Genomic DNA, 72,089 nt, shown 5'->3' with positions numbered 1-72,089 from the left:
TCTGGTCCCGGTAGGATGAGTGGTTTCTGGTTAACTTGTATCCGGCATGATCCAGTGGGCTCTAGTATAATCTGGTGATGGAATTGGCTTGTTCATGATACTTATACTCGTATCTGGTCAGTTGGTTTTGTTCTAGAGATTGGATGCTATCCTTCTTGCTTAGAAGATTGGTTTCTAGTTTCAGCGAGGGTTTCACTGGAAGAGCTTTTAGTGGAGATCTTTGTTGAATTGCATAAGTGGTATTGGTGCAACTTTTGATGGAGTTTCAGGATATTGTTGGTGATCATGTTCGAGACTTGGCATTTGGAGATCATTGCTGAAGCGTGTGGACCTATAGCTGGTCTCGGTTGATCTAGGTTATGGACCGGTTTTAATGTAACGTGTGGATAGGACCTATTGATGTATTTACGGGATGTTTTATGTGTTGATATTATTTGTTTGTTTGTTCTAAGGCCGAAATGGTTTGTAATTATGTAATCGGTTTATTATCTAGTGGCTGACTTGATTGTTTATGGTCGAGGGTTTGTATAAATAAGATGTAAGGCCTCATTGTAGATCATCATGGTTAATGTAAGAGGTCATGGTCAAGGAATGTAATGTGTGAATAATGTAATATCATTTAGGTAGAGGAGTTGGTCGATCATTGGAGATTGAATTAGGTTTATGTAAGAGGATTTAGTCCTTCGGTATTGAGCTTAACCCGAATTGTACTCAGACATAGGAGATGCTATCTTTTGCATTTCAACACTTCTCTGGATTGTAGCCTGGATTTATATGTAGTCAGTGAGGCTCCTTTTGTGATGAGCAGTGTGCTCCAGGCTATTGGCATTCCTACAAGTGCAGGCCCCTTCATTGTAATTCACATACTTACTGCAAAAGTATTATCTGACTATGGGTAGGCTTCCCACCATGGTTTTTCCCTTTACCTAGTTTTCCATGTATAAATCTTGGTGTTGTGTGGATGGCTTTTATTATGTGACTATTGCTTATACTTAATTGATTAACTGCTATTTCGGTATTATTGTTTTGGGTTTTGGTATTAAAGTTTTAATTGCTGAATGTTCCTGTAATTTATGACAACTGATTCACCCCCACTTTTATTTGTCTTCCGGTTATCTGAACTATCTAAAAATTGGTATCAGAGCTTTGGTCCTCTCTACAGAAAGCTTAACCACTCGAGGAAGATCATATAGCGACTAACAGTTCAAGTTAATCTAGTTCTTCTGGAACTATCTTTTGAAGGGATATTTTAAGGCTTGATGGAATAAATTGCATAGTATGGAAGATTCAGATGAAGACTCAATTAAGATGTCTTGGCAAGGAGATTTGGGAGATCACACAAAATGGTATCACACCCTATAATCTAAGATCTGGCAATCCTCCTCTAAAAAATCTAGACAAGGAGCTTGAGAATGATTGTAGAGAAAGAGAAGCCCTCTTGTGTGCACTTTCTGGTCAGCAAATAATGGGATTAATAGACAAACCATTTGGAAAGGCTATATGGGATAAGTTGGAGACTCTTAATGAAGGTGACCCTATAGCGAAGATTGCTAAACTTGATGGTTACCAAGTGAGATATGAAAACTTGAAGATGGAAGAAGATGAAAGGATTAGTGCATTCATGGAAAGGGTAAATGACATTGTTATGGGAATTCAATGTTGTGGTGGAACTCTGAGTGAAGATGAAATTGTTTCTAAAGTCCTGAGAGCCCTACCACCAGCTTACAAAATGAAGGCTACTACTATTAATGAGTTGAGAACAATGGCTAATACATCTGTCAACAAAGATACTTTGGTTGGGAAACTATCTGCTTTTGAGCTTGAGGAATTTGGACCTTCTGGAGCTATGAAGACTGGGCCTTCTTTTCATGCATCTACATCTACAACTGGTAAGCAAGACTGGAAAGCTTTATATGAAAAGGAGTTAGGAGATATGAAGAGACAAGATGATGAGTTTGAGAAACTTGAAGCACTATTTGCTAGAAGAGTGCCAAAAGGACCGGTAGGAAGTAAGTATGAAGGAAAAGCACCTTTTAAATGTTTTGCATGTAATAAGATTGGTCATTTTGCATCTAGATGTCCTAAAAGGAATTTAAGATTTGAAGAAAGAGTTAAAAGATCATTTAAGCCTAACCTTGGATATCATAACAAGTATAAATAAAAGAAAAACAAAGACAAATCATGCTACATAGCGGATGAGGAAGGCATTACTAATTCAGATGATGAACTAGCAAAAGACTCTGCTAGTGGATCCAACAATGGGAAGGAATGGGTGTTCCTGGCTATCAAGGAAGATGATCTGGCACTGGAAGAGATTGTACCTGAAGAGAAGGCACTTGTTGCTAAAATTGATGACAAGGATGAATGGGCAATTGACAGTGGTTGTTCACATCATATGATTGGAGATAAATAGAAGTTTTTGTCTTTGCAAGAATTTGATGGTGGACAAGTTAGATTTGGAGATGACAAGGCATGTATGATCAAAGAAAAATGAACTATGTCATTGGATGGTAAGAACAATATTGACAATGTTTATTATGATGAAGGTTTGAAGCATAATCTTTTGAGTGTAGGACAATTATTAGATAAGGGATTTCAACTACAGTTCAAGGATGGAAAATGATAAATCATTAACAGATCTAGCTTGGAGATTGCAACCGGTACATAGACAAAAGGTAACATATTTAATTTGAACTCAGGCGAGAAGACATGTTTGATTACACATATTGATGGAAGTTGGCTATGGCCTAAAAGGCCATGTCATGTGAATTTTGATTGCATTATGAAGATCAGTTCAATGAAGGCAGTTAGGGATATCCCTAATATTATGAAGCCCTATAATCTGGTATGTAAGGAATGTCAAATGGGTAAATAGGTCATAACCTCTTTTAGGAGTATACAAGATAAATCAAATGATGTTCTTGATCTTATTCATACTGATTTGTGTGGCCCTGCTAGAGTTAAAAGTTTTCATGGTGATAGATATTTCATGCTAATCATTGATGATTATTCTAGAATGATGTGGGTTACTTTTTTGAGAGAAAAATCTGAAGCATTTGAAAAGTTCAAAATATTTAAGGCTAAAGTGGAAACTGAGACAAGATTGAAGATTAAATGTTTGAGATCAGATCATGGTGGAGAATTCACATCCGGTAAGTTTAATAACTTTTGTGACAGGCATGGTATAAGAAGACAATTTTCTGCTCCTCAAACACCTCAGCATAATGGAGTTGTGGACAGGAAAAACAAAACTATCTTGGATGCTTCTAGAACAATGATGATGGAAGATAATCTACCTCATATCTACTGGAGAGAATTAGTGAGTATGATAGTTTATACATTCAACACAGTACATATCAAAGGAGAAACCGGAAAGAAACCTAATGAATTATGGTTTGGCAATACACCTACAGTTAAGTATTTCAAAATTTTTGGTAGTAAATGTTATATTAGGAGAGATGATACTATTGGAGAATTTAATCCTAGATGTGATGAAGGCATATTTCTTTGTTATTCTAATGAAAGAAAAGCATATAGATTTTATAACGAGAGATTGCAAAGAATTATGGAGAGTGTTAATTTCGAAGTAGATGAGTTGAACAAAAGTCAAATCAAAGTTTATGAGAAGGAACCGGAAGTGGAAATGATTATATCTGAACTGGTAGCACCTTTACTAGAACATAGAGTTGAACTAGTTACTCCGGCAACATCAAAGAATTATATAGTAACTGAAGAACAGGAAAGAGGAACAGAGAGTCAAAAGATTCTTAGGTATGTGAGATTGAATCATTTTGAAGATCAAATCATTGGGGATAAGAGAAATAGAGTGATGACAAGATGAAGACTGACAACTAATGAGATATGTTTTTCACAAGTTGAACCGGTTTTAGTAATTGAAGCATGTAAAGATGAACATTAGTTAAAAGCTATGGAAGAAGAATTAGATCAGATTGAGAAAAATAACACATGGACTTTGGTTCCCTGGCCTAAAAATAAAAATGTTATTGGAACTAAATGGGTTTTTAAGAATAAATTGAATGAGGATGGTCAAGTTATAAGGATTAAGGCTAGATTGGTTTGTAAAGGATATTCTTAGAAGGAAGGAATTGATTATGGAGAGAATTTTGCACCTATAGCTAGGATTGAAGCTATAAGATTATTTATTGCCTATGCTGCTTATAAAAACCACAAGGTTTATCAGATGGATGTCAAATGTGCATTCTTGAATGGGGATCTTGACGAGGAAGTTTATATTGAGTAACCTGATGTTTTTTCACTATCAGATGATACAGATATGGTTTTCAGGTTAAGAAAAGCTTTAGATGGATTGAAACAAGAACCTAGAGCTTGGTATGCAAGGTTGGATAAATATCTTTTGAAGCTTGGTTTTACTAAGGGTGGTGCTGATAGTAATTTATATTATAAAATCACTGATGATGATATACTAATTGTTGAAGTATTTGTTGATGACATTATTTTTGGAAGTGAAGATAAATTATGCATAGAATTTTCTAAGAATATGGAGAAAGAATTTGAGATATCTATGATTGGTGAGATAAAAAAAAATTAGGTTTGCAGATTACTCAAACTGACAAAGGTATTTTTATCTATCAAACTAAATATGCTAAGGAATTATTGAAGAAATTTGGTATGGAAGATTCTAAACCGGTAAGTACTCCTATGGTTATAAGTGAGAAATTGACAAGAAAAGATGTTTCTGCACCGATAAATCCTACAAGATACAAATCTATGATTGGAAGTCTTCTTTATTCGACTCAAGCTAGCCCTGACATTATGAATGTTGTTTGTATTGTTTCAAGATTTCAGAGTGATCCTAGAGAAAATCATGAGATGGCAGTGAAAAGGATTTTTAGATACTTGCAAGGTACATCAAAATATGGCTTGTGGTACCCTAAGGATGATAACTTTACTTTATGTGCATATACAGACGCTGATTGGGCTGGAGATGTTGATGATAGGAAAAGTACTTATGGTGGAGCTTTCTTTCTTGGAAAGAAATTGGTTTCATGGATCAGCAAGAAACAGTCATGTACTTCTCTATCTACTGGTGAAGATGAGTATGTTGTTGTTACTACTAATTGTACACAAGTTTTATGGATGAAGCAAATGTTGAAGGATATAAAGGTGGATTGTTCAATGCACCGGTAGCTATTCACTGTGATAACTCTGCTTCTATTGATATATCAAAGAATTTGGCATTTCATTCTAACAAAAGCACATATCTATCAAGTATAACTTTTTGAAGGAGAAGGTGGAAGCAAATGAAGTTAGACTGGTTGATGTGAACACTAAAGAGCAAATTGTAGATATTTTCACTAAACCTTTATCCAAGGAAGCATTTGAGTACCTGAGAGACAAATTGGGAGTTTCTGCCCCTCCGGTAGAGACTTGATTGATGTAGTTTGGTATCAGTCCGACATGCATTATCTAAGATACTATTCATTCTGGCATTGATGTGGGATGCTACTGCTCAGGGGGAGTAGTCAGCTTTGAGATTCAGAGGCTTATGTTTTTGCTTTGATATTTCTGTTAGATTTCTAGCATTGATGTCAAAGGGGGAGTGATATTGATGTGAAAAAAGTAAATGTCAAAGGGGGAGAGATATTGATTCTATTCAGAGCTATATGCAGGTGATTGTTGGTTGTCTTCCATGGGGGGAGACTTGTTTGGCATTTCTTGGTACTTAGATGTTTTTTGCATCTAATGTTGCCATCAATGCCAAAGAGGGATATTGTTGGCCATTTAGTGGAATTGATTATGTGTTGCATTGATGTTTTGTCATTGATGTCAACAGTAGTTGTTTGGATTCTTTACTGACACCCTTCTGGTCTTGGTAGGATGAGTGGTTTCTTGTTAACTTGGATCCGGATTGATCCGACAGGCTCTAGTATAATATGGTGATGGAATTGGCTTGTTCATGATACTTATACTCATATTTGGTCAGTTGGTTTTGGTCTAGAGATTGGATGCTATACTTCTTGCTTAGAAGATTCGTTTCTAGTTTCGACAAGGGTTTCACCGGAAGAGATTTTAGTGGAGATCTTTGACGAATTGCATAAGTGGTTTTGGTGCAGCTTCTGATGGAGTTTCAGGATGTTGTTGGTGATCATGTTTGAGACTTGGCATTTGGAGATCATTGCTGAAGTGTGTGGACCTATACTTGGTCCCGGTTGATCTAGGTTATGGACCGACTTTAATGTAATGTGTGGATAGGACCTATTGATGTATTTTTGGGATGTGTTATGTGTTGATTTTATTTGTTTTTTTGGTCTGAGGCCGACATGGTTTGTAATTATGTAATCAGTTTATTATCTGGTGGTTGACCTGATTGTTTATGGTCGAGGGTTTGTATCAATAAGATGTAAGATCTCATTGTAGATCATCATGGTTAATATAAGAGGTCATGGTCAAGGAATGTAATGTGCGAATAATGTAATATCATTCAGACCGAGGAGTTGGTTGATCATTGGAGATTGAATTGGGTTTATGTAAGAGGATTTAGTCCTCCAGTTTATAGCTTAACTAGAACTATACTCAGGCATAGGAGATGCTATCTTTTGTAGTTCAACACTTCTCCAGATTGTAGTCTAGATTTATATGTAGTCAGTGAGGCTCCTTTTTTGATGAGTAGTGTGCTCTAGGTTGTTGGCCTTCCTGCAAGTGCAGGCCCCTTCATTGTAATTCACATACTACATAAGTATTATCTGACTGTGGGTAGGCTTCCCACCATGGTTTTTCCCTTTACCGCATTTTCCACGTATAAATCTTGGTGTTGTGTGGATGGCTTTTATTCTGTGACTATTGCTTATACTTAATTGATTAACTGCTATTCCGGTAATTATTGTTTTGGGTTTCGGTATTAAAGTTTTAATTGTTGAATGTTCTTGTAATCTGTGACAACTGATTCACCCCCCCCTCTCAATTGTCTTCCGGTTATCTGAACTATCTAACACCTCTTTGACTAGAGATACATTACTTGGGAAATTGACTACTTTTGAACTTGAATAACTTGGAGATCAAAGTGTTGCTAAAATTGAGACTGTATTTAAATCATCTTCCTTCAATAAGAAGAAGATAGATTGGAAAGATATGTATGCTAAGGATATGGAGGAAATTGAGAAAGAAGAAAGAGAACTTGAAGAGCTGGAAGCCCTGATTACTACAAGAATCCCTAAAGGACCAGCTGGAAGTAAGTATGAAGGAGAAGTCCCTTTTAAATGTTTTTCATGCAATAAGATTGGTAATTTTGCATCTAGATGTCTTGAAAGAGATGCTAGGAATCATGAAAGATTTGTGAGGAATTATAAACCTAATCTTGAATATCAGAGTAGACCTAGATTAAGAAGAAATATAGATAAATCATGTTATTATGTTGGTGATGATGATTTTGGTATTACAGATGATGATGATGAACCTATGAGTGGATCCGGTAATGGTGTCTCATCCAACAAAGATTGGGTCTTTATTGCTATTTAGGATGATTCTCTGGAATTTGTCATTGAAACAACACATACTAAAGAAAAGGCCTTGGCTGCTAAAATTGAACAGAAGGATGAATGGGTTATAGAGACTGGTTTCTCGCATCACATGACTGGTGACAAAAAAAAAGTTCTTATCTTTGCAAGAATTTCATGGTGGATTGGTCAGATTTGGAGACAACAAGGCATGCAGGATCAAAGGCAAGGGAACAATATCAAACTTACTCCCTAATAGATTAAAATGTCCCCTCTAACATTAAAATTTTACTCTACTTAAAATGGGGAGTCTCCCTATTCACTTTAAGTTGAATTTCAAATCCTCTCTCAATATAATATTGTTATATTCCTTTAACCCTATCTTGGGTTTCCTTATCCCTTTTATTTTATTATACATGCAAACTATCTATTCTTTTTTTGTTCCCTATTTTCATAACCCTAACCCGGAATCAGGTTAGGGTTTACATTTATTTTATTTTTCCTTTGCTGTAGGGGTCAATCATGGAGGAAGGCGACAGTTTTACAAGTTGGGGCAGAGGTGTTAACTGGGCAGTGGTTAATGCACAAGTGGCGACGAGATGCGAGTGGTGGTTGTGGTGGTGAGGTTGCGGTCCACAACCGTGGACGCCCATGTCTGTGGGCCTCAGCTTATAGCTGTGGTTTCTCACGACTATGGGTCGCGACCCTAGCCATGGACGCCCATTCCTATGGGCCTCAGCTCATAGCTATGGTCACCCACGTCTATGGGTTGCAGCCCTATCTGTGGTCGTGGCCAACAACGTGAGGGGGTAGAGCCAAGGGATCCCCCCTCCCGCGATCCTCAAAAAACTGTGCAGTTGCCTTCTTTTTTTTAATACATATTTTAAAAAAAAAGGTTTTTGACTTTAATATATATATATATATGTATGGATGTATGTATCTATATATATATATATATACACATATATATACATATATGTATGTATCTATATATATGTATATATATAGACACACACACACACACACACACACACACACACACACACACACACACACACACACACACACACACACACACACACACACACACACACACACACACACATATTGTTTCTGGTTCTCAGAGAAGACTTACCAACACATTATTTTATTAAAATTGTTTCTAGTTCTTAGAGCAGACTTAGTTACCAGCACATTATTTTATTAAAAGCATTATATATATATACTCTCAGATTAAAATCTAAAGCTTATTATATCTGTAAACACTTAAAATAATAATAATTATTATTTTTAATTCCAAACATAATTAATTAATTTAATTATGTTAATTCAAATTCTCCTCAATATTAATTAATTATAATTAATATTGTCACTATAGTATGTGACTGATTTATTTAATAAATCAACCCCTTTCTTTATTCTTCTAAAAAATTGAATCCTCACAAATCTTCCTCCTAGCTAATTAATTTCAATTAACTAGTTAACCCACATGACCCCTCCAAATCATCTTCCTAATTTATCATTAGCCTAATAAAGTCTTCTAGAAACTCCCTAAACCCACTTAACATTATTCTGCTAATTTTTAATTCCCCCTAATTCTCTCTCCTAGTCAAATCCTCCTACAAATCCTATCCCACCTAATTCTTCCTCTAATCCCCTCCTAATGAGTTGCTAGTGGCTAATCATCATGATTAGCCACAAAGTCAACTCCTTGTCCCTTCCATCCAACCACTAGATTTTAATGCTCTTTTCCTAGGTGAATGTGAGATTTTAAAATCTCACATTCCTCTAGGCATCCCCTCTCCCAAGGAATTTTTAATTCCTTCTTATTCCTCCAATCCCCATGATCATCCCTTTTAGGGGAATTTTAAATTCCTCCTCCCCATTCTTCAAGGAATGTCACATCCCTTGCTCCTCTCAAGGCACATTGGGAAGTCTTCCCAATGCATCTTGCTCTTCTCAAAGCACCTTTGGAATTCTTCCCAATGCACCTTGAGGAGTGTGGAGACAAGAAATGCCTTTAAGACATATCTCTTGGTCTCCACACCCTCTCTTGGGCCTTGTGTGAGCTCACAAGCAATCCTAGCCCTCCATCTTGGATCCATCATAACCATTCATTTTTCCTCTCCTCTTCCTATAAATTGAGGACTTCATCCCTCCATTTTTCATCTCTAAGCTTAGTAATTTTATGCTATCCTTTTGAGCCTAGGAAAATCATCTTAGCAACCTTACCATGTCAAAATCATATCTCATCCACACTTAATCATCTCATCCATATCATCCTCCAAAATCCATTTCATATTATGCACAACATTGGAGAGCCATCCACATCAAGAAAGCAAGAGGAGCACATCAAGTGGAGCATCATCCAAGGGCGCCTTCACTTCATCAAGCTCCATCTGAAGGAGAAGGTATAAGGTTTGTGAGGTATATGCATTTTATTCTTCTTTTGAGCATTTCAAATTATGTCTTTCAATTTCATATGATTATATGTTTGATTTGCATATTTGCTATCTAATCCACCTCACCAGTCTTTTCCCCTCTTCATTTTGGTGCGCCCGGTGGGACCCACATCCCTAAGAACTAATAATTTTGTGATTTTTTGTGAGTTGTGAGATGTAGGTTCTGGAACAGTGCGAGAGATTGCAAAATAGCATGAGCAACTTGGGTTTGGTGGACAGAAAACCTACTTCGGCACGAGCGTAGGCACATCAGCACAAGCGATAGCGCATTAGCGCGACCGACCTGACATATTTCAATTTTTTTCCCTCTTACTGTTTAAAATTTAAAATTTTACTATTTGTCTATTTGTTTACCGCAAGCGCAGGCATTTTAGCACAAGCATTTTTATGCTATTCCTGCCCAGCTATTTGAATTTAAATTTTGAAAATTTTACCCGCTAACTCTCATAGGTCTCTATTTTAAGGTCCAGCACGAGCGCAGACATTTCAGTGCGAGCGTTTTCGACCAGCGTGATAGACATGTATAAAGTCCTTTCCTATTCTGTGTGTTTTGTCATTTTCAGTTTTATTGGTTTATTTAGTTCAGCGCATACGCAAGCGTTTCAGCACAGCTGGCTGTACTTCAACACATGTGCTATTTGTGCAGTATAGTTATGACTAATTGCCATCTTTTCAGTTTTGCAGTTTAATCTGATAGTCCAAGACTAAAAATAAATTAAAAAAACTACTAATCCCACTATTTTGTCAGTTGCCTAGCAGATTTAACCAAATGTTGTGCATTTATTTAAATTAGGAACCTAGATATTAATTAAAATGGAATGAATCCTTGTCTTACGTGTTTTTAAGAAAAGCATAAAGGTAGGAGAGTATGCTCTCGTCTAACTAGACGATCAGAAATCTAGACTCTCCAACCTTTTCTTGTTTGATTGCGTGTTTACCTCTAGCGGGCCTGCCCTCCCAAATTTCTCTTTGAGAAGGTAAGAGGGGAATGATCCAAGTGAGTACACCCAGACCTGGGGTTCCCAACTCACTATAATAAGTAGGCCATTGACTATGAAAGGGTCAATGGTTGGGGCTATATGAGAGTTCACTCTCACATTGGGTGCTTAGTAGGATCCTAGAGATCTCAATCACGCTTGCATGACTACTAAGTTCTTGGTGCTTCATTGGGCTATAGGCCTCAATTGCGCTTGCACAACTGTGAAGGGTAGCTCCTAATAGGAAGACTTACTAAACACCTTGTTTATAGTGGCCAAAAACCTTCTAGTCATTGGTGCAAGAGGTCGGACCTTCGAAGCCGCCCATATTTTTACGGCCCTTAGTAGAGACACAAAGTTCTCCATAAGGATTTTTCATGGGAATTGATGCTTGGCTACCCTGAGAAGTGAGTGGGGTCAAGCATCTAAGTGTCCACTCTAGGTAAGCGTAGCTGGGAAACCAATTGGGATCCAATGACTATTGTCCTTGCCAGCCTTAAGAATGTTGTATATGAGCATGAGTGTCTTTGAGATAATATGCATTTGATCATCGTGTTTCCTTTATTTGGTACATACTTGCCAAGAGTAGACTAAAGACACATCACTATTCCCCAAACACTTTGCAAAAAAAAAGAAAAAAAGAGGAACACTTGTCAAGACAAAAACAAATTGTCCAAGTCATTACCCACACAAAGTCCAAAATTGCGTCAAAGCTTCGTCCATCCCACACTCCATAAACCCAAGTGAGAGGATAAGAGTCCAACCTCCCTATCATGTTTGTCCTTTTGAAACACCAACTATTGTTAAAATCCAGGTGGTCGTGTCCCTTCATACAACTTGCCATTTGAGTTGATCCTCTTTTGAGTCATGTTCATGCCAAGAACAACTTAGTCACTATCATAGCTCCTCAATCAATCATCCTCAAATTTCCTAAGGACTTAGCATATCAAATCAATCTCTCACCACTATCAAATCAATTTATCAAAATACAAATCCAATCATACTTTAATCCAATTTAACCTCACATCAAGGTTGCATACCTCATGAAGTTCCATTTAGACCTCATCATTAATCAATTAGCTTGCATGCTTGAAGAAGAATCCTCTCCAAGTATCTTTTGCCTAATCCTTTTGATTCAATCAAGACTCTTAATTCACGTCTTTACTTTGCCTAGGGTCATTAGTCAACCCTTGGTGTAAGAGGGGCTTTTTAATAATCATTCTCAGGTCTAAATTCTACCTAACTTGGTCATTACCTTGCTTATGGTTTCATCCACCACCTAAAATCCTCATCCAAGGACTAAGGTGTCAAATCCTAATCAAATCCAGGCTCTAATCCAAGAATCCCCACCAAATCAACAAAATCCCTTGTCATCAAAGATAATCCAAAATTCCATAAACATCTTGCTAAGTCCTTTCATCAAGAGATTTCCTCCTCCAATCTTTTCTAACTCTCGTTGTGTATGGTCACAACTCGATCCCAAAAGAAAAAGATGGCTGAACAACAATATGGCATGCCAGACATTAGTGTCCTATATGAAGATCCCATGCAAGATCCTACATAAAGTGGGCAACCTAGCAATCAAGATCAAAGCCAAAATCCTAACATGGTTAACCAAGATGAACTCTCCCTAGAGGTGTAAACCTTTCTAGCAAACTCTTATAACCAAGAGATGGTTGAAAAGTTCATCCAACATAATCCTACTACACTTCTAAAGACTCTCCTTGAAAATGGAGCTCAACTTCCACCTGAATTTGATAAATCTACTCTCAGCCAACAACCACAAGGGGATCTTACGTCCACACAAAGCGTTGTACCCGCTACTCAAATTCAATCAATCGCAACCCCATCAATCATCCAAGCTCAATCAATGCCACCTGCGGCACCTCCCACCGTGGTCTCCATCCCACCTTCTTCCTCTTTACCATCTGTACAACTATCAAATCCGATCTCATCCGTCCTCCAACACACTTCTATACCACCTCCTTCCATTCAACCACATATTTCTATTCCACAAACTTCCCTTCCTGTCAGCAATGTCACAAATTTTATCCGAGCCGTACTCAATCCCACCACAATAGTTTGTGGACCCCAACCAACTATCACCCAAGTCCCTACGACATCAGTCATCACATCTCACATTCCCACCTCCTCAGCATATCAATACATTGGTGGTGGTGCACCTTCCTTGACCCATCCAATTCTTGGGGCAAATACAATTCATCATTATCAAAATCCACAACAAGACCTCATCAAGGAAATTCAAGACATGAAAAATATCATCAAGGACATGAAAGAAGGGACTAACAAAAGGAAACCTTACTCATTTGAGGAATTTTGTCCTTTTCCTTATGACCCATTTATATCAGTTACACCGTACCCTCCAGGATTTGAGATCCCCAAATTCACCAAGTATGAGGGCAAAGGAGAACCCTGTGACCATGTTCGATAATTTCACATCTTATGTCAAGAAGTCTCCTATAGTGACCTTTATCTTCGCAAACTCTTTCCCAAGAGTCTCACAGGAGATGCCCTAACATGGTTCTCATCTCTACCACAAGGCTCCATTGTCTCCTTTCCAGACTTGATAGAGAAATTTGTGGTCCACTATGCTTACAACATGGCTAATGATGTTTCTATGATGGACCTATGTAACACAAAACAAAGGCCTAGAGATACGTTCACCAACTTCCTACAAAGATGGCGACATCTTATCAAGAAATTCCAGTGGGACATGCCAGAACAACATCAAATTGAGCTATTTCAAAAGAACTTGGTGCTTGAACTTTCAAGACCCTTGGCATCCCAATGTATCAAATCCTTCCAAACATTGACCAATAAGGGCCTTGCTCTTGAATGTGTCTTGTTGGAGGAAAGAACCTTGAAACATTACCAGAAATTGACACAAAGTTCTTCCTCTTATCATAACGACAAGCCAAAATTCTGGTCTAAAAATAAAAACATGGTCAATGATGGTGTAACTGACACAAAGTGGGTCCAAATAGTGGCTGCTCCCCGAAAATCCACCACCAATAATCATCAATTCAACAATCAAAACAACCAAAATCAATCACAAAATCCTCACAACAATGTTTCAATCCAGGGATGACCACCTCGATCGAATAACAGAGCTCCTAGAGACTTCACTCTTCTTGCTAAGCCTATCGAAATGGTGTTTCAAAAACTTGTCCAAGCAAATGTAGTGGTTTTTCTGATCACTCGCCCGTTTGACCCCAATCAACCCAAACCTAGATGGTATAATGAGAATGAGTATTGTCAATATCATCGTATCAAGGGACATGACACACGAAAGTGCATGAAGCTCAAAATATACATACAAGTTCTCATTGATAAGGGTGAGATAGAAATAGCAAATGCAAAACCTAGTAATAACAATGAAAAACTTAAAATGTACCAGGAACCATTCCCGAAGCATGATAAAGGAAAAGGCTCATCATCTAATGTAGTGGGTTATGACTATACCAATCACATAACCAACTTTGACTCTTTAGTGGGTTGCATCGAGCACATAGACAACCATGTTAACGTCATAACTATCCAAGGAGTCAACTCTCCCCCTCCCCAAAGCAAACCAAATTCAGCTAGGATAGTCATTCAAGGCGCCATGCCATCCACCTCCCAAAATGACTGTAATGTAACCACACACTAGGGAAAATTCACTATCTAAGGAGTTCCTCCCCCACAAAACCCCCCACCCATGTCTTCTACCTGCAAATATGACCTCTTGGACCAACTTGGGAAGACCCCTGCACAAATTTCCATTCTTGAACTTCTCAAGACTTCCCTTGTACATAAGGAAATTTTGGAACAAGCCCTCCTTGAGTCCCGTGTTCCTGATAACATCAATGCTACTCAATTCCAAGCTCTCATTGGAAACCTTGCTTCCCAACAACACCTTGTATTTACCTCCAAAGATGCTCCCATCGATGAAGATCACAACAAACCTCTGCACATCAAAGCCCTTATTCAAAAATATAAGGTCAAGCATATTTTGATAGATGCTTGATCTGTACTTAATCTGTGTACATACAAGTTAATAAAACAATCGGGACTTTCTGAGGACTTGGTGGACACATTAGGAAGGATCACCATAAAAGCATATGATGATGCAGAAAGAGTTTCGAAGGGCATGATCACCTTACCTCTTCAAGTGGGCCCTATCACAATTGAAACCCCATGCCAAGTACTAGATCTTGATCTCCCCTAAAATGTTCTCCTTGGGCGGCCATGGATTCACTCCTTGTAGGTCGTGCCCTCCACCTTCCACCAATGCATCAAATTCCCCTATAATGGAAGAGAGATCACTATCAAAGGTGATCCCCAACCTTTTCAATATTGCAAACTATTAGAGGGGAAGCATCTGTATCATTGCCCACTAAATAGACCCTCACCAACACCTCCATCTGAAACATCAAATGTTGCCTCCACTTCATCCCAACCAAATAATCAAATCAAGATCTTGGACAATGGTTGTGGAGAATACATATTGGAGGATGTCTTATTAATAGGCAACCTCCCTCTCTCTCCTAAGTCATTTGGAAAACTGAAAGAGCTCAAAAAGGACCCGAAACCAGTCATGCAATGCCAAAATACCACCTTCCAGCAATGGGGCCCACTTGATGAGGAGATCCTCAAAGAAGATGTCTCTTCATGGATGTACTAGGAAGAGGATGAAGATCCAACAAAAATATCCAAAAAGATGTATCCAAAAGCATCAATCATAGTTGAAAAAATGGGTTACAAAGGGCATGGCCTGGGACCAGAGGAGAAAGGAAGAAAAGAACCCATAAATCCTATCTCCTACAAGTACAACAGAGGCTTGGGATACACCCCAGTGCTTAAGATTACTATCACTAGTGCCCCTTCTAGTCCTTCTTTGGATATCGAAAGCGCTGATGAAGAGGAATTCCATGAAATGCCTTATGAATACGAAAATGATATCTTCTTCGACACTCACATCAATACCATTTCCTCCATCCCCTCTTCCCTCTCACATGAGCTACATATTGTTCATCCTGAACTCATAGTCTGGGGCAAACGAGACAAACCCACATTAGACATCTGCACCAATGATAATGCTCTCATTACTCTCCTAACAATGTGAAATCTGGAAGATTGTAACAGAGTGGAGGGCATTTAGCTACATGAAAATGGATACTTTGGTAGTTAGGTCATTGCCCTTAGCTGCAAAAAAGATAATTAAAGCAAAAAACATGATTCCTTAGGTGAAAACCTCTCTAAGGCACCTTTGGATGAGCAAAAAAGAAAAACAAAGGGCGTATCCAAAAGTCAAAACCTGGAAAAGGCACTTGATGATGAGGGACTTGATCTCCCTACCATTGGTTACCTTCTGTAGGATAGATCAAATTTGTTGATAGAAGAAACAAATAGCATCAACATGGGCACCGAAAGCATCCCACAAAATGTGCTCATTGCTAAGTCCCTCACAGAACAAGAGAAACAAGATTTTATCAAATTCCTTATAGAGGTAAAAATCATTTTTGCATGGTGCTACGCTGATATTCTAGGGTTGGATCCTACCTGTGCTATGCTGATATTCTAGGGTTGGATCTTGCCTTAGTGTTTCGCAATCTTGTCATCTGCCTAGATGCAAAACCTGTAAAATAAAGATTGCGCAAAATGCACCCACATATTGCTCTCCTAGTCAAGGCAAAACTTTAAAAGATGTTGGATGCATAATTCATCAAACCTATAGACTACCCTGAATGGGTTTCCAACATTGTACCTGTCGGCAAACCCGCTGGAGGCATCTACATCTGCACAGATTTTTGAGATCTAAATAGAGCTTGTCCTAAAGATGATTTCCCGCTCCCTAATATAGACATGATTGTGGACCTTACAATAGGACATGAAATGCTATCACTCATGGATGGGTTTTTTGGGTACAACTAAATCAGAATAGCAGATGAGGATCAGCATGAAACTACATTCACAACACCATGGGGTACCTTTTGTTACCGGGTCATGCCTTTTGGCCTTAAAAATGCTAGAGCTACATATCAATGCACCATGACAACAATCTTTCATGACCTCTTGCATAGAATTATGGAGGATTATGTGGATGATTTGCTAGGCAAATCCAAGACAAGACAAGAACACATTCCTATTCTAAAGCAGATCTTTGAAAGATTAGAAAAATACAAACTACGCCTGAATCCCAAAAAGTGTGTGTTTGGAGTCACATCGGGAAAATTATTAGGATTCATTATTTCCCGCAGAGGCATTGAGGTCGATCCTACAAAAGTAAAAGCTATCATGGAAATGCCTCCACCGACAACTACGTAGTCTCCAGGGGAAACTACAATCTGTTAGACACTTTATTTCACAACTAGCAGATAAGTGTCATCCATTTGCACACCTCTTGCACAAGGACACAAAATTCAAATGGGATTGCTTATGCCAAAAGGCCTTTGAGAAACTAAAAGAATATCTAGCATCACCTCCTATGTTGATGCCGCCTACTATTCTATATATATGTGCTACTGCAGTGGCATTGGGGGCATTATTGGCACATACACATGACCAAGGGAAGGAACACACCATTTACTATATTAGTCGAACATTGGTAGGGTATGAACTCAATTATACCCCCATTGAAAGAGCATGTTTAGCATTGGTGTTTGGCACACGGAAACTCTGACACTATATGCTAAACAACAAAACAAAACTAATTGCTAAAATTGATCCATTGAAGTATCTCTTGTCAAAGGCTGCTCTCACTGGCAGAACCGCTAAATGGGTCATGCTCTTAAGCGAGTTTGACATTGAATATGTGGACAAAAAGGCAATCAAGGGGCAAGTCATTGCAGATCAGTTGGTTGAAGCTCCGCTTCTAGGTGACCATCCTCTTCTCACAAAATTACCAGATGAGTTCATCATGACTCTTACCACATCATCCACATGGCGATTGTACTTTGATGGCTCCTGCACCCAAAATGGATCAAGAGTAGGAATATTATTGGTCACACCTCAAGGAGATGGCATCTCAAAATCATACAAGATAGCCTTCCCATGTACCAATAACATATCAGAATACAAGGCACTTATAACAGGTTTGTGCTTGGCCATTCACTAGAAAATAAAGGAGTTACAAGTCTATGGCGATTCTTAGCTCGTCATAAAATAAGTCAACGATGAGTACCAGACAAAAGATGATAAACTCTTTCCCTACCATACTATGGTTGAAGATCTTAAGCAACATTTCACAACAATCAAGTTCGATCAAATCCCATGAACAAACAACAGGGCTGTAGATGCAATGGCCACCATTGGCTCCCTCCTTCAAATGCCAGCACATAGTCAGAAGTACGAGTTCTTGGTTGAGCAATTATTTATACCAGCATATGACCTACCAGAGTCTGAAATGGTGTGTGTTCTCGTTGGTCCCAAGTCCCCTTGGTATTAAGAAACCTTCACTTTCCTCAAATACAACACTATTCCCCCACATCTCACTAAAACCCAACAACAAACCTTCATCCACCGATGTGCTCGTTACACCATCCTTGGAGACACCTTGTTCAGAAAGCATTTTGATGGTTCCCTCCTAAGGTGTTTAGATAAACAAGAGGCAAAATGGGCATTATGTGAAGTACACGAGGGCATCTGTGGGGCACAATCAAGTGGGCTCACATTGGCTAAAAAACTTTTGAGAACAGGCTACTATTGGCCTAAGATGGAAGTAGATGCATATAACTATGTGAAGAAATGCATCCCTTGCCAACAATAAGGCGATAAGATTCATGCACCATCACAAGAATTACAACCATTTATTACACCATGGCCCTTCTCATAGTGGGGGCTCAATCTCATTGGGAAAATTCACCCTCCATCTTCCAACAGACATAAGTTCATTATCACTGCCACTGAGTATTTTACCAAGTGGGTAGAGGATATCCCTCTTACTTTCATCACTGGCAAGCAAATATCCAAATTCATCCTGAACTACCTGATTTGCCGATATGGCATCCCAAAAGTTATCATCACAGATAACGATAGACAATTCAAAAAATAGGATGTCAAAGAACTCTGCCAAAAATTCAACATCCAACATCACTTTTCGACTCCATATTACCCCCAAGGCAATGGACAAGCTAAGGCTTCTAACAAAACCCTAATAAAAATCCTCAAAAAGATAGTCAATGAAGCTGGTCGTGATTGGCACCTCCAACTCCATCCTACTTTGTGGGCCTACCACACCTCCATCCGTACCCCCACAAGCACCACACCTTATTCCCTAGTCTTTGGATCCGAAGCCATCCTTCCCCTTGAGATCGAGATCCCCTCTCTAAGGGTATCACTGCAAAACATCCTATCTGAGGAAGAATACAGAATTGCCCGCTTACAAGAGCTAGAATTGTTAGATGAAAGGCACCTCAAGGCCTTGAACCATCTCCGAGTATATCAAAACTGCTTGCATATGAGTTATCACAAAAAAGTCAAAACCCGGGAATTTCAAGTTGGTGATCTTGTCCTCATGGACAATCAGAAAAATCTGCAAGAAAGAGAAAAGAAAGGCAAGTTTGAGCCTAATTGGCTTGGACCATATGTAATCATAGCAAAATATGGATCAGGAGCTTATAAATTGGCTACTCTTAAAGGAAATCCTTTGGATGATCCAATGAATATCATGCACCTCAAAATATTTTATGCCTAGTCCTTAGAAAGTCTTAAATTGTCAAAAATCATAAAAAAATTAAAAAAATCATAAAATCAAGAAAAATACAAAAAAAAGAAAAAAAGATCCTGAAAAAATCGTCACTTTGGTGAAAACCTGGCAGACGAGTGCCTTGTGGCACACACAAAAAAAAAAATCAGAAAAAAAAAGAAAAACAATTCATCCACCAGTGAAAACCACTTTGTGGCTCTATGGACAAGTACCTTGGTGGAAACCCCCATGTAGGCGCCAAGGTAAATAACTAGATCCACTATCTATCACATCGACACTGCATGTCACTTGCCATTCAGTCTGCCCATTCGCAACATTCCTTCTCTTCCACCTCCCAATAAAAAATGCGTAAGATGATGAGTCTTCGCCTGAGTTGTGAACAAGGAATATCCCATTAAACTAAGCTTTCATGCCTCTTTGTAAGCTTCAAGAAGTCTTGAAAAGCAATCCCAAGTCCACAGGTCACCTTCCAAAAAACCATTAAATCGCTTGCCTAAATCCACAAATCCACTTTGCCCTAGGGATGATTCCTTCCCTCACCTAGCAACCTAATCTACCATCCTAAGTCCTACTCTTGGAAAGAGGTATCATTTGGTCATAGAAGAATTGACTTGTTAGATTTTGTTGGATATTTTCATTTAGACATGCATCTTTTTCCCTATGACTGCAACTATTTATGACTGCCTAGGTTTTTCCATATATAGGTATGTTACAATAGGTGCATACTGGGGCATATGTTCATAGCAGTGCATGTTTTGGATCTCTCTTGTATAAACCGACAATCTGGTATTAGTGTTTGTCAACACCTACCTTTGTCATGTACAAGGGTTATTGGTGTGTTTGAGGGTCTCCTTGCACGTACCCACAACTCTGTATCAGTGTTCCTAAACACTTGCATAGCCGTGTGTAAGGAATTCCCATTTATTTGAGAGTCAGTTCATGCCCTGGTTTTCTCATAGCATCCTGATTTTCATAATCAGTGGTGCAAGTCACCCAGGGCAATATGAAACTAGGTTGGCTCTCCTCATTTGTTGTGCACAAAATCTCATCATCATTCCATAAAATCCTAAACTCAAAATAATCCCATGGAGTTCTCAATTTCCCCCATTACCCATCTATTCCATATTCTTCTATCTAAGATCATTATATTATTATTGGCATATTCCCTCTTTGTATTATTTATTCATGTCATATAAATTGCATTGTTTAGATAGTCATTTTTCCACAAAACATTTAGCATATAAGGTTGCACTTAGGTTGCATCACATAAATATTCATCCATATAACATTTAGATTACATCATAAATCATTTCACATCTACAAAACCATTTCACATATACATTTATACATAAAAACATAAGAATCGCTCATCTTGCATCCAAAAATCATGTTAGCAGCACATCATAAACACACATGTATAAGCATCCACTCTGCATCACAAAATAAGTCAGCATAACACATCCATGATTGCATCCATGTATGACATCATAAGAAGAACAAAAATAATCCATCACAATAAACGCTACACATCATCTGTCACCAATCAAATCATGTATATATATATATAAAGAGGAAAATGTGTTTGTCATGATACAATGATCACCCCGAAGGGTCAAAATTTAATACACAAGAAGTACAAGGAGCTAGCTCTCCCCTCCTATCTCACCACCCCCCTTTGCTGTACCACCCCCCTCTATTGTACCTCCCCCCTGATCCTCCTGCACCCCCTGTTGGTGGCCGAAAACCCACTGATCCCCCTATCTATTGACTCTAAGTCAACTGCTCACTATGGGTCCTCTGAGACCGCACACTCTCAGTATACAAGGTTGCTCACTATCCTATAGGAACCACTCCATGATATAATCCCCTGTAATACTATGCCTCTTAGGCTGACCTCTCCGCTCTTTCTCACTGTTGCAGAATATCAAAAAATATCTCTGGTAATCCTGTAGGAACCAATGCCTACCGGGTTGCATCCCTCTCACCCCGCAACCATGTTGCCTCCACCTCTACCCTCTGCACTCTGGCCTATAGTCCCTCTAACTCAGCATCCTGCTGATGAAGAGAATCCTAGAGCCCTGCAATAGTTGTACCTGTTCGGGCCTCCCCCAAAATCCTCTCTACCTGCTCCCTCTCCACCCTCAAGGCATCCACCTCTGTCCTAGCAGTATGGAGACTCTCTGTCAGATCAGCTATCTCCTGTGTCAGCCACCCCACCTCTACCTCCATGCTCTCCCTCCGAGAGCTCTCTACCTGTAGCTCATCCTCCATAAAATGAAGCCTCATTCGATAGCTATCCCACTCCTGTTGTAATCAGTTTAAATCAGCCTGTGTCAGTCCTCCCCCCTCCCCCGCTGCAGCCTCCTCTCACTCCCTCCCCAACTGCAGCCTCCTCTCGCTCACCAACTGCGACCTTCGTAGCTTCCCCTGGGGCATCCCCTCCATCCCAATCCTCCTCCTCTAGAGCCCTCCACCACACAACTCGGACTCTCCTCTACCTACTGCCTGCACCACGCCCTACCTGAATTACAAATCTCTCTCCTGGGGCATCATCCTCCCCACCCACCACCTAATCAACCCCCAACTCCAACTCCTCATCATCCAAAACCCTAGGAATGGTAAGTCGCACTGGCAAGTGCCCCTCCCACTAGCTCCTGTATCCACCTGTCATACCTGGGTCCTCTCCTACTCCCATCTACTCATCCCAGACTATGTGAAAAGTTGTCTAGAAGCTCATCCACCCGTCCAAGGGACTCGCTGTAGGCCCCCAATACCTCACCTCCTGTGTGATCCGAGGATACACTGGAATATCCCCCACTATGTCTTGTACTTTTCCAAGCTGTCAGGCCACCCTGAGTGGAGCATAGTACTCCATGATATACACAAACCTCCCAAAAATCCACATCTCCACTCTTGCCCAGTGCAACTGCCTGTCATCCCTCCACTGCTCACATCCCAAAAAAGGCCTCCATGTGAACTACACTAGCTCATCTAAGATGTTCCTCCAAAACCACATGGTCATTATCTGTGTGTAATGTAGTAGCCCCTTGTACCTATCCACAAATAGTTGTCGTGGCCGCTTGTCCTGAACCCCCAGTGGCAGAGTCACTACAATGTGCTCCCATGCCTAGATGTGTAATAGTGTCACCCCTGCACATAAACTGACATACTCTCTATAGGTCACCAAGTGCATATCATGATAAAGTTGGGCTAGCATCACTGAGCCCCATGCATACTGAATGCCATCATGCACCATGGAGTAAACACATCAGCTCCACCCCAGAGGAAATCCGGGTCGACCCAAATCTGGTAGGATTCGCCCACTCAAGAAGCCACAAATCACCAAAACCAACTGAGGAATCTATCAAATACCCATCGCTTGGCCCAAGTGCATCCTACTCCTATCTAGCATTAGTGGCATCTCATACTCACACACCTCCCTCAGATAAAGATCAGCCACATCCAATTGATACTCAGGGATCATGCCACGGACGAGGATCTTCAAGATCCTCCAAACATCTAATAAGGTCATTGTAGCTTCTCTAGTCGACAAACAAAAGGTGTTATACTGACTATCCCACCTCTCCACTAGCGCAGTCATCATAGCAATATGCGCCTGCATCCTAGGCCACCTGCCTACATAATGCAATCTCAATGCATCTAGAACCTCTAGCTCATCATGGCCTAGCTCATGGTACAGACTCAACGTCGCTGGCCAATTCTCTCTCGATGCCAGTGGTCCCCTCTCCACCTGCAAACATTACACCAAAGCATTACTTTCACATCTCAAAATTTGCTCCTAACGTCCGGAACCAACCATACCCTTTCCCCCATTCCAAAAATTTTAAGCAAAAAGTGCATCCCCCCTCCCAGGTGCATGGCTGATTTGCCCAGCGCTCACGCCAAAACCATGATGTATGCGCCATTTTGCAGGCACTCGTACCAACAGAGCCCTCCTTCCCTTTTTTGTCCCCCTCCCAACCCCGTCAATGCAAGTGCTCACGTAATCCCTTGGGTTCCCATGTCGAAACATGACTACTCATGCGAGCACCCGCATCGCTCCTCCATTCCCCTACCAAAACCCTCTATTCTAACTAGCTCTTCACAAGCGCTCGCGCTGAAATAGAGATTAGCACGAGAGCCTCACCTAATTTTCATCCCTATTTCTAGCCCTAAATCTTGCCTAAAATAAATAATTTTAAAAGAGGGATAGACCTACTCACCAGTGGTCCATAGCTCATTAGTTGGTCAAATCGCCTGATCCTCTCTGCGCAATGATCACAAACTGGAATACGATCCATCTCTCCTTCTCTTCTTCTTCGCTCTGAGTAACTCCAAGGCTTGTGTGTAACAATGACCCCTCATTGGGCACTTTGTGGCTTATATGGGCCCCCGTGAGGGTCCATTTTTCCTTCGCGGTCTCGCATCTCCTATTCTCCTTTCCAAATTCTTCTCGATCACTTCATATTTCTTCCTCATTTAGAAAAATCTACAAGAAAGAGAAAAGACAGGCAAGTTTGAGCCTAATTGGCTTGGACCATATGTAATCATAGCAAAATATGGATCAGGAGCTTATCAACTGGCTACTCTTGAAGGCGATCCTTTGGATGATCCAATGAATATCATGCACCTCAAAAGATTTTATGCCTAGTCCTTAGAAAGTCTTAAATTGTCAAAAATCACAAAAAAATTAAAAAAATCATAAAATCAAGAAAAATACAAAAAAAAGAGAAAAAGATCCTGAAAAAATCGTCACTTTCATGAAAACCTGGCAGACAAGTGCCTTGTGGCACACACAAAAAAAAAATTAGAAAAAGAAAGAAAAACAATTTGTCCACCAGTGAAAACCACTTTGTGGCATTATGGACAAGTGCTTTGGTGGAAACCTCCATGTAGGCGCCAAGGTAAATAACTGGATCCACTGTCTATCACATCAACACTGCAAATCACTTGCCATTCAGTCTGCCCATTCGCAACATTCCTTCTCTTCCACCTCCCAATAAAACATGCATAAGATGATGAGTCTTCGCCTGAGTTGTGAACAAGGAATATCCCATTAAACTGAGCTTTCATGCCTCTTTGTAAGCTTCAAGAAGTCTTGAAAAGCAATCCCAAGTCCACAGGTCACCTTCCAAAAAACCATTAAATCGCTTGCCTAAATCCACAAATCCACTTTGCCCTAGGGATGATTCCTTCCCTCGCCTGGCAACCTAATCTACCATCCTAAGTCCTACTCTTGGAAAGAGGTATCATTTGGTCATAGAAGAATTGACTTGTTAGATTTTGTTGGATATTTTCATTTAGACATGCATCTTTTTCCCTATGACTGCAACTATTTACGACTGCCTAGGTTTTTCCATATCCAGGTATGTTACAATAAGCGCATACTGGGGCATATGTTCATAGCAGTGCATGTTTTGGATCTCTCTTGTATAAACTGACAATCTAGTATTAGTGTTTATCAACACCTACCTTTGTCATGTACAAGGGTTATTGGTGTGTTTGAGGGCCTCCTTGCACGTATCCACAACTCTATATCAGTGTTTCTAAACACTTGCATAGCCGTGTGTAAGGAATTCCCATTTATCTGAGAGTCAGTTCATGCCCTGTTTTCTCATAGCATCCTGATTTTCATAATCAGTGGTGCAAGTCACCCAGGGCAATATCAAACTAGGCTGGCTCTCCACATTTGTTGTGCACAAAATCTCATCATCATTCCATAAAATCCTAAACTCAAAATAATCCCATGGAGTTCTCAATTTCCCCCATTACCCATCTATTCCATATTCTTCTATCTAAGATCATTATATTATTATTGGCATATTCCCTCTTTGTATTATTTATTCATGTCATATAAATTGCATTGTTTAGATAGTCATTTTTCCACAAAACATTTAGCATATAAGGTTGCACTTAGGTTGCATCACATAAATATTCATACATATAACATTTAGATTACATCATAAATCATTTCACATCTACAAAACCATTTCACATATACATTTATACATAAAAACATAAGAATTGCTCATCGTGCATCCAAAAATCATGTTAGCAGCACATCATAAACACACATGTATAAGCATCCACTCCGCATCACAAAATAAGTCGACATAACACATCCATGATTCCATCCATGTATGACATCATAAGAAGAACAAAAATAATCCATCACAATAAATGCTACACATCATCTGTCACCAATCAAATCATGTATATATATATAAAGAGGAAAATGTGTTTGTCATGATACAATGATCACCCTGAAGGGTCAAAATTTAATACACAAGAAGTACAAGGAGCTAGCTCTCCCCTCCTGTCTCACCACCCACCTTTGTTGTACCACCCCCCTGATCCTCCTGCAGCCCCTATTGGTGGCCAGAAACCCACTGATCCCCTTATCTATTGACTCTGAGTCGACTGCTCACTATGGGTCCTCTGAGACCGCACACTCTCAGTATACAAGGTTGCTCGCTATCCTATAGGAACCACTCCATGATATAATCCCTTGTAATACTGTGCCTCTTAGGCTGACCTCTCTGCTCTTTCTCACTGCTGCAGACTATCAAAAAATATCTCTGGTAATCCTGTAGGAACCAATGCCTACCGAGTTGCATCCCTCTCACCCCGCAGCCATGTTACCTGCGCCTCTGCCCTCTGCACTCTAGCCTATAATGCCTCTAACTCAGCATCCTGTCGATGAAGAGAATCCTGGAGCCCTATAATAGTTGTACCTATTCGAGCCTCCTCCAAAATCCTCTCTGCCTGCTCCCCCTCCACCCTCAAGGCATCCACCTCTGTCCTAGTAGTATGGAGACTCTCTATCAGATCAGCTATCTCCTGTGTCAGCCATCCCACCTCTACCTCCATGCTCTCCCTTCGAGACCTCTCTACCTGCAGCTCATCCTCCACGGAATGAAGCCTCGCTCGATAGCTATCCTGCTCCTGTTGTAATCGGTTAAAATTAGCCTGTGTTGGTCATCCCCCCTCCCCCGCCTGTATCTCAGGGATATCCATGGGAACAACCTCCCCTCCCTCCCCAACTATAGCCTCCTCTCGCTCACCAACTGCGGCCTCCGTAGCTTCCCCTGGGGCATCCCCTCCATCCCCCTCATCCTCCTCTGGAGCCTTGCGCTACACAACTCAGACTCTCCTCTACCCTTTGCCCGCACCACACCTTGCCTAAATTACAAGTCTCTCTCCAAGGCCATCATCCTCCCCGCCCACCACCTAATCAACCCCCGACTCCAACTCCTCGTCATCCAAAACCCCAGGAATGGTAAGCCGCACTGGCAAGTGCCCCTCCCACTAGTTCATGTATCCACCTGTCATACCTGGGTCCTCCCCTACTCCCATCTGCTCATCCTAGACTATGTGAAAAGTTATCTGGAAGCTCATCCACCCGTTCAAGGGACTCGCTGTAGGCCCCCAATACCTCACCTCCCGTGTGATCCGAGGATACACTGGAATATCCCCCACTATGTCTTGTACCTGCCCAAGCTGTCAGGCTACCTTGAATGGAGCATAGTACTCCATGATATACACAGACCTCCTAAAAATCCACATCTCCACTCCTGCCCAGTGCAACTGCTAGTCGTCCCTCCATGTGAACTGTGCTAGCTCATCTAAGATCTTCCTCCAAAACCACACGGTCATTGTCTGTGTGTAATGCAATAGCACCCTGTACCTGTCCACAAACAGCTGTCGTGGCCGCTTGTCTTGAACCCCCAGTGGAAAAGTCACTACAATGTGCTCCCATGCCCAGATGTGTAATAGTGTCACCCCTGCGGATAAACTAGCAAACTCTCTATAGGTAACCAAGTGCATATCATGATAAAGTTGGGCTAGCATCGCTGAGCCCCATGCATACTGAATGCCATCATGCACCATGGAGTAAACACATCAGCTCCACCCTAGAGGAAATCCATGTCCACCCAAATCCGGTAGGATTCGCCCACTCAAGAAGCCGCAAATCACCAAAACCAACCGAGGAATCTGTCAAATACCCATCGCTCGGCCCAAGTGCATCCTGCTCCTATCTAGCATCAGTGGCATCTCATACTCACACACCTCCCTCAGATAAAAATCAGCCACATCCAACTGATACTCAAGGATCACGCCACGAACGAGGATCTTCAAGATCCTCCAGACATCTAATAAGGTCACTGTAGCTTCTCTAGTCGACAAACAAAAGGTTTTATACTGACTATCCCACCTCTCCACTAGCGCAGTCATCATAGCAATATGCGCCTGTATCCTAGGCCACCTGCCTACATAATGCAATCTCAATGCATCTAGAACCTCTAGCTCATCATGGCCTAGCTCATGGTACAGACTCATCATCGCTGGCCAATGCTCTCTCGATGCCAGTGGTCCCCTCTCCACCTGCATCCATTACACCAAAGCATTACTTTCACATCTCAAAATCCCCTCCTAACCTCCGGAACCAACCATACCCTTTCCCCCATTCCAAAAATTCTATGCAAAAAGTTCATCCCCCCTCCTAGGCGCACGTGCTGATTTGCCCAGCGCTCGCGCCAAAACCATGATGCACACGCCATTTTGCAGGTGCTCGTACCAACAGAGCCCTCCTTCCCTTTTTTGTCCCCCTCCCAACCCCATCAACGCAAGCGCCCACGTAATCCCTCGGGCGCCCACGTCGAAACGCAACTGCTCAGGCGACCACCCGCATCACTCCCCCATTCCCCTACCAAAACCCTCTATTCTAACTAGCTCTTCGCGAGCGCCTGCGCTGATCGCTAGCACTTGCGCTGCTCTAGGGGCATGCGTGCTGGAATAGCGATCAGCATGAGCACCTCGCCTAATTTTCACCCCTATTTCTAGCCCTAAATCTTGCATAAAATAAAAAATTTCAAAAGAAGGATAGACCTACTCACCAGTGCTCCATAGCTTGTTGGTTGGTCAAATCACTTGATCCTCTCTGCACGATGATCACAAACTGGAATACGGTCCATCTCTCCTTCTCTTCTTCTTCGCTCTGAGTAACTCCAAGGCTTGTGTGTGACAATGACCCCTCATTGGGCGCTTTGTGGCTTATATGGGCCCCCGTGAGGGCCCATTTTTCCTCCGCGGTCTTGCATCTCCTATTCTCCTTTCCAAATTCTTCTTGATCACTTCACATTTCTTCCTCATTTATCCCTTCCACTCTTATTCTTCTTCCTCTTTTTTTCGATAATTTTTCGTCCTTTTCTGAAAAAATTCTCGAGAGGGCATACACCTCCCATGCTTTACGCTGGGGCATCCTTTTCTTCTTCTATCTTCTACACATCGCCACATTTGCCACTGCATAAAAGAGGGGCAAAATGTAGACACTTAAAAATAATAATTATTATTTTTAATTCCTAACATAATTAATTAATTTAATTATGTTAATTCAAATTCTCCTCAATATTAATTAATTATAATTAATATTGTCACTATAGTATGTGACTGATTTATTTAATAAATCAACCCCTTTCTTTATTCTTCTAAAATTGAATCCTCACAAATCTTCCTCCTAGCTAATTAATTTCAATTAATTAGTTAACCCACATGACCCCTCCAAATCATCTTCCTAATTTATCATTAGCCTAATAAAGTCTTCTAGAAACTCTCTAAACACATTTAACATTATTCTACTAATTTTTAATTCCCCCACTCATTCTCTCTCCTAGTCAAATCCTCCTACAAATCCTATCCCACCTGATTCTTCCTCTAATCCCCTCCTAATGAGTTGCTAGTGGCTAATCATCATGATTAGCCACAAAGTCAACTCCTTGTCCCTTCCATCCAACCACTAGCTTTTAATGCTCTTTTCCTAGGTGAATGTGAGTTTTTCAAAATCTCACATTCCTCTAGGCATCCACTCTCCGAAGGAATTTTTAATTCCTTCTTATTCCTCCAATCCCCATGATCATCCCTTTTAGGGGAATTTTAAATTCCTCCTCCCCATTCTTCAAGGAATGTCACATCCCTTTCTCCTCTCAAGGCACATTGGGAAGTCTTCTCAATGGATCTTGCTCTTCTCAAAGCGCCTTAGGAATTCTTCCCAATGCACCTTGAGGAGTGTGGAGACAAGAAATGCCTTTAAGGCATATCTCTTGGTCTCCACACCCTCTCTTGGGCCTTGTGTGAGCTCACAAGCAATCCTAGCTCTCCATCTTGGATCCATCCTAACCATCCATTTTTCCTCTCCTCTTCCTATAAATTGAGGACTTCATCCCTCAATTTTTCATCTCCAAGCTTAGTAATCTTATGCTGCCCTTTTGAGCCTAGGAAAATCATCTTAGCAACCTTACCATGTCAAAATCATATCTCATCCACACTTAATCATCTCATACATATCATCCTCTAAAATCCATTTCATATTGTGCACAACATTGGAGAGCCATCCACATCAAGCAAGCAAGACGAGCACATCAAGTGGAGCATCATCCAAGGGCACCTTCACTTCATCAAGCTCCATCCGAAGGAGAAGGTATAAGGTTTGTGAGGTATATGCATTTTATTCTTGTTTTGAGCATTTCAAATTATGTCTTTCAATCTCATATGATTATATGTTTGATTTGCATATTTGTTATCTAATCCACCTCGTGAGTGTTTTCCCCTCTTTAGTATATATATAAGAACAACATGATGCATTTTATTTAACAACCTTGACAATACAATATATATTTCTTTTTTTTTTACAACAACTTAGTTTATAGGTAGGCAAGCATTATATATATATATATATAAATACATATATATATATATATACATATAAATACATATATATATATATATATACATATATATATATATATATGTATATATGTATATATGTATATATATGTATATATGTATATATATATATATACATATATACATATATATACATATATACATATATATATATATACATATATACATATATACATATATATATATATATATATATATATATGTATTTATATATATATATATATATGTATATATGTATATATATGTATATATGTATATATATATATATATATGTATTTATCAACATTCATTTACTGTGCAAAGGTAATCTCCAGAATGGTCTATACTACAACAACATTTGATTTTCAAGTAAAGTATATATGTATTTTCTTAAAGGAGGTCACTCTGACAAATAACCAGAATAGTATATTATAACAATAATGATTTTATTTTCTTTAAGGCTAACCAAAAATATAACTTAGTGTACATAATTACTGAATCACAAGATTTAAATACGAACTTTAACTTTTTGATTTTCATTCTGCTAAATATTTATTTTCTACTGCAGAATTACTACTAGAACCTTTTAACATAAGAATATGCTTAAATAAATAAATGAATTGAAAATATATTTATTCAACACTGTATGTTTAGAATTCATACTAAGCAAGTTTACACCATAAAACTGAGTAAAGAGATAAAACTGCATTTTATTTAAATGTTTATCTACTCTTTACTTTTTTCTTTTTTATTATTTTCAATAGACATTATAGCTGAAAATAAGTTTATATTTCCTACTCCATTTCATGATAATAAATAAACAATATAGAAATACTATTTAAATGCTTCTTTGATTTCTTTGTAATGAATATACAACAAAGGTAAATATAGATTCTTTTTTTTTTTAATCCACTTTACAATAATAACAAAATTACAATTTCAAGCCTCTCTTTTGCTTTATAGGAATAAGGACTTGTTATGATACATTTTTTCAGAATTCCAAATAAATCTAATAGGAGACTTTGCACATGAACTTGAATTTTCTTCATCCTTTATCCCAAATAAAACTTATAGGTTGTGACCATGGAGGCTCACCTCCCAACCTAGGCTTACAAGAAGCCACCCCTGAGCTAGGAGAACCAAGGCTAAACGGGTTACAAACAAACTCAACCACACACGCAAGAAAGACTTAAAAAACACATAAATTCCCAACCCAAGGATTTACAATATCACTATGTGACTAACTTTGTGGGGTGAAGGTGGACCAAGCACCTAAAGGAGATCTGCAAGAAAGAGGAACAAATGTCTTCACAAGGCTACCAAAATACAACCAACTCAAGGTCACATACTTGACCCAAAATAAACCTTATGTCCCCCATGGCTTACAAGCCCATATCTCCCCTTATGACCCCCTTTTGCATAAGCATAAAAATAATGCAGCAAGGGTTCCATAACCCTTGTGTATCTCTCTCTTCCAAGAAGAGAGTCTCTACACTCATAGTCTGTCAAGAAGCCCTTCACCCAAAGGCTAATCTACCCTCCCAAGGGTGAGTATGGTCTTGAAACACCCATAAAACAAAATAATCACACAAAGAGAAACACAAAGAAGGGACTCAACATCCAACACCACAAATCACATAAACAACAAAAGCTAAATAGAAAAATAATTTTCCTTCACATTTAACAATGGCATTCAAAATGCATGGAAGAACACTACCAACCTTTGATCATGTAAATGCTATGAGGAATGGTTGAAGGAGAGATGCCTAATCTACTAGTCTTTTCTTCCCAAAAACAAAAATGCAACTTCTAAATCCTAAATTTTCAACAATAAATCTAAGTCTCCAAGATTGGAGAGTGGGTGATCAAAATCCTAAGTTTGAATCCCTTACCTAAGTAGGCTCTTCTAACACTTTCCAAATTCTTTGGAAAGGATGTGAGATCTCATAGGTTGGTCTTCCCAACCTCTTACATGGCTTATAAAAAGGGAAACTGGAAAAGGTAAGAGAAAGTGGGGAAGTACAACTATCATTCAAATGGAAGGTTGTCTAACCAAGGAGAAATCCTCAAAAGTTGAATTTTTGTCCATCTTGGAAAACTCACTTTTGAGGTGACTTGGCAGTCGCATGGATAAATTTATCTTTACCCATAGGTATAACATATGGGCCTTCAAAAATGCCCTAAACATAACCTTAGGAGTTAGTTTGACCCTCCAGAAACTCACCTAAAGTTTTCCTATGGGTCAAACTTAAGTTGACCATTCTGATGTCTCTCTAACCAAGACTCTATTGGGACCACACTAAGATATTTTGAATAATGCATTGGTTATATAAATTCCCTCCAAAGGACATATCATTGCCAACTCACTTCACAACACAAGTGTCAAGTGACACCATAAAAATGCACAATACTATAATACGCATGGCATGTCCCTTTTTGGAATTAACAAAATTAAAAAATACAAATTAAACACACATTCAAGCATTCACATTTATAAATATAAATACATTACATACGAGGTGTTGTCTCTCCAAATAGACAACCCTTGGCTTCACAAACGCACATAGGTTTAGTTTGATTCTCCAAATAGTTTCCATGGTCACATGGATTAGTTTTTCTGCACATCTCACTTTGCACATTAGTAATCTCAAATAATCACATGAAATATTAATATATGAAAAGAGTACAATTCAGACACTTTGCATACAATTATATTAAAACAATCAAATTATCAATTATCCAATAGAATCCACATGAAATAATTTACTCAATGGCATCATCATAATCATCATGAAATTCAATCATTCGTAAGGCATGCATCTATGTTTTCTAACATCATAAATGAAGTAATAAAAATAAAAAATAAATGACATACATCATATTAATTTTATCCAATCACTGGATCATATAGAATCTATATCCATAATGCATCAAAATAAAGTATCAATACTAGGTCCAACATGGAAAATAACTGCAATGCTACGATGGCTTGGGGTAGGGCCTCACAAGAACAATTTTGGATGCAGCAAGGACAATGATGACTGAAGCTAAATTACCTGATATCTATTAGAGAGAGGTTATCAATACCGTTGTATATACTTTCAATAGAGTACACATAAAAGGTGATACCAGTAAGACTCCTTATGAACTATGGTTTGGTCATACTTAGGCTGTTAGATATTTTAGAATTTTTGGAAGAAAATGTTACATTAGAAGAGAAGATGCACTAGGAATTTTTGATCCTAGAAGTGATGAAGGAATATTTTTAGGTTATTCTACTAAGAGAAAAGCATATAGATGTTATAACAAAAAATTGAATGGGATGATGGAAAGCATAAATCTTAAGGTGGATGAGCATGACAGTAATCAGATCAGATCATTTGATTATGGACCGGAAGATGAATTTATTAGACCTGAATTGGTAATGCAAGAATCAGTTCAAAATAGTAAACCAGTGACACTGGTAGCATCATAAAATTCAATAGTGATAGATGGACAACAGATTGAGTCAGCAAATCAATAAAATTCAAAGACTCCCAGGAATGTAAAACTAAATCATTCTAAAGATCAGATCTTTGGGGATTATTGCATGGTGTGCGCCCTTGGTTTCCTTGTGTTGTGCACCATAGTGCTTGGGTGTGTGACATGGTATGCATTCTTTCTTGGGAAGAAGTTGGTTTCATGGCTTAGTAAGAAATAATCATGCACTTCATTATCTACTGATGAAGCAGAATATGTTGTAGCTGCTACCAACTATACTCAGATTTTATGGATGAAACAAACGTTAAAGGATATAAGGGTAAGTTATGATGAGCCTATTGTTATTCACTATGATAATACTATTGCTATTGATATGTCAAAGAATCTGGTATTTCATTCCAAATCAAAACACTTCTTGAAGGAAAAGGTTGAAGCAAAGGAAGTTAGATTGATTTATGTTCCTACTAAGGAACATACTGGAGATATTTGAATGAAACCATTTCCTAAAGACACTTTTGAATATCTCAGAGATCAGTTGGGGGTTACCAATCCTCCAGAAGAGACTTAGAGATGTAGGGAAGCATCAATCCGGTGAGCTTATCAAACATACTTTTTTGATCCGGTTTGATGAAGATGGTGCTATTACTCAGGGGGAGTAGTTAGCTGATTGGTTCAGTACTCTTGGTTTAGTATCTATCCTTTGTCATTGATGTCAAATGGGGAAAAGGTATTCATGTGAAAAATTGTCAGATCTATTGATGGTGTTTATTTCAGATTAGTCTTTTCTCTTTTGGAGATTGTTGGCATTCCTTGGCACTTGGATGTTTTTCACATTTAATATTGCCATCAATGCCAAAAGGGGAGATTGTTGGCATATGTTGAATTTGGTTAAGTGTTGTCATTGATTTCAACACTTTATTTTGGTTGGAGACTATCCCGGTTGGATCTATCGTGGTTAGTCTTGGTGATATTCTTGGTTTTGGTTGTGATTCTGATCTGGTATGATCACATCTCTGGAATCAGTTTTGGATGCTTATTCTAATGGTTATATGCTTGCTATATTCTAGTGGTTTCATGATTTGGTTATCTCTTATGGTATTTCTGGTTACCAGTTGGCTTGTGCCTTTATCAGCTTGTTCTTGGCTTTCCCGACTAGCTTTTGGCTTTACCAACTTCTGGCGTTCTCGGTTAGCTTTACAGGTATGGTGTTTTGGTGACTTGGTCAGTGGATTTTGGGTCCAATTTATGGAATCAGTTTGTATCATTCTGTTGGTTCTTCTTGATCATGTCCCTAGCATTTGGTGACTTTGCATTGGATGGTGTGTTATTATGATGGTCCTATTTGGATCCGGTTAAACTTTCTATTATTTCACTAAGGGTTTCTACTAGTTGGTGAAGTGTGTTGGATTTTCATCTTAGTGAAATTTCTAGTGGATATAATTGTTTGGATATTTGATTTAGGTCCATGCTATGTAATGTAAATAATAATATTGGTCCTATAGTATCGTGTGATGTAATTTTTGTAATTATGGGTTTATGGGTTTAGGGTTTAACCAACCTTGTCAATAAGGTTGATGATCTGTATATATAGGTGAATTATTCATGTAATTTAAGGATCGATGGTTATGGGTGGTTATGTCTACATTATCAGAGAAAATATTATGTGTGAATAGAGTCATATCATTCTAGTGAAGGTTGGAAAGGTTTTGTATTGCAGAGCAAATGTCAAAATATTGGTGTTATGTGTGTTGTGCTTTCATTATATATCTTTCATTGTGTTGTGCTCTGGTATAAGGTTTAGAATTGAATTAATTGTTGTACTTTTGAGTAAACTAATTCACCCCCCCTCTCAGTTTACTATCAGTATCAATGCATTCTAACATATGTTTACCATCAAAACTGTTAGAACCTATTCCAACTATTCTACTCATCTAATCATCTCCAAATATAACAACACCTCCATCAAAATTTTCAAGTTTTACAAATTTACTCTTGTCACCAATCATATGATTTGAACATCCACTATCAATAATCCATTCATCTTTATGTCTTCTAGCATGAAAAATAGATGCAACAATACCTTCTATTTTAGCAGAATCTTCTAGAGATTTTTCCTTCACAATTTTCCAGGCTTAGTAGAATAATATTCTTCCTTTACCGCTAGGAACAAACATTCATTGTCTTCTTCATAATCAAATTCATCATTAGAAATATTTGCATCTTCTCTAACATAATAAGCCTTCGTATGTAACTTTCCTTTGAATTCCTTATTCTTTTGATTTGAAATTTGGGTAGGACATCTAGAAGCATAATGACCTATTTTTCCACAATTGAAATATTTAAAGGGAAAACTACCTTTGTACTTTCTATTTTCTTTCTTCATCCTTCTCACAAATTTCGCCTCAATCTCATCAAGGCTCTCTTCATCAGATTCCTCATCTTTCACTAATTTAGTAGTGTTTATGGTGAAAATGGATAACAACAATGATGATATTGAAAGACTAAATAGATTCAACCACAAAACCCTAGCCTAACAACAACAAAGATCCACCATAACATATGAAGATTACCTAAGACAATGCAAATCAAATGAAATCACAAAGATTATACCATCACATGTACAATAGGGTTTGAATCTCCATTCTTCCTATCTCCATTGATCTTGCTTGATATATTTTCTCTCAGATTTTATGTGCACAAGAGCTCAACAAAGAACGGAAATGTGGTTGCAAGTAGGCTTGATTGCATATGCAAGTTCGAAAGCGTAGTTGGGGCTAAATGCATAGTGAGAATTTGTTAGGGTTTGATAATGAAGGAAGCATCTCCTTATATAGAAGACACTATATGAAATGGAGGGATAAGATTGAGAGGTGTAAAAGATAAATGGTCAGCTATGATTAGAGAGTAGCTAGAGAAAATAAGAAAATAATGAGAGGGTAGGTAGTGTAGGAATTAAGAGATGAATGACATGTGTCATAGGTAGAAAAGGATAATGAATTAATTAAATAAATAAAGATTTATTTAATTAATAGAGGAAGTGGGATCAATTAAATAAATAAGATATTTATTTAATTTAGGAAAAAAGATAATTTAAATAAATAAAGGTATTTATTGAAATGAGAAATAAGGCTAGAAGAGGATAAATGAATTTAATTAAATAAATAAATATTTATTTAATTAATAGAAGAATTAGGCTAAAGTAATTAAATAAATAAAGATATTTATTTACTTAGACATGACAATTTTAGATGTCTACATTTTGCCCCTCTTTGAGACAATGCAACTTGTCGCCTTGTTTCAAAAAAGATAATATGAACTTATACAAAGTTGCCTCAAGATGGGAATGATATGGCCCCTCAAGAGATTGGATGAAAATGTCTGGAAAGATCGCAGACAATCTCTCGATAAGAATGACAGGATAGAATGGACTGAGCAGTTAGAATAGAGTGATAGAGTCAAAGGATAAAGAAGACTGACCCGGGAGATCCGAGTTAGGGCTAGAGCTAGGGCTAGGGCAGTCTATAAAATAGACCATGAAGAGAAAACATCCTCATTGTCATCCACACATCCAAGAGATCAGAGTGCAAAGAGAGAAGAGAGCAGCAACAGTCAGCAATGATGGCTTTGGTTCATAGATTCGACTGCGTTCACCAATTTCAGAGGCTAGTAGATGTAGGAGAGCTGGTAAGTACTGTAAAACCTCCTTGTACTTTGTCGCAATAAATGTTGTCATTAATGCATGCTAGGTAGTGTAATAAATGTGCATTAGGTATGTCTAGAAAGATGTCAAGCGGGAGGAAAAACATTAAGGCGCGTATGTGTTGGCTAGGCACGTTTGTGTCATGAATGCACATTTATGTCTTCAAGGATAAATTGACAGTTCTGTGATAAACATACATTGTCGATTGGATAAGCTAATGAGAGGATACACTCAAGAAGGTCCTCTAGGGAAGACTAGGATAGAAGATAGGGCTAGGATTGACAATTCTATAATAGAACATACATTGCCAATTAGGAAACTACTCAAGAGGATACACTCAAGAAGAGGCCCTAGGATAAAATAGATCAAGGCACTTTGTGATGAATAGGGAGTACCAAGACATAGTACTTTGTGATGAACAGGGAGTACTAAAAAGAGCAGCACTTTGTGATGAACAGGGAGTGCAAATATGAACAACACTTTGTGATGAACAGGGAGTGCAAAAACAGATAGTACTTTGTGATGAATAGGGAGTACCACTAGGATAAATAGAAACACTTTGTGATGAACAATGAGTGTCACTAAGATAGAGTGCCATATGATAGATATAAGCACTAGGATAAAAAGTAGCATTTTGTGATGAACAGTGAATACCACTTTGATTGACACAGATGATTTTGCTTGACTGCAGGAGTACCTACCTATGCTGGAGGTTATGGGCTTGTGACATATTCTATATGTGCCTGAGTTTCAGGTGAACATGGGGTTGCTGACTGCACTGGCTAAGAGATAAAACTCAGAGACTTGCACGTTTCATTTGTCGATGGGTGAGATGATAGTCACCTTGGAGGATGTATATAGGATACTGAGGATACCGATTGATGAGGAGTTAGTTCCTTACGATCGAGATGAAGACAGGGATGCACTGAGACAAGTGTTTCAGGATCTAGGATTGGAGATGAGGGTTGGACACATGGCATGGGACACAATGGCATAGACAGGATTGGTGCTACTAGCAATGTTGGCAGGAGTTATCAGTGGGTTTCTCTGTCTGGATAGGGCGACACGAGGATTGGCAGTGTAGCCATATGTATTTTGACATCATTGTATCATGACACTTATGATTTTTGATATATGAGATGATCCATCCTTGCGGAAACTATATGCATGTGTACCTATGTGATGAGATGTTTCATGATGTATGTTTCTATGTGATGCTTATGTTATGGATGCAAATATGTACATGATGAAATACCATATTTTTGTTCTTTTATGTTTTATATGTTATGCAAATGTGAATGTGAATGTATGAAATGCAGATGAATATGATAATGCAAATAAGTATTTACATGATGAGAATGTAAAATGTGCTAACATGTGGTATGTGCAAGATGCGATGCAATTATGATATCTATATGTATGTATGTAATGCTTAATATGTGGTAATGCAGATATTTTTTTGGTGTGTCATTATACTCAGTCATGTGATAGCAGGCTACACAAACTTGGGAAAGATGATGGAAATCAATCAAGAACAGGGGATGGAAGATAGAAGATATGAAAGTGAAAGAGCTTCTTGTGTGTTATCATCATTGAGCTTTATTATGGCAAAATAGGTTATGACAATCGAGGCATATGTTCGACCCAAAAATTAATTGTACCTATTTGCATGGAGATAAGACAGTCGCAAACAAAGAATGCCCCAGTTCACACTAGACTCATGGTGTCCTCATATCCTTGGACAAGTCATAGCATTACTAAGAGACAATCCACAAACAGCAAAGAAAATAGGTGATGATACCCCATCCTCACCTTTCTAGTCAAAGACATCCTGGAGATAGAATCTCTAGTCAAAGACATCCTAGAAAAGCTAAAAGACATGTCACCAAAAAATTAAAATCAAAAGAAAACCAAGACTCGAAACCAACATCCATTGTAGTCCTCAAGTTTAGTGTCTCTTGTCACTTGTATAAGTCTATTTGATTGTGGTCACAATGTTTACTTTCACAAAAAGGATAGATAACACTGAACCATAATGTTGTCTGAGTCTGTTGAAAGATTTGATTTGTTGAAGCCTATTGTTGCTGCTATATCTCATCTGAAACTGAGTGAATCCATGAAACTAGTACTTTATTGCGGAGAAGATGAAAATTTATTGCGGATTGGCAATGCAAGTGTTGCTTTATTGTGGATTGTGTGTGGATAAACTGAAGAAAGTTGGAAGAAACTGTACTCCTTAAAACGTGTGATGTTCTCAGTTCCACACCCATCACTAGACATAGGATTTGCCTTAGCCATAGATAAGAGCTAATTTATTATGGATGGATAGGTTGTGAGTGTGTGCAAAGTGAAAGGATGAAATGTAATCCTGAAGGAGGGAGGAGCAATGTCTCTACACATGGTGTCGGTGACCCGTTTTCCACCATGGTACTTGCCCAAGGAGCCATCGAAGTGGTTTTCACTATTGGATGAAATGTTTTTTTTTTTTTTGTGTCACAAGGCGCCTGTTTGCCAGGTTTTCACCAAGTAACGATTTTTTATGTTTTATGATTTTTTTGTATTTTTGAATTAGGATATTCTGAAGAGCTATGTGTAAAACCTTCAAAGGTACATGTTGTTGATAGGATCCTCCAAAGGTTCACCCTCTGTAGTTGAGAGCAGATATGCACCAGATCCATATGCTGCTGTGATGATGTAAGGACCAAGCCAGTTCGGTTTGAACTTGCCCTTCTTCTCTCTGTCTTGCTGATTTTTAGGATTTTCTCTGAGAACCAAGTCACCTACCTCAAATGTGTGAGGCTTTATGATTGTAACTACAACGTTCCTTGACTGAATGATGTGTATCTTGAGTTATTGTCTTCCTTGATGAAGAAACTGAGATAGAATTACTAGTGTGTGGACTACACAGGCTCGTATGCGTGTCACCTACAGAAGTTTGGGCACCCTTGATAACAAAGTCCTTTGAGGAAGTTCCACTAAAGGTCCATGAAGTATCGCAAGAAAGGAAAGGATGTGTGGAACAAGTGGATGAGTTATGAAGGCTTATGATTGTGAAAAGAAGTGAAAGTAGGATAGCATGATGGAGACTTAGGATCAACAAGTATGCTTTTTGATTTAAAATTTTAGAACTTTTGCCCCCAGTTATTTTGATATTAGGGGAGATCAACTCTTGCTCTTTTTCCTTCATAGAATTTTTATCCTTGACTTTGGTTGTTGTAGATTCCAATAGCTTTTGATTTTGATTTGGACTAAAGGACTTTTCTTTGTTATTGACTTTTAGATTTTTCTTTTCAAATCTTGTTTTTTGATCCCCAATCAGTAAGGGCTTTTGTGATTCTTGTTGATCCAAGTCTGGAAGTGGAGTGGAAATGGAATGAGTGGATGAAATTTTAAGGTGATAAGAGTTATCAATGGCGACATTCTCAATAGATTCTTCACTGGAACCACTCTTAGGACTATTGATATCAAGAGTTGCTTGCACTACTAGAGGAGATTTGCATTTAGACTTAGTAGCCACAACACTAGGTGGTTCACACCCAATTCCTTGACATTGCAAATTGTTTATAGATTGTTCATGTCGACTGAATACCTTAGGAGATAGTGGGAGTTGATCAACATGAAAGATATACTCACCACATCCCATGTCTTTAATCTTGAATTTTTCTTTTAGCTCTGATTGTTTGGATGTAGAAGCTTTCCATGATTCTCGATCCACATATGTTGATGAAGGAATAGCTTCTCGATTGACTGGGATTGTTATTTCTAATCTAGGTCATAGATTGTTGCAATATATGAATGGATTTGGGTCAGCTTTGACGGTCACTCTAACTCCATTGCATGGAAACTTAATGCATTGATGGTATGTAGATGGGACTGCACTCATCTCATGAATCCAAGGACATCCCAAAAGTATGTTGTATGTGAGATCTAAATCAAGGACCTGAAAAACCACATCCTTTGTAATGGGCCCAACTTTGAGGGGCAAGGTGACTGTGCCTTTGGATGAATGCTCTTCATCATCATATGCCTTGATGTTAATTTTGTTTGTAGAATTCACAGCTTTATGTGAATATCCCAATTGTTTACTAGTGCTCAATGTACAAATGTTTAGACCTGCTCCTCCATCTATCAAGACTCATTTTATTCGATGTTTGTGTAGGAAGGCTTCAATGTGTAAAGGTGCATTATGTGGTTGACTTATGGAGGCGTCATCGGCTTCTGTGAATGTAAGTGAGTGTGGAATGGAAAGGTATCCCACCATGGCTTGAAACTAGTCCACGTTCAGATCAGTAGGGACGGTAGTGTCTCTCAAGATTTTGTCAAGAATAGCTTTATGTGTGGGGGATATGCGTAAGAGCTCAAGGATTGAGATAAGCACATGTGTCTTCCCTAACTGTTCTACAAGGTCATACTCAGGTTTGGTTGATGAGGAAGCAGTATTTTTAGCTGGAGCACCTTGCAAAGTGAATTTACCTCGACGAGTTGTAACATTACATTTAGAGATAGGTTCGGAAGAAGATTTGATGCCTTTTAGGACAATCTTGGTTCTTTGGGTAGAATTTTCAAGTGTTTTTTCCTTGATGATAATGGTAGAGACATAATTGTCCATCAAAATGTGATTAACAGTTGAATAATAGTTATAAGATGCTCTCATATAGTTGGTCTGATCATCTGTGGCTTTAGCTTTTCCCTTGTCATGTTTTGGGAATGGTTCCTTAAACATCTCATGTTCTTGATTGGATGAGTGTCCCTCGATCTCAATGTCACCTCTATCAATAAGATCTTGTATGATGTTCTCCAGTGATGACAATTTCCTATTTTATGACCCTTGCTCTTATGAAATTCATAATATTCATCATCATTCCACCAATTTGGTTTAACCTTTGGCTCATATGGAGGAAAATCTGGAACTATGATTACTTTTTTTGCCACTAGCTTCTTGAAAACTGACTCAAGTGGTTCTCCCAATGGGGTGTACTTCCTTCATGATTTGGAAGTTGTTTGAGTATTCACTTGATTGTTTATAGAGCTTGATCCATAAAAAAGGATTTTGGGTCGTACTGTATTGGCATCAACAACACTATCATTAACTGTGTTCTTGTTTTTATTCCAAAATCTTGGCTTGTATTTTCCTTTAAAGTCATCTTTGTTTTCTTTGAATATATTGATAATGCCTTGCTCAATTAGGACTTTCTCTATTGCTAAGCCTTTTTCAATGATGTCCTTGAAAGTGGACAAGCAAGCTTTTCTCAAGTCATAACCAATGTTTTTGTTAACATTCTGGGTGAACATTTCTACCATATGCTTTTGTGAAATTTCACAAGAGCATCTGCTGGCTAGATTCTTCCATCTTTGTAAAAATGATGAAAAAGATTCTCCATCCTTTTGCTTGGTGTTGCACAAGGTAGTGACTGATATGTTTGGCTCTATGTTGTATGAGAAATGCTGAATAAATGCCTCTACTAAGTCACCCCATGACTTAATTCCAGGTGGAAGTTGGGAGAACCATTCCATAGCTTGATCACCTAAGCTATGTGGGAATAATCTCATCAAATATGTCTCTTCTACTGCTACCTCAATGTAAGCTATGAAAAACTGTCTTATATGTGCCTTAGGATCCCCTTTTCCTCTGTACTTATCAAACTTAGGTGTCACAAAGTGTGTAGGAAAAGGAGGCAATGGAATGCTCTTGTCAAATGGATAAGGACATATGTCTCTCATTGTGTATGTTGGCTTCGGTGTATTTATGTCCTCCATTTTCTTTTGTAAGTCCTTAATTTGCTGTTCCAAATTGTTCTTAGGTGGAGACCGACTTCTTGGACTATACCCCATGCCTAAACCACCAGGTGGAGGAGGACCATGTTGCATATATGGATGATATTGATCATACACATGTTCATATGGAGGAGGTCTATAATGATGCTGTGTATATGGACCACTTGGTATAGAGTCATGATGAGTAATGGAATATCTACTTTGTCCATGTATACCATACTCTATAGGCATGTCATGAGTTTGTTCTAGTGTGTTGCCCCCAAATTTGACAAAGGGTTTCCTTGTGTCCAAATTTTGAGCATTCCTTTGGATATCCAATTGCTTTGGTTGTTGATCCTTAGCATTGGTATGTGGTTGAGCATATTTTTCTACATAAGACCTCCATAATGGTCTGCGAAGGTGAGTATCATATGCTTGACCATGTGTATGTGGGACCTCTGGTTTTTGAAACAAAGATGATGGTGATTCAGGCACCATATGTGGTCCTCTATTGCCTCCACTATTAGGTCTCCTTTGATCCATGTTGGAGTGAGATTGTTGTAAAGGTCTATGTTCCATTATTTGAGACATGTCAAAATCATGAGGGATCTTGGCTCCACTTTGTGCCATCACTTGTAAAAAGTATTGTATATCTCTCCTCATTATTTCCTCAACCAATCGATTGAAATGGGGATCCATAATGGTGTCTTCCACTTCTGCTAAATGTATTGAAAATCTGTCCATATTGTCATTGTGTGTATCATTGTTGTTTGTAGTGTCAATGTTTTCAACATTTGGAATGTTTCTATAGGCATCCATGTCAGGTAATGTAGTATGATCATAATTGAAAAAGATATCATTGTCATACTCATAGGAACTCATGTTTGCGGACTCTTGAGCCTCTTTAGCTTCTCTCCTAGATTTTTGGGAACGGGTTTCAACCATGAACTAGGTATTGACCAAGATGTGTGAGACTAGATAAAAATTGAAAGAGTATGGAAGACCAAGAGTTGGATGGAATGTAAATGAATTTGAGGTGTACTTGCAATGTCCAAAGTGTAAGACCAAGTATGTATGTAGTAGAGTAGGTGTGGCTTCCAAAGAGATGATAGTTTCTCTTGATGAGGTAAGTTGACCTTGACTCGAAGTAAGACCAAATGAGACCCAAAGGTGATAGACCTTGATGAGGGACCACTTAGCAAAATGTTGTTGTATGTAGTGTGTTGACAAAGTATGATGAGGACAAGCAAATGACCTTTTGACTCAAGTTTGGACAAATGTAAATGTAATGTAAGGTGTAAAGCAATGATGGACTTTGTGAGACCCAAAGATAGGTTGAATGCTAGATGAAAACCTGAAGAGATAGCTTAGGAAGCTCAAGAATTCTAAAACTAATTGCTCTTGTTTGTTGGACCGTAAAACTTTCCAATTTGTGAAGTTGTTTTGTTGCAACCAAATTTGAATTTTTTAATTGTTTTTTGTGACAAGAGGACACAATGTTGATGAGGACTCAATGTTTGCAAGTGTTTAGACTCAAAATGACTCAAAGAAATGTGCGTTGTTTGATGTAAAATTGTTTTGCATACACTTGAAGACACAAAAGACACAATGTTTTAATGTTTGGTCTTGAATGTTTGATTGTTCAAAATAAGACAAGCACAATTCATATGGTTGGCCAGGACAATAGTTGTTGATCCCACATGGAGTTTCCCCCGAGGCTACGCTATTCAGAGAAGATACTTAGATGCTTGACCCCACTGGCTCCACCCTCGGCACTCACTTCTTAGGGAAGCCAAGCATCAGTTCCCACGAAAACTTCTCATGGTGACCTTTGTATCTCTACGAAGAACCGTATGTGTGTGGGCCGCTACTAGAGATCCGACCTCCTGCCCAACAACTAGAAGGATTTTGGCTTCTAAAACAAAAATGTGCTAGTAAGGGCATCCGCTTGTGTGGCCATACATGCAAAACTTTCAGCTCTATAAATATAGAAGGCTCCTAGCCGGTAGGGGTTACGCCCTACAACTGATCAAACAAGTTTATGGGGAGACATAGTGTCGGTATGAACTAATCAGCACACGTTATCCATAGTTTTCACCATGAATACAATTGTTTATAGTGGTTCGGAAGAGGTGGGTTTTCCTCGCTACCACTTGGATCATTCTCTCCTCACTAGTAGTCCTAATGACCACACAGGGAGACAGACCCTCTAAAGATTAAACAAAAAGAGCCTATTGCTCAAGACACAAAGGGCACTGGTTCAATTTTAGTGCACGAATTGAAGTGTTTGATAATATATGAAAACAAGGCACACAATAAAGATCAAAAGAAAATCCTTCTCAAGGTCCTGCAACAAAGATTTGTTAGTAGTTTGGATTGTTTCAAATGATCACCCCTTCTTGCAAGCACACAAGTTAGGTAAATTTTAGATCCAAAAGACTTTGTGAAATAGGGGCCTTCAATAATGCGTTTTGTTGACCAATTCAAAGATCTAGTTCATCATAAAAAAAGACCGTCTATAAAATTTCAAGAGATTTTCAGAAATGTAAGAAAATCCAAAAAAATTTGCTAATTTGCTCCAAAAATTATTTTTTTATGAAAAATCATAAAAAATTCATATAAAATGAAAAATCGATCCAAAAAATCTGAAATTTTTACTGGAGAGTTTTGATGGTCTTCGAAACCTGCATAAAAAAGTTTCTCCAACAAATCCAAGCAATTTGTGAGATATGAGTAAAATAATGCAAAACTCTAATTTTCAAAGATCTGATTTTTTAGGAATTATTTTGCATCAAATTTAAAATCTCAAAGAATAGATCTGTGTGTAATTCTAAGATATTTCCAAAAATGTAAGAAAATCTAAAAAATTTGCTAATTTGCTCTCAAAATTATTTTTTTATGAAAAATCATAAAAAATTCATATAAAATGAAAATTTGATCCAAAAATTCTTAAATGTTTAGTAAATCCTTCTGATACTTTTCCTAACCTTCACAAAAAAATTGATGCCAAAATTCAAAGCCATTTGTGATATCTGATCAAAATAAGGAAAAACCCAAATTTTTAAAGATCCAATTTTTTAGGAAATATTTTGCATCAAAATTAAAATCACAAAAAACATATTCTCTGTATAATTATGAGGGATTTCCAAAAATGTAAGAAAATCCAAAAAATATGCTAATTTTCTCTCAAAATTAAATTTTTATGAAAATTCATAAAAAATTCATAGAAAATTAAAATATGCTCCAATAGATCAGAATTTTTCTTTAAGAGCTCCTAGTACTGTCTTCAACCTGCAAAAACAATTTGGTGCAAAATTTCAAAGCCGTTTGTGAGATATGATCAAATCTCTCCAAGATCTTAATTTTGTGTCCAAAACCTTAGCTGCACAAGGTTATTCTCTAAATTGTTTTACAAAACAATAATATAGGGTTAGAAAAAACTACAAAAAACACAAATCTAACAAAAATCCATGTCCCACGGGGCGTGCCAAAATGTTTATGGTGAAAATGGATAACAACAATGATGATATTGAAAGACTAAATAGATTCAACCACAAAACCCTAGCCTAACAACAACAAAGATCCACCATAACATATGAAGATTACCTAAGACAATGCAAATCAAATGAAATCACAAAGATTATACCATCACATGTCCAATAGAGTTTGAATCTCCATTCTTCCTGTCTCCATTGATCTTGCTTGATATATTTGCTCTCAGATTTTATGTGCATAGGAGCTCAACAAAGAATGGAAATGTGGTTGCAAGTAGACTTGATTGCATATGCAAGTTCAAAATTGTAGTCGAGGCTGAATGCATAGTGAGCTTTTGTCAGGGTTTGATAATGAAGGAAGCATCTCCTTATATAGAAGACACTATATGAAATGGAGGGATAAGATTGAGAGGTGTAAAAGATAAATGGTCGGCTATGATTAGAGAGTAGGTAGAGAAAATAAGAAAATAATGAGAGGGTAGGTAGTGTAGGAATTAAGAGATGAATGACATGTGTCATAGGTAGAAAAGGATAATGAATTAATTAAATAAATAAATATTTATTTAATTAATAGAGGAAGTGGGATCAATTAAATAAATAAGATATTTATTTAATTTAGGAAAAAGGATAATTTAAATAAATAAAGGTATTTATTTAAATGAGAAATAAGGCTAGAAGAGGATAAATGAATTAATTAAATAAATAAAGATTTATTTAATTAATAGAAGAATTAGGCTAAAGTAATTAAATAAATAAAGATATTTATTTAATTAGACATGACAATTTTAGGTGTCTACAAGTAGTGTTAAATGCATTTTCTGTCCTCGCACTAGTAGTACCAAACTCTCCCATTTCAAAAGAAAGTAATGAGCCATGTAAGTATTCTCTAGTATACTTATTCATATTATATGATTCTTCTATTGTTGAAACCTTAGAGCTATAGGGTTTAGTAAGAGTTGTGAGTACCTTTTTCACAACTTCATCTTCCAGAAAGTTACCAGCATGCCCTCTGATCTCATTTACAACATCATTTATCTTCTATAAGTAGTTAGTTATATTGTCATCTTCATCCATCCACAAGCATTCATATTTAGTTTTAGCATTCTGTAAGTTAGCTTGTTTGACTATATTGTCTCCTTTATAAGTATTTTCTAATTTATTCCAAACCTCTGAGAAGATTCCAAAGATACAACTTTTGTTAATTCAATCTTAGAAAGAGCACTAAAGACAACAAACCTTGCCTTTTCATTGCCATCAAATTCCTTGATCTCATTCGGAGTGTTCACCCCTATCTTCTTTTTAGATTACTTTTTTGTAACAGATTTCCAAACTTCATAACCAAGAGAAATCAAGTAACCTTGAATCTTCACTTTTTAGAAAGCATAGTTGGATCCATCAAATATCATAATTTTCAGTTTTTGCGCCATCAGGATCTCCTTAAGCGGTTAAGTTCTCCAAGGAACCAAAGCTTTGATGCCAATTGTTGGATATACTTACGCACAAGAAAACTAAGAGGGGTGGTGAATCGGTGGTACATAGAACTCTAAAATAAATTCTTTAAATCAGATCCACAATAACTTAACTTTATCACTTAATCCACAAAAAAATATAGTTTCTAAGCATCTAACTATATCATCACTAGTTTTGTGTTTCACATGCTTTACCATTGATAAATTAAGTTTTTTCATTTAATGCCATTGTTCCTATCATTGATCTCATAAATGTATGCTAACATCTACTTAGTTTTACATCCATATTCACATGAAGATATTGAAGGTACAAGCATTAATTCATCTCCATTGCTAAGATATAACATGAAGAAAGTAACAACATCCATTTTTCCATCTCATCTACATATCTACTATCTAACATTTAATTACCACATGAATAATTGTATTGCTGATTTAACTATTTGACAAAATATATTTCAATTACAATTAACTAATCCATCTCATATACTAAGCATGACAATTTCATTCATGTCCTATGAGTCCAATTTAAGGAAATATACATGGTTAACAAATGATAAGACATTACTAGTAAGAATATATCATTTTCTTCTTTCTTTCTACTTACATTTGATTAACTTATATTATTACTTCCATTTGAATGTACCATCTAAAGTAACTCATGAATACCTTATTGGTTGTTCTTACGTAGTATTGCAATTGTGAGTATCACTCCTTATAAAAAATTCTTAGATTAATACATGATTTAAGCTTCTCCATCATAAGGTAATCAATACATGAATCTGCTCCAAGGGTTCAAAGTCAACATGAAGAAAAATCCAAGTCCATGTACGAAGACAACACCAAAGAAGAAAGAAAAAAAAATCCAATGGTGAAAAGCTCCAACCACCCGACCAATGTGGAACCTACAAGGAACCACCCCCCGAGCTAGGAGATGTCGCTAGGTCCCAACTCGCACACTAAACCAAGGTTGACGCTTTAGCAAAGGGACTAACACCAACAACCTCCATACACATAACCATGCACCAAGTAAACAAGAGAGAACAAGAGATTCCAAAGGCCAGTAACACATCATAACAAACATAAAAAAAACAAGAAAGGACTCACATGTACGAGAGAGTGTCATCACATGCCAACCAAGAACAAGGCACAAGCCTATGTCATGCGGAGCCATCTCGACCTTGAGAGAGAAACCAAGGGAGATTAGCTTACCGTCTCCACGGTCTTACCATGCTTAACCTAAAACATCCTCCCTAGGACCGAGTCATGAGGCACTGATAAGTTATTATCTTGTTAAATTATTTAGCTACCCATACCTATTCATTAATTAGTTATCACTTGATTAAAATATGGTAAACTCCCTTATGCCCAATAGGTCTAGACTTCATGCATCCTTACAAGGAACCTCATAAAAGTCCATCTCTCATCACCCTCGGGCATCATAAAGGAGCCCACTCCCTCTACATGGATCTGTAACAATAAAACAAGAGGCTCTTACACAAGCAAAAATGGGAAACAATGCCGACAATGCCAAACCATAACATACACATACCCAAAAGACTAATCAACAACACATGAGGAAGAACGAGCCTCTTAACTAAAGAAATATAACTAACTCATGATACCACTGCACTAAAACATATCAACATCATGAGGTCTTCACACTCACTACCACAAAATCAGCAGCATGGTTATTTCCTCGTCATGGAAAAATCATCATGAGGGCATGCTAAAATGGGCAAGTAAATCTCATGATATGCAAATAAAAGCAAAAACTCACATTAACCATTGGTTTAAATCAAATGACACTAATAGAGACTTTGAATTGGGGAAGGTTGACTTAATGGGTAATGCATAAATACAATGACGTACTATGTGGTGGGTGGTGTTGCCTAGCACCCCCCACTACATGGTGGGTGGTGCTGGCAGCACCAGCCACTATGTGGCCAAATTTTTTTTGTATTATATTTTTTTTTAATTATTTTTTTTGTTTCAATATTTTTTTTGTTTCCAAATTTTTTTCAAGGCCAGTTTGCTGTTAAAATACAACAGCAAGAAAAAGGGGGTAAATGGGTTTTTTTTACAGCAACCTAGAAAATAAAATACAATCTAGATTTCCAATTTTTCTTTAACAAAGATTTCACAACAAGGGTTTTTTATCAAATTAAGCTAGAAATCAAAGGTTTTTTGTTATTTTCTTCCACAATCCATCAAGGAAATGAATTTCTCAACTGTGGAATTAAATGGAGTTTTCACCCAGCAAACTTGAAGTGACAACATTTCATTTTGCAAACAAAAATCCATTGAAAGAACTCAGATTTTAACTCATAAAGGAAAGGAAGCGAAGATTTCATTTCTAATTTCTTTCTTATGTTTCAGATCATGGAGAAAATAAAATAAAGGGAAGGCAAAGCCCTACCTCTTCTTGAAGAAAATGGTGAAAAGGGAATTTTGGGGCAAGAACTCAGTCTTCAACAACAATTTCCCCCAACTCTCCAATCCTTCAAAAAAAATCCTCCAACAATTTCTTCCAACAACCCAGAATCCCCAAAAATGAAAACCCTAGCTCTTTTCAAATATGGGATAATAAAATATTGGAAATTGTCATAACTCATTTTTTATGAGATTTAAAAAAAAAGTTTATTCTCTCCCCGAGTTTTTAAAACAAATTTCAAACTAAAAGACTAGATATTAAAATGTAATAAGTAAAATATTATAATCTATTCTCTTTTTCTTTTTCAATCATTCAAATTACATTTATTTATTTATATATATATACACACTGATTTAAAAATCAAACAAACTGATTCCATTAAATAATCGACTTCTCAATATTAGCCGAATGGAAATCGTATCTGACATAAATAAATACTACAGTTAAAATAATCAAGGCAATAATTAAAGATTAAAATCGTTAAAGGACAATAAAATCAATAACGTGAAAATCAATAAATGTTTAATAAATTAAATCAATTTAAAATGTAAATGGCCAAATAAAATCTCAAAATCTCAACATGAGCATTAACCAAAATTTAAACGGGGAAATAGTAAATAATTTAACATCGTTAAATCTTGATAACTTTTAAAATAAAAAATTACTAACAAGGTCGTAACTAGAATCAATTAACCACTCAACAAAGTCAGTCAAATGTCGAAATTAAATACACTAAATAATAAATCAGTCACTACTCAAGGAACTTAAATAAAATAACTGAATGATCAACTAACCATGCCACATACTCACAAGTCATGATGACGATGGCGACATGGTGAACTTGCCAAGATTGATAATGAAAACTCGATGCCAAACCTATACCTGGGGTGTGGGAAGGGAACCAACAACATCTCTGAACCACTATTTCCATTGGGAAAAGGCACACTCGCACCTGTCAAGCTAGGGGAGCTCATACTCGGTTGCCTAGGAGGAATGAATGCCTTAGTACCTGCAACCCTGCAACCACAAAATGATACATGTGCATATGTGTGTGTGTGTGTGTGTGTGTGTACATATAGACAAGTGGAGGAATGTCGCAACTACACATCCCGCTCACAATGAGTGATGTGACATTGATTCCCCCACACATACAGTCAAACAATAGTCATACAATGAGCAATACATCTAACATAAATTAAAAGTGGGGTTAGTATGTCCATCTCATCATAAGAAATAATCAATGAAATCTATCCATATAAGCACCAAACATGACATAAGTACATATAGTAATGAAACATCATCACGATAAGCATCTAAATCACATTAAGTTGAAATCACTCATAACATAAGCATAAATTTCAGGAATCATGGAATCATATAACATCTATCAGTAATCATGAAATCATGTATTGTCTATCAAGGATCATTAGCGAAGCATATATGGAAGCGAGAATATCATTCATGTAATATGTAAATCCAATCAAGTACTTCATATCCATCATACAAAACAAGGGTCCAATCAAGTCTACCAAGGTGAAAAGGGAATCTTCTTGAAGTGGACACTACTCCATCATTCGTACGAGCATCAGAATACGTGAATCCCCCATAATGTATAGAACCACGCTAAGCAACTAAAACACCTAGCCTCCTAATCATAATCTTGAATGTCCTTCAATGGCCTCAGCGACCTAAAATAGGTGTCGCATTAATCCAATCCAAGGAGGGGCATTACATCCTCCCCCCCTTGGGTCCGACTTACTCCTAGAAGTCGTAGTGGTTAAGATACATCAAGCATTACTCCGTCCTAATGCTACTTGAAACTTACATGATAACTAGGTCTACCTAAGCATACTTATCAATAGATTAAACATACCACCTAATATTGGGCTTCAATAACCATGTATTATTTAGTTACTTCTTAACCGAAGGTGAGATAGTTTACTCTATATAGGCACATCAACTCTCTCCTCTAGCAACTATTTGTGTACACATAAAAAGGTAATTAGGCCCTTTTGCACAATACTTCCTTCCTACGCTGCTCCAAATTGCTAAAGAGTGCACCTCTTTAGGATAATTTTAGTCAATTTCACTTTAAGTTGGGTGACCTACTTCTTAAAATTTGCAAAATTTTGACATATAGACCACAAAATCTCCTCCTCCATGCTTCCGCTAGGCTACTCTGATTTACTTGACTATTTGAAGCATCGTAAATCTTTCCAATCCCAAGAACTTCTATCCTTGTAACATTCAAGGATTTATTGGTATATTACTTCACTGGCATATATTTTATCCATTTACTAAATATCATCACTACTCAACAACTTTGTGAATCCAGTGTAACTCTCTACGATGTTCTCCCTTGCACATACTATTAGAGGTCCAAAGGGGACATGATAGAAAAAACATTTAACACATAACAGGATCACAACATAATCACATTTGGAATGGTCACCATATACAAAAGAGAGAAACCAAAAAGGAAAAATCCATAAATTCAAATTCATGAAAAGAAGAAAAATTGTTGGTGAAATCCAATCAAAAACAAATGTAGCAAGTGCCACTTGAAAGTAAATTAAAATAGAAAAGATAGAAATTGGCGACCAATCCCAAGTGAGGAAAATCTAAAACCTCATTACTCACAATAATGAGAAATTCAAAACCAAATAAACAATTCATTCAATCCACATCACAAGGTGACTAATATTAGTCATGCCAAAGGGAGTAACTGCTACCCAACACTCAAGAATCCAATGCCCTTGAATGGGTAGAGAGTGCGCACCTTGTGACTATGACCTTTGCTTAGCTTTTGCATTCTCCTAATTTCCTTTAACGTAATGTATCTCTTCTCATGAGATCCATATGAATGCCTTTAGAACAAAAATATAATTGCAAGCAAAAAGGTTGGGGTGATTTATTAAATCTAGATCTACACAAAAGACACACACTCACATAAATATTGTTGTATCCACATGTCCTTTATACCTTGAGATCAGATTCTTTATGTCATAATATAAATATAAATGTTTAATTCCTCCATAAATACTTTAAGAGATAACACTCTTACACCATTACACTCTATACACAACTAAAAACACAAGGGCGATTGAGTTCGTTCATAAAGTCATTAGGTTTTGGCAGATTTATACTTAGATAGAACACTTGATAGTCTTCTTACACACTCAAATATTGCTAACCAATTTGCACTCATCTAAGCTAAGCACCTACCATTAATTAACCTACTTCATCCATGTGTGGGGTATCCATCCATTGCATCTATAAACTTAGAACCAATCACAATCATCTCTTTTTCAGTAGCCTCCTCTTACCGAGATGTCATAAGTAATCCGATTTACTCTTATATCTCAAGTTAGGGAAAAGTTAGTGAAACACCACATTATATCCTTCATAACAATAATCAATGTTAACATATCATTCACCTTTGTACTTGTGTTTAGTTGTCCCTTTAGGGTTTAACTTCACCAATACATGAGCAATAACCAAACCTTCCTCCTAGACCACAAACATTCTCTTTCAACTCCTTATCATAACTTGGCATGATCTCCAATGGCTGGGCTATGCTCTAGTTCTCTATGATCAACTCATTCAACTAATACAAATTCTCAATATTCAATCTTTCCTTACTCAAGTCCATTACACATTAAATTCACTACTCTAAATCTCCACTCAACAAATTATGCTATAAAGTCAATATTATCCGTACCAATCAAATCAGCCTTTTACCTCTTCCATTACCTTCACTTGATCCCATCACCATTTCCTTTTAACTCTATCCTTCCTTCTTAATCATAAATATAACACATCATTAACAATGAAACATTAGATTTTATGTGGAAAATCCTGTTAATGGAAAAACCACAGAGAATTCTATTCTCAATATTTGAACACCTGTTAGGGTGACACCAGCTAAGGTGATTTTTACAAAGAGAAGCTCAATACCCAATTGAAGAAGAATAAAAGAGAAATAATCCACCACTGATGTACCTCTACAACCATAATATTTGTAGATACCTTTGACTCACTGCTTTTGGTAGCTAACACATGAAAGTTCACAATGCTCGACAATTTTCACCAACTCAAACAACACTCATCAAACGATCAGGGAGATAGATCCTCTTCCACATCACATTTCACTTCCTTTCACAACACTCAACACTCATGCATGTCATCCTCAACAAGTTATCCTTTATTTATATCATCCTCACATATGCAAAATCTCCCAATGTTAGCTAAGCATCTTAACCAAACATAATTGAAATTAGGTTGACACTAAGAATTCCCACGGTGCAAAAGAATGTACAGTGGAACACAACACATCTTAACAAAGACCAAAATAAGCATCAAACATGTAATACAATGATTGATAAGCATCAGAGCAATAATGTGAAGTGTAAACACTCGAGGTAGACCAAACCTATACTAAATACCATTGAACTTTGAAACCACGCTTCTAAAACCCAAAAACTTGTGCCAACTGAATAGAATGAAGCTAAGGACATTAACAACTTATCTCCAAAAATACAACACTAGAAACCATAATGCAAAGAAATGTAGAGCATGCATTTCACACAAAAAAGACTATCAAACATTGTCACACACTAGTGAACACAACTTCCTTAGCATTGCAATCCAAACCACCAAATCCTAAACATAACATCTCTAAAGATTGCTTAACAACATATCCAATTTACATGAATAGATGTATGATATAAAATATATGCAAAGAAAACCTCTCAACACAACTGCACAAAAAAATCAATATCAACTATACCAACCAATCTTCAATGACAACCAGAGCATATAGACATCAATGACAACTCATTTTGACCAAATTGACAACATGTATGTATATGTATATGTATATGTATATGTATTTGTATATGTATATGTATATGTATGTGTATGTGTGTGTGCATGTGCACACACATATACATATATACACCCACTTGCCTCGATTCTAGAATTATTTTAGTGGTATTCTAGTGTAACTATAAAATTATGTACATATACCAAAATGATGTGTATATGTTTAAAAACACACACACACCTAATAGCTAGAAGCACAAGATGAAGGTGTTCAACACTATTTGAACAATATTGATTATATGATTGTATGAATTTCATATGGTTATACAAAATCTCATATAGAAACAATTTACGACCACTTTAAAAATGTCATTTTTTTTTGCAACCAACCTATAGGTGTTGTATGTCAAAACTTAGTGTTTTAGCTTCTCTAGATGCAACCATGAGCTCTGTTTTGTCACCCAAAAGACATAAAAATTTAATTTTCAAAACTACTCATCCCAATACTACTCTATCTCAAATATGTTTAGTCATTGAGTCACCCTATATTCAAATTTATTTGACTTACTATCATATTTCCAAAACATATCCAAATATTATGCCACATAAACTATTCAATATAAAAAATTTTAAAAAATATTTATTTTTCAAAATATTTTATCAACTCATATTTAACAAATAATATTTTACAAAACTCATCTCTCTATAGTTACTCCAATATCTAGAAGATGACGAAATCTAACAATATTAATAACTAATCTTTTTATTTCCTATAAACCCTGTCCTTGTGTCTAAGTATGTGGTAATTTAAGATGGTTGTAGCTATTCAGGCTCCAAAACATTATGCCATTGCATGATACAACAGTACATCGTAGTCGTCCGAACAAAATCTCATAAGCCTAGTACTCGAGACCCACTGTTAACATGGATAGAACCTGAGATCCCATGACGTGGATGATGGTGTCATTTTTGTTTCAAACGAAAAGATTCCACGCATGTACCACTTTACCGACCCTTCTCGTGGTTATAGGCACGCAACTAAAGTTTAAACCCCACTACTCTTGCGGTTATGAGCATTGCGTCATGTGTGCTGAAAAATTATATTTTAAAAAATATAATGTCCAATTGGTAGAAAGAGTTAATAACATGATCATTTGAAATTTTTGGATTATTTTCATACGCATGTTGCATGCATGACGCGAACGCTGCATCGCAAGGGATTTCGAGATCATCTCGATCATCCAGGTTGAATGTCCCTAATTGAATCGAGATGTCATTGAATCACATAGCAAGGGACCTGCATATCTAGTGGAGGTATTTGTGAAGGTGAGGACAAAGCTGGCCACAACAATAAGGCAAGTTGTATGCGATTATTGTTATCACTTGCTAACACATGTGTTTTTCATGTGCAAGGAGGAGGTATTGTAGCCCAGGTCTAGGTAGGAGGTGTCGAGATCGACAATTTGGGTTTGGTGATAGCGGTAAGTTCAAACCCTAACAGATAACACGAGTATTGCTCAAGCTATGCAAAATCTTTTCAAGTAACACTCAAGTTGTGCAAAAATAGTTTAAACCATAACACATAACACGACATTTTTTTTATTTTTTAACATTTACCTTACCATTTTCATAGTGATTTCATGTTCTGCGAAAGTAGTTGAAACCCTAATGGATGACATGACATTCTTTTGTTTTCTAGCATTTACTTTGTTCACTGTGAATTTTGTTTGTAATTTGTAGCATTGAAGTGGAAGTGTGAGGAAGCCAAGCGTGCATGTTTGTCTGGTGTCTAGGTGAAGAAGAGTATAAAGGTGTGTATATTTGCCTAGTCACATGTGCCAGTTTTCTATAGTGAGCAGAGCTGTGAAAGATGAAATGCCATTTTTTTCATTTTTTGTATGTTAAAATTGAATTTTTCTGAAAGTGTCTTCTATTTCCTTGTGCCAACCAAATAGAACGTTGTTGTTTTATTTGTCAAAAGGTTGGATGATAGGGCCCAACATGTCATTTTATTTGTTATATTGGCTTTGTATCACTTTGAAATTGTTGCAATGCCTCATTTTTGTAAGTGTTATGTTCCTCTAGCCAACCAACTATGCATATGTTTGTGTATATGTGTGTCTGTGTTTGTCATCCTTTCTACACAAATGAAACATTCCTCTTCAATCCTTGTGTTGTTTACAAAAGTTGTGTTCTTTAATTTTTGCTACTTAAGAAACAAAATGCCACAGAAAAAATTGTGTTGATGCATATGTCTGAGTGTATATATGTTTATGTGCCTGTCATTCTTTATCTCTATATATAATGCACTCACACACACATAAATATCAAACTTTCTAACCTCCTCCTCACCTATGCAACATAATCCCTCATTGGTACAGACAAGTAACTCTCATATTAACAGCCTACTTAGTAAACCCTAAAGCTTGACATGAAAAAATGATTTAGTCTACCTAGTAACCTTTGTGTAACGTGTCATGTTTTTAAATAGTGTTGTATTTATGTAGTCATACAATTATGCATATGTATGTGTGTATATTTGTGTGATTGTATGTCTTTCAGTCTCTGTCTATATATATCATGCACACACCCATGTTTTCCCTTGTTGTCGCTGCCACTCGTATAATGTGAGTTTTCCCTTGCCGTTGTCGTTGCTCATATAATGCATGTTTTCCATTTCCTATGTGCTCCAAAACAACTGACTAACCTTCCTATTCAATCCATTGGTACTCATATTTTTATTGTTCTTTTTCTCTACTCAACTAGTTATGCATGTCATTCTCTCTCTATATGTCATGCACATGGACACGCACAAACATCATCATACATATATACATAGGCAATTATATGTTGCATGTTATATATATAGAGAATGACACATACACAAACACAGACACATAGACATAGACATATGCATCATTGGATGACTAGGAACATTAAAAATATCTTGTTCTGCCTATCACAAACAACTATCTATGATTTTGGAAAAGTAAAAAACATGAAGTTTCTTACCACTTATTCTAGGCACTCGCCGGCTAAACTAGCTCGAAAAAGGCAAGAAGAGTCAATAACCTAAAATTTGTCAAATGATTTGAGATGGTTGATTGTGATCAGCAGAATTAGGTTGAAAATGGTGTTATAAAACTCATGTTATTGTTTTTTTTGAAATTATTTTAAAAATCAAAGTCACAACTAATTATGCCGATCATAATTAATGATCTGTACTTTTTCAAAATTTGCACATTATTAATTTTTTGTATTATTGACGTATGATTTTGGAGCCACTTTAGCCCTAGATGACACAACTATCTAGGATCCAAAATGTTAGTGTCATATGATGGCATGCATAACATACATGCATACCCATGCCCAATTGCAAGTGGGCCCATGCACAGGCTATGACAACGTGGACTCGCCGAAAAGGATGTCCACGCAACACATCATGTTGCCTGGTTTGGAGGGGCATATAAAACGCAATTGATCAAACCACCAGGAAACTATAGAGTGCTTTGTTGGGTGGATGAGAAAGTAGTGGGAGACAAATGTCTCCCACGCTTGATATCATACTATAACACACAGGTAATTGGGGACAATAACTTGGAGACTTGACTTTGTTAGGGTTAGTTCAATAACAACGCATTTAATGTTTATCTCTTCATGTTGTGTGGTTAATAACATGCAAAGCCATTAACTTGGAAGGAAAGAATTTCCATCTCATGGGAAGTGATGATGTGGACATTGCATGGGCTCTAATGATGTGGACTCAGCATAAAAAATGTCCACACCGTATGTCAGGTCGTCAGATTTTTGGGTGTGTATAACTTGCAATCAGTCTTTTGCAAACTGTCAAGGTTGCGGCCATAAATTGAGGAGTCTATAACTTATGGGATCTGGTGAAGCAAAATGTGATAGATTTTCAATGCACAAACTTGGATGATTGTAGGGGCAAAGGATTGGCTGCATTGCAAGTCGGGAAGGAAAACCCAAGATGCGCTACATAGAGACAATTGTGGTCTTGTTATGTTTGTGTTTAATTTTTTTATTATTCATTGTATTCATTGTTCATGGACTAATTGTCGTGCTCTATGAAGTGTACCTATACCTGCAACCACATTGCACTCAATAAATCATTACAAGAAATGGTTAGTGAATTAAAACAATGAAATGTAACACCATAGCTAATTGACTTATTGCCTCCTAGTAAATGCGAGTATGAAAATGATCTCAGATCTGATTATGCATATTCCAGTGACTTGAGTACACTTAGATGGAGGATTTGAATGATGAAAATGCATGATCTAGCAAGAATAGCATGATTAAGCTATATGATTTCATGATTGATCTAGAAAATAAGCTAGAATGAAGATACAATTAAGCTAAAATTGAGCATGATAACATTGCTAAGAGTGATAAACTAAAAGCTAGATGCTTATAGTAACAATGCTTGAATGCAAATGAGATGAATCAAATGATATGCAAGAATGATATGAAATTAGGACCCTTTGTGCTCCAAAATGAGGTCTATTTATAGGATTTTCTAAGGCTAGGGGTGAGGTGGCAAGAATCAATGGTCAAGATTGATTTGAAGATATCAATGGTTAAATTGGAGGAGGATGGAAAAGGGGGTTGGATTAAAGGGAACATCTGTCATCTCTATGGTGACAAGTGTCAAGAGGCTTCTAAAAGGAATTAGATGAAAGGGAACAATTAGTGACAAGTGTTACAAAGGTTCTAGAAGATGTTGGATGAAAGGGAACACTTAGTGACAAGTGTCACAAGGTTCTAGAAGATGTTGGATGAAAGGGGACATGGTGGGTAGGTAGAATGGGTTAGGTTTAGGAGTGGTTAGGTTTAAGAGTGGTAGAAGTTAGGGGAATTTGAATTTAAAAATCCAAATAATGGGAAAAGGCTAATTAATCTCAACAACTCATGAATTTGATTTGTTTTAATTAATTAAAGGATTTTAGAAGAAATGATTTTGATGGAGGGAATTAATTAATTTGAATTAATTAATCAAAGGGGATTATTGAAATGAACCTATTAAATAAATCTTTAGATTTATTAATAAGTAGATGAAAAGGGGAATTTAATCAAATTACTTAGTGAATTCAATTAAATTAGGGAGGGAGATTAATTAAATAAGCTTAATTAGCTTATTTAATTAATTATCTTTAGACCATTTTTAGGTGTATACATTTTGCCCCTCTTTGAAGTGAGGTGTGATGACGCGTTGATTCAAAGAATAATCTCATTTTGATGATATTGGTTTGATAGGATGCCCCAACTCTTGATTGCTAAATTCCAGTACGATGATGCCCCCTCAGGAGATCAATTAAGATAATTGATCTTTGGAGTTGTTGCGAAATTGATATCTCGATAGATTTGATTTGATTTCTGCTACTGTGGTTTGATGAAAATGTGAGTTCTTTGATTATCTTGATTGATTAGATTGGTAAGATTGAAAAATCTTGATTGATTAGATTGGTAAGATTGAAAAATCTTGATTGATTAGATTGATAAGATTGAAAAATCTTAATTGATTAGATTGATAAGATTGAGATTCAGTTTGGTTTCAGGAAGGATTCATCCTGTATAAGACATGATCTGAATGTCTGGTTTCAGGAAGGATACATCTTGTATAAGGCATGATTCAGAATTAGATCGTCTGGTTTTAGGAAGGATTCATCTTGTATAAGACATGATCATAATCAATTAGGTTTGATTGATTGATTTGTTTGATTTGATAAGGTTGATTAGATAAAGAACTAACATTTTGTTGCTATCAAGTTGCAGAAAGATTTGGATATGTTGATGTTGATTCTATTGAGAGAGATAGCATATGATTTTTGCTGGGTCAATAATATCATGAGAAAGATGAGTCATCATTCTGATTGTGTATGCACTTGTAATGATACTTTGATGATTCCTGCAATAGATTTAACCTTGGATAAAAGGAGCTTGTAGGATCCCATGCAAGAATAAAATGCAAGCTAAAATGCAAATGAAATGGAATGCAAACTATGACCAGACCAGTCACTAGATTATTTTGCATTTTTGTCATCATTGAGCTTTTGAAATGTGGGAAGTGAGTGCAAACGTCGATGGTATAATTAAACCGTGATGACCTGAGCACTTCTTTCCTGGATTTTGATATAGCAAGTTAGCACAAGCATCGAGGTATAATTGAATTGAGATGACCTGAGTGCTGCTTGCGTAAAACAAGTAGTATTAATCATTTCAATACGCAAATCGAAAATGTCTTCAATGATATTCTGATGATCATGTTCTGAGACAAATTTGCATATATTAATGATTATTTTTCAGACAGCAGACAAGAAAAATGCCATGTTTCTTCCTTGTTCCTCTAGTCAAAGACATCCTAGAGTTGCTCAGAAATCATGATAGCAAAAAGCAATTATAGAAAAGTTGAACAATCATGTTAAAATCATTATCCAAAAATATTATCCACTGAAAAGTGTGTGATGTGCTTAGATTGATTTTGTGATAGCTTGATAGTTGATAGTTTGATCTCATGTTCAATGTTGGATATGTCTCAGTTTTCGCTTGATAAGAGTTGTCTAACTATTTTTTCTACCTGTTTAGTTAAGCTCAAAATGATCAAGAGTTTTCCCCCAACTAAGTGCAAGATTTTGCCCCAAGCCTAGAAATAAAGTTGTTATGATATATCCAATGATCCAAACCATGGTGAGAGAGCAGCTGCGATGCCTGCGTATGTACAAATGCTTAATGATGCACATGAATAGCTCTAATGGAAAATGAATGAATGCAAGCAGAAAAATGCATGAACTTATAGATAGAAGAGCTAGCGGACAGATAGCGCCTGTTTGCCAGGTTTTCACCATCTGTTTTTATTGCACTTTTTCTTATATTTGATTTTTTTGCTTTCTTTTTCTTTTTCACTTTTTAGGATTTTTCTTCTTTTTCACTGTTTTTGATTTTTTTGCTTTTTTCACTTTTTTTTATTTTTTTAAATTTTTCACTGTTTTTGAGTTTTTTGATTTTTCAGACATAGAATTTCTTTAGGTGCATGCTATTGATAGGATCATCGAGTTGATCTTCATCCTGTATTGATAACTGATATGCTGCCGATCCAAATACTACTATGACCACAAATGGACTTAATCAATTTGGTTCAAATTTTCCTTTCTTTTCTCGATCTTCTTGGTTGCGTGGATTTTCCTCTAGCACTAGTTCTCCAACTTGAAATATTCACGGTTTAACCTTATGATTATAGCTTTGGCACATTCTTTACTGATATACCTTTAGATGATCAAAGGCATTTTGTTTGCATTCATGGATCAGCTCTAACTCTTGTAATCTAGATACTCTTTGTTCTACATCTGGGATGAGACCTTTTAGTGATACACGTAGAGATGGTATCTCTACTTCGATTGGCAATATGGCTTCTAATCCATATACAAGAGAGAAAGGTGTGGCACCTATCGATATGCAGATACTAGTGTGGTAGGCCCATAGAGCAGGGTTTAGTTGAATATGCCAATCTTTCCCAGCATCGTTCATTGTCTTTTTGAGGATTTTCAGAATAGTTTTGTTAGATGCTTCTGCCTACCCATTTCCCTGTGGATAATATGGTGTGGAGAATCTGTGCTGGATTTTGAACTTCTCACATAGCTCTTGTACATCCTGATTCTTAAATGGTCACCCATTATCAGTGATAATGGTCATTGGTAGTCCATAATGACAGATGATATAGTTCAAGATAAATGCAACAATGTGTTTTCATGTGATATTGATGAGAGGTACTGCCTCAATCCATTTTGTAAAATATTCAGTAGCTGGCAGGATGAATTTGTGACCACTAGATGAAGAAGGATTTATCTTTCTACCAGATCAAGACCCCATTGACAAAAAGGCCAAGATGTTGCTAAAGCATGAAGTTCTTGTGCTAGTGCATGGATCAAATTCCCATGGATTTGACATTGTTTGCATGTTCTTGCTATTTTAAAAGAATCTCGTTCCATATTCGGCCAATAATAGCCCAAGCGTATGAGTTTTTTTGAAAGGGTAAGACCACTTGAATGAGTGAGACAAATGTTGTTATGGAATTCATGTAAGACCTTCTCAAATTCTTCTTGTTCGAGACATCATAAGAGAGTATCATCTAGACCTTGTTTATACAGAGTATCTGCGACAAGAGTAAAATGGGACAGTTGGCGAATAAAGTTTCTCTTTTGGTTCTTCGATAAGTCAAGAGGTAAGATGTTATCTTTTAAGTATGTGTAAGTTTGACCATAGCGGGAGGAATTGTGTCCAATAAGTTGACAAATGGTTTGGGAATCTGGACAATTATAGGTGGGATGAAACAACTCTTCAACCAAGAATTGATAACGCTGTTGATTTTTCTGTTTCTACAATAGAGAAGCAAGTGTAGCCATGATGTCTGCTGATTTGTTATCATTTCTTGGAATCTGCTCAAAATTTATTTCTACAAAGTACTTGATATCATCCAATATCTTTTTGTAAGGCATGAGTTTGTCATCTTTTGTTTGATAGTCATCATTGATTTGATTAATGACAAGCTGAGAGTCTCTGAAAACTTGAAGTTGTTTAATGTTCCATTCTACAACCATTTTGATACCTGTTACCAATGCTTCATACTCTGCTATATTGTTTGTGCATGGAAAGCTTAATTTGTATGCTTTTGGGATTGTATGCCCTTGGGTTGTGATGAATAGAATTCCTGCTCCTGATCCATGTTGTGTTCCTTTATTGATGTCTACTCCTGGACTGATATTCGGGTGATGTATTGTAAGATATGGATTGAACCCTAGAACGTTTGTATATGAATAGATAAAATTGATTTGCCACCTTTTGAAGGGTTCCAAATATTTTTGCCTTGCTAGTTCTTATAGAGAGATTGCTGGATATAGATCAATTGTGCCAATGATAGTTTCCTTTGCTGGTGTTATTATGATAGATGACTTTTCTTGATAAAATCTAGGTAAGGTGTCAAATCTCCCATCTTCCGGCGCCTCGAGGAGGTTTTCACCATTAGATGCATCCTTTGTTTTTACTTTTTTTTGATCTAATGTTTCCAAGAAATGGTTTTCAGCATTAGACTTGATACTGTTTTCTTTAATTTCAATTTTGCGACTAGGAGATTTGGCACCCACTTGACTCAAAGATACATTAGCAGAATCCCTGGTGAAAGTTGTTGTGGGTTTGATTTCATTAAGATATAAGGATATGGCATGGTCATTCAGAAAGGTATCATTGGTGGTATGTCCTTCATTTTCCCAGTCCATAGGTTTAGGATAGCTTAAGGATAAAGGATCTTCAGGTTGAATAGTTTCAAAGATATTAGGGGTCATGAAAGAGATGTTAGAGCTTTCAGTATGTATTTCCATATCTAGAATGATACTCTCATCATAATGACCTCATATAAGAAAATCTTGATCATCCTTGGTTAAGTCCATATCAGTCGAATGTGATTCTAATTCAAGTAGGCTAGTTCCTAACATTTGTTCTGCATACGTGTGAACTATATCGACTTCTACATCTTCTTCTTCCCTTTCAATTTCAAGTTACTCTAGTTTGTTTTTCCATGATAGCAAATATTCTCTAGTCCCTTGATCTCTTAGCTGTATTTGTTTTTCCATTTTTGACAAAATTGATGCAAATGATTATTCCTTGGATTGTATGCTTGAAGGTGTTACCTCTCTGTTATGTGAAATTATGATCTCTTGAGCTAATTTCAGATTATTACAACATTGCAATGGATTTGAGTTTGTTGATATTGTGATTTCCTACCCATTATAGGGAAACTTTAAGCAGTGATGACATGTTGATGGAATAGCCCGTATGTCGTGAATCCATGATCTCCCCAAGAGTATGTTATATGGTAGATCCAAGTCTATAACTTGGCATGCTGTGTCTTTTTGTAAAGGTCCCACCCTGATAGGTAACATCACAATTCCTTTAGAGTAATGTTCTTCTTCACCATATGTTTTAATTTTGATCTTTTCCAGGGATCAACTGCATCTTTTGAATAACCCAAAGCACGGACAAGACTCAAAGAGAAAATGTTCAAGCCAACTCCCCCATCTATCAGGACACGTTTAACAAATGTTCAATGAATGAGGACTTCAATTTTCAAGGAAGCGCTATGGGGATTTTGCAAGAAATAAATACTTGGATATGAAGGAGATGAGCTTTGAATAAGATCCTCTGAAATAGGTTTGATGGGTATATTGTTTGGTGAGGATGCTATGGAAGGTTCTTGCAAGATTTCAGGATGTGTAGGAATAGATGCCTTTGGATAATCAATTTGCTTATAGGGGGATGAGCCATTGCTAGACATAGGTGCATGATCTTGATCTTTCTCAGCCAAATCTTTTAGAGATCTCTTTAAGAGGTGCATAAAAGAACCACTTTTCTTTGGAGATGTATTTGAATCCTTGTGAGGTTTTAACATAGTTTGATTTTGATTTTAGACTTGTTTGATTTCTCTGATATGTTGGTTTGTCATGTGTATTTTACTTTGGTATGTCATGTTGATATGATCTTCAACTATTTCAAATGTTTTTGTTTCCATTTTAGGGGTTGGATTGTCTAAAAGTTGTTTTGATAAGTGATCAATTGTCAAGGTAGATATGCTAGAATGATATGACATGAAAAGATGATTAAAGTGTTTAAAGGTTTGCAAGTTTTTTGACCTTCGGTTTAGGAGTGCAATGATGGTGATTTGATAAGAACCAAGTCCAGTAGGAACGATATATCCTATGATGTGGGATGAGATTATCCTGACCAAACATTTTAGTTTCGTGATAAAGGATGATTGATCCTGATGAGAAACTATGTTTGAGTGATCAGTTTATCAAAGAGGGTGATAATGCACTTTGAGATGTTTAGATTTTGAACTTGTTGAGGGTAATCACTTTAAAAATCTTAAGGTGTATATATTCTTAGAGTTTGATTTTGACGGATGATAACTCGACCAAGTGAACCAAGAAGACAATCTAAGCACAGATTGATAGATAACAGGTGTTTATGTTTACTGCAAATTGATCAGGCAAAAATGACAAATCTGAAATAGGCATGCAGGACACAACTCTAGATTGATAAATACAGAGTTTCATACAACAGGATATGTAGCTTAGAACAACACAAGATATAAGTCTGTACGACAAAGCAAAAGTTTTCATGTAAAAAGCAGAGGCTCGTACGACACACTTTTCTGAACCATACAACAAAACAACTGACTCGTATGACACAAAATGTTGTGTAGCACGACACATAATTTTATGCAAACAAGTTCGTACAACAGAGATCTTAACTTGTATGATAGATAACCAAATAGAGATAAAAATGTTTGTTTGGTTGAATTCTTGATAACTGAAGTTTAATTTTTTACTTATGTCTTCCAGTTTTTGGATGTCTGATTTGTCGATTTAGGGATGAATACACAACAAACACATGATGTGATAAATGACTCCAATCAAGCTAAACCCTAAGGAAGTTGGCTGAGAATGAAAACCTTTGCTTGCTGACTTAGGTATACACCTAATAGCTAATCAAAATACGGTCACTGAGTCTCACGCAATGGATTCTCAATGCCATATTATCTGACTCCAAATGCCAATGGGGGCACGATATGGCAAGTGTCTTGGGAGAGTTACTATCTCTCTTGCACAAAGATTATCACCCTTTCGAAGGTGAATTAGGTAGCTTCTATTTTAACCAGCACTAGTAAGGGATCGGTTTGGCGCGTCGGGGTATAAACTCAGTTAAGACTCCCAGCCTTGAAAACCAAGGTTTGATATACCCGGAGGTACGGAGGAGAGCTATTCCCAAGCACTGCCATTGCTTTGATTTTCATCAAAAACACATTTATTTTATAGTGGGTTGGATTAATTGGCGTTAGGCATTCCCAATTAGGTCGTTCCCCTCTCACCGACCTTAAGGGTAAGAGTTATTACTCCTCGGGAGGGCAGGCCTGCTAAAGAAATGCACTAATGAAAGCAAAAGATGAGTCTAGCTTTCTGATCACCCAGGAAAGGTGAGAGCATACTCGCCTATCATCAAAGACACGAAATATATGATTGTTCATTTCCTTTAGCAAAATTGAGGTGTGCCTAGAAAACTTTAATGAATACACAAAGTTTAGTTGAATTCATAGGCAACCTGCAAAATAGACCCATTAGTAGTTGTAGACACCCAAAATTGTCCAGTCTAATTAAATAAATATTTTTATTTATTTAATTATCTAAGCCTAATTCTTCTATTAATTAAATAAATCTTTATTTATTTAATTAATTCATTTATCCTCTTCTAGCCTTATTTCTCATTTAAATAAATACATTTATTTATTTAAATTGCCCTTTTCCTAAATTAAATAAATATCTTATTTATTTAATTCATCTCACTTCTTCTATTAATTAAATAAATCTTTATTTATTTAATTAATTCATTAACCTTTTCTATCTATGACACATGTCATTCATCTCTTAATTCATACACTACCTACCCCTTTCATTATTTTATTATTTTCTTTACCTACCCTCTAATCATAGCCGACCTCTTTTACACCTCTCAATCTTATCCCTCCACTCCTTATAGTGTCTTCTATATAAGAGGATGCATCGTTCACTATCAACCCTAATAAATCATTCTAATCAATCTATGCATTCAACCCCCCATGGACTACTTGACTACACTACGCTTTTGAGCATAGGCGATCCTACTTGCAACCACATTCCGTTATTTGTTGAGCTCTTGTGCACATAAAATTTGAGAGCAAATATATCAAGCAAGATCAATGGAGATAGAAAGAATGGAGATCAAAACCCTATTGGACATGCGATGGTATAATCTTTGTGATTTCATTTGATTTGCATTATCTTAGGTAATCTTCATATGTTATGGTGGATCTTTGTTGTTGTTAAGCTAGGGTTTTGTGGTTGAATTCATTTAGTCTTTCAACATTGTTGTATCCATTTTCACCATAAATAGTAATCATGATTGTGTTTTTGAAATTTGTCTTTGACAAGCATATCTTCATCAATCGTCTTGCAAAAAAGAGTTAGGCTACCAAAAATCTCACAAACAGATCAGGGTTAGTGTTAGAAAATCTCGGATTAAAATCATAAAACCCTAACATGCAGTCTGTTAAAAATTGCAGATACTGAGACTCGTACAACACAATTTTCCAATTAGTACGGTAAAACTTTAGATTTCACATAGAGACCAAAACCAGCTCGTACGATACAAAATTTTACAGCTAGAAATTCGTACAAAATGAATTGAGCTATCATATGATAATGAAAATGAACTCGTATGATACAAGATGTAATGCCCCTACCCTAGTCGGACTTGTAAAACCTATTTGACCTTGGTTGACTTCCTATGTGGCATTCTTGAATGGTAGGTTAACCATGATGCAATGTTTAGTTTAGATAATATAAATAATCGTGCATACCTATTATTGTGCTTTTGCATCGATTCTTGTGTAAATGTAATTGTTTCCTAACTCTTGTGATAAATCTCGAGCTAATGCCTTCATTGAATATGTATATGTATATGTATTCTTGCGTGATTCATGGGTGCAGGAGATTGCAGGTACAACACCGCCTAGGGTGAGGTTCATCTCCTTCGGGATTCGCGGGTTTGAGTAAACCTCCTCCATCCTCAGAATTCAGATTTGGGGGTCATAAAACTCTTGTCTTGCCTTAGCCATGGTGAAGTGAGAGTCGTGTGTGGTTCGTGGGGCTTTCTTTTCATTGGGTTGCGTGTCATGTGATTTGGTGGACTTCCTCGGTTTGCATGCCTTGCGCGGGGTAAGTGGAGTTTGTTATCCTAAGTATTTAATTCAATTTAATGAGTAGATGTACGCATTCGTAATTTAGAAATTTAAAATAGGTAGTTTCTTTTATATGATTAATCGTTAATTTAAAGAGATCGCTTTAATTATAATTGTAGCAAGCTTAAAGTATTTAACTTGAATTAACGTGTTCATTTACACATTAGTAGTTGAGAAAATTAGAATAAATAGGTTTCTTTCATGAGATTAGTCACTCATTAAAAAAAGGTCGCTTTATTATGTTGTAGCAAGTTAATTTAATAGTTAATTTAAAAAAAAACAAAACGAAATTCAATGAGTTATGCGTTTTAGAAAGGAAAGATTTAAAGTCATTGGGAAATAGAAATAAATTAATCATTTTCGCATTTTGGAAGAAAAAGGGTAAATTTTATTATTTAAAAGAAATTATTTTCTTTTTACTTGTAAAGCTGATATAGTACAAAGGATTGATTTTTGGAAATTTAAATTAATCTAAACGCCTTACCCTAGTCAATAGTTTTGAAATATAATGTAGGCCTAAATTAACATTGAGAAATTAAAATTTAAAACTAAATAAGAGATAGAAGCATTTTAATTTTAATTAGAAAAGCGAGTTAGATTTATTGAGTAGTGGAAATGAATGATTACCATTTTCATTTTCTTTTATTTTAAAAATAAATTCTTAAATTCGAAATTGGAAATTAGGTCAAAAAGAGGGGTTTCTCATTTAACCTAGTTTTTGAAATATTTTTGGGAGTTCTTTCTTTTGGTCATTTTTTTGGAAAAAAAAAATGGTTTTGGAAGGGAGATTGGGGATTTTGGAAAAAAGATGGAGTTTTACAGCAGTAGATTTGGGGGCTCATCATCAAAATCCTTCCAGGAAAGCTTATTGAGGTAGGAATCTCTTTTATCGATTTGATTAGGTTGTTTTTTTTTTTTTTAAAAAAAAGAAAAAGGGGCTTGTATGTTGTTCTTGCAATTTTGGTTTTTAGATTCTCCATTGTTTGCCCATGAGTAAGTTTCACTGTAGAAATTTGTTAAAGATTAACTTTTGTTGGATCTTTGTGTGAGAAGAGAGCTTCCTTGTGCCAAAGATTTGCTTAATGGGTGGGTTATTCAACAATTTCCTCTATTATTTTGAATCCCTTGACATTCTGGAAAGAAAAAAAAAAAAAAAATGTCTGTGACTGTGATAAATGGAAAATGGGGGTTTTTATGTATTGTTTTGGTTATTTCATTCATGTTTGTTTCAAAAATAGTGTTCCCCAGTTTGTTGTTTATTTCAAGCAATTCTGAAAATTATATGGCATTGTGATTGTTTTCAAAAAAAAAATGGGGTTTGCTGGAAAATGTGTTTAAGTCTATGAATGTTTTTGGTCTATTATTGTTATTTAAAAAGAAAAAAGAAAAAAGAAAATAATCTTTATTACAACCCCCCATACGGCTAGAAGGTAATGGGCTACCAAGGGTAGCACTGCTACCAGTTGGTAGGGTAGCACTGCTACCAGTTGGTAGCAAGGCTACCATTGGTAGTGAACTGCTACCAAATGGTAGCAGCGCTACTAGAGGTAGCAGCCTGCTACCATTTGGTAGCAGCCCTACCAATGGTAGTGTGGGCTACCAAGGGGGCCCACGTGGGTAACCCCAAAGTTGTATTTTTTTTTCTTTTTTTTTATATTTATTTTTATTTACTGTTTTTTTTAAAAAACAACAATAAACTAACGATATAATAGTAAGTTAATAATAAAATAATAATAATAATTGTAAATGGAGTTTTTAATTGTTTAAATTTATTTATTTTTTCTTTATTCATTTAATATTATTTAATTTGAGTATTAAATAATATTTGGGATTTAGATAATTGATATTTAGATAACTCATATAGTAATATATGTTATTAATCATATATTGATTTTTGCTACACTCTGATTAATATATATAGCATTAATAACTATTAATTATTAATTATGGATAAATGTGGGTGTTATTTTTAATTGGTTAGATATAAATTGAGATTCATGTATACGTGATTTATATATACGCAAGAGATTTATAAATCATTGGGGAGTGTTTTCTTTTCATTTCAAAGGTTCCTTTTAGAGTATATTTTCTTTGATTAGGGTATAGTTGTGTTGCTAGAGCGGGGTGCTAGTGTATAGTTCTAGACCAATATGTCAATGATGTTTATCTAAGGATTAAGTAACATATCTGGACGAGTGATGCTTGAATTTATGTGAACTTGGTTGGAAAACTTGTAGAGATGTATTTACTGACCAAAGTGGTTGTTTGTATTATGGTTGTGATCGCCTAAAAGGAAGAAATGTATAAGACATGTAACTTATGTAACCCTAAACAAATTTTATTGCTAGAAGGGTCTTGCAGTTGAGCAGACCCAAAGATGTAGCCCTTTAGGGGTGAACTCCGAGATCATATCTGTGTTATGCGATGCTTTTGTCACTCTTATTTCATAGTTTAAGTTATCATGTATGGTTGCATTATGTAAGTGTATAATGGGAATTTAATAAAGTTAATTGTTGAATACTTAAATGTAACCATCTTGTTAAATATGGTAATATAGAGTCATAAAAGATTGTTAACGTTAACAAAAAGAAAGAAGTAAGCATGGAAATAAACTCACTAGGTTACAAGTATTAAATTAACTTGTCATAAAGCTTGTAATTTGAATGTAATAAATGGATAACATATATTGGATTAACTGTTGTAATATCTAAATTGAAATCTAATGGATGAACCTCTTTTGATTATTTACCT

Source organism: Cryptomeria japonica, chromosome 6, assembly GCF_030272615.1.
Source record: "Cryptomeria japonica chromosome 6, Sugi_1.0, whole genome shotgun sequence".
Lineage (NCBI taxonomy): Eukaryota > Viridiplantae > Streptophyta > Pinopsida > Cupressales > Cupressaceae > Cryptomeria > Cryptomeria japonica.
Note: the sequence above shows the minus strand (reverse complement) of the source record.